General features: G+C 54.8%; 1 protein-coding gene across 1 annotated transcript; it reads left to right on the top strand.

Annotated features, from left to right (window-relative positions):
- The first annotated feature begins 4,694 nt into the window (after positions 1-4,694).
- Positions 4,695-54,814, top strand: SLC6A3 (solute carrier family 6 member 3). The gene is made up of 15 exons (XM_045393510.2): positions 4,695-4,777; positions 6,879-7,209; positions 8,685-8,816; positions 16,993-17,227; positions 25,640-25,778; positions 26,953-27,087; positions 31,119-31,222; positions 32,842-32,966; positions 36,100-36,212; positions 37,660-37,788; positions 38,411-38,510; positions 41,218-41,318; positions 44,406-44,573; positions 46,488-46,559; positions 52,865-54,814. The coding sequence occupies exons 2-15, from the start codon at positions 6,924-6,926 to the stop codon at positions 52,886-52,888; spliced, it is 1,863 nt and encodes a 620-aa protein (XP_045249445.1). The 5' UTR covers positions 4,695-4,777; positions 6,879-6,923; the 3' UTR covers positions 52,889-54,814.
- The last annotated feature ends 6,134 nt before the right edge of the window (positions 54,815-60,948 follow it).

The raw sequence follows: 60,948 nt of genomic DNA, 5'->3' as shown, positions 1-60,948 counted from the left end.
TAGAATTGATTTTTATCAGATCCCACGGCCTTGCTAAATTCATTTATAAATTCTAGTAGTTTTTTTGTAAATTCCTCAAGATTGTCTACAAACATGAAATCTACCAAGAAAATCTTGTCATCAATATTTCAATTTTCTTTGAAGTCCCCTGCTCTGTAGCCAAGCCATTCGCCACCGCCTATGACTACATGTAGGGCCATCCTCCGGCCGTCCTTCCTTGGCTGAATGACGAACCTGGCGCATGGTTTGAATATGTGCCCACCGGGAAGCTTTCTTTCACTGGCCTTTCACAGGAGGCCACGATGACACAACCTTTCACTTTCAGCTGGGGGCAGTATGTTGTGTACAGACCCATGTAATCCAGGCCCCAATGTATGTATTTCCTCTGTTCAATGTCATAAGAAACTCTCATGTAGCTAGAGGTCTGGGTTAAGGAAGGGGTCTCAACGCAGCAAGAGTGGGCGCTTGTTTGTGGAACTTACCGCGCCTTCCAGACCTGTTCAAGTCTTGTGTCGTAAACATTCTGCCTGATGAAGGCAGGATGCTGTCTACACAACCTCTGTGGGTCCGATAACAAATAGCTTCTGTGGGGCCACTCCGCTGCTATGGTGACAGAGCTCCCTGAGTTTCTGCTGTGGCTCAGGGGCACTCTTATTCCAAAGGAGAAGACGTATTTTCAGGAAAGGGTTCAGCTCTTACTCAACTGCCTACAACATCTCCGTCTGCCACGGACCCTCCAAGCCCCACTGGTTCTGCAGATCAGTGTTTCTCAAAGTGTGGTTCCTGGGCCAGCAGCGTCAGTATCGCCTGAGAACTTTTCTAGAAACGCAAGTCCTCAGGTCCCGCCTCAGACCTACTGAACCTGAGACTCTGAGGATGGAGCGAGGTGATCTGTGCCTCCTGTGCATGGAAAGGTTTATGTAGGTGACTCTGATGCCAGCTAAAGTCTGAGAACACCACCAGATTGTGTGGCCTCCCTGTACAGCAGCAGAACCTTTCTTACTCTGGGCCCTACTCGAAACCAAATGCTTTATGAATAACACACAAAACGGGCCAGAGAAGCATCCCTGAGTGTCTTGTACCTCGCCTCGAAAATCCGAAGAGCCTCACCAGGTACGACACTTCTTTCTTAGGGGTAGGCTTGCCAGAGGCAGCATGCTTTCTTTCATTTTAGATATATATTTTGACCAATCAGACCAATGGACCCACAGAAACTTCACCAAGGTGGCAGGCTTTGAAAATGTGCTATTTTTTCTTTCAATTTTTAGCAAGCATGTGTCTTACCAAAGCATCTTGGCATTTTTCATTTTTTTGCTCCCCAGCCTGATGTCATCAGTGTGGCAGACCACTGTGACATACTGTGCAGTAGCAAGACCATCATGATGTCTGTGATTAAAACCAGCAGTGAGCTGGAAAATGATACGGCTCTGAGAGAAGACATTGGAAGTGTACTGCTGTCCCTGCTGTGTGAGAGGACACTGTCTTCCTCCTGAGGTGGCCCCCGGGAGGGCACAGGGGTGCAGCAGTGAGCAGGGCCTCCTGCCTGGGCCAGAGCCTTCCATCATTCTCATAACCTGGACATACAAGGTCTGGGATCTGACCTCCCTCACCCCTGGACAAAAGCCACTCCTGCCTACTGGCCCCTCACCCTTGCCCTCCCCGAGCCCCCCGCCCCCAGGGCCTTCCCAGCACCAGTGAGAGGTCAGGGTCTTTCAAGTCTGAGCTGGGCTCCCTGGAACTTCCTCTGAAAGCACACAGGACACCCTCGATGGAGTAAACACGTGGGCAGGTAAATGACTGTCACCTCACTGCCATTTGTCTGAGAGCACACTGGCCCACTGTCCTTGTCCCCTCTCAGAGCACTCATGGGGGGAGCACCAACGCTGTCTTCCAAATCAGGGGGGACACGGGGCAACGTCCAGCACTGAGGGCCTCCCAGGAGGCAGCACCCAAGAAGGGGGAGACCCGTGGGGCAAGGCTGCTTTGGAGACATCAGTCAGCAGCCGGGGGGCTCCCTGTGGTCTCTGCAGCTGTGGTCTCAGCCAGTGGGGAGAGGCACAGAGCATGGGCAGGAAGTGCAGAGGCAGAGGGGCTCCACCTGCCTGCACCCAACGCCCTGAGCCCACAGCAGCCCACAGCAGCGACCGCAACGATAATAAAGCCGATTTGGCGTTTAGGGCAAAGTTCCAAGCATGCAAAGGTCGGCCGTTTGATCAGGTCTGATCAGCTCATAATCACACTGCTTCCACCAGTGCAGTTCAAAGAGCATTCCCGTTGGGGGAGGATGGAGACCCATGGGTCTGGCAGCTGCGCTTTGTCTGTGTCATCCACGAGCCCAACTCCCACAGTTGGTTTGTTCTTAGAACACCCAAAGCTCCTTTATCCTAATTCATGTGGTTGGAGGTCGGGGTTGAGGCAGGGGTGAAGGAATGCTTTTTGTCTTGACAGAGTGCAGGTTGCATGCGTGTGATCACTCAGTGGTCCCTCCTGAGCGTGGCAGGTGCATTCTCTGTGTGCTACAGGTGAGTAAGGATGTGGCCGCCTGGGTCTGTGTGACCTCTGGTCCCTGCTCCTTCCTGCCCTGTATGCTGTTAGCTTTGGGTCACAATTCTGCACTCCTGCAGTGCTTGCAATCCCTTCCGAAATGTTGTTTCTCTGTGTATTGTTTTGTTTTGAGACAGGGTCTCATCCTGTGGCCCACGGTGCAATCCTGGCTCACTACAACCTCCACCTCCCAGGTTCAAGCGATTCTCCCACCTCTGCCTCCCGAGTAGCTGGGACTACAGGTGTGGGCCACCATGCCTGGCTAATATTTTTTTCAAAGTCAGGGTTTCACCATGTGGCCCAGTCTGGTCTCAAACTCCTGGCCTCAAGAGATCCTCCTTTCTCGGCCTCCCACAGTGCTGGGATTACAGGCATGAGCCCTCATGCCCGGCCTGTGTATTTTTAATATATCTGAACCTCCATTCTCTCTGTGTGTTTTATTTAATGGCCTCCCTTAGTCACCTGCAAAGGCTTTTCCTTGGGAGACTGTTTCCTCAACCCTGCTGCTCCGGGGCCAAGCCCCTGCTCCCTCCTTTTTATTGAAACTTGTGCCATGGAGCTTATAGGGTAGAGAGATTCCTTCTGTGGGGGCCACCGCCACACTACAGCTTCGAGGTGGCACATCCCCCTCTCCTGAAGTCCCCTCACCTCCCTGGTGATGAAGTCCCACCCCTGATGGGGGTGGTGTCAGGAGGCCTTCAGGTGGTCAGGCCAGGAGGGCTCCACCCTGAGGAATGGGGCCAGTGCTCACATAAAACAGACTCCAGAGAGCTCTCCACAGTCCCCACTATGGGGAGATACAGGGAGAGAACTGTCTGCAACCCAGAAGCGGCCCTGTCGGCCAGGACTTGGCCTTGGCCTTGGCCTGGGGACACCAGAACTGTTAGAACTAAAGGCTTCTGTGTGAGCCCCCAGGCTGTGGAGTGTTTGTCACAGCAGCCCCAGGGGATCACCAGGTTCCCACTTGATTCCAACTCAGCATGGAGGCACAACCCTGAGTGCCTTCTGCCTGAGTGCCAGCCCCGGGGTGAGGGGTGCGGGGAGTGCGGGGCACTGCGCTGCCGGCGGGTACTGCGGGGTCAGGCACCAAGGGGCCCTGCCTCCCTCACGGCTGAGCGCGGGCTGCAGGCTGGAATGGCTGGAGAGCCCCAGGGCTCGCCTGGACGCCCAGGGCAGGGTGCTCACGGGAGCACGGAGGGTACACGGGGAGGAACGCCGGGGTTTGGGTGACCCTAGGGGCGACACGCAGAGCTGGATGCGGCCACTCACCTCCGTGCCTTCTAAGGAACTGGACATCCTGGGCCTTGGCGGCCCGGGGGCTTCATTCCTCTGCGAGCTGAATGGAAGAAATCCCGCCCGGACATCTCGGAGGGAAAGCCTCGGAGTCCATTCGGCCCTGGAGCCAGATACCAATCGCCAGTGCTTTCAGGCCAGTCCTGGGAAATGGTTTTCTCATGCGACCGCGAGGCGAGCCCCTCGGTTCCGATGTAGGCGCACTAGATGCCGGCAAGGGGAGGACTAGGCTCGGCCGGTCGCCTCGAGGTCGTGGAGACCCCAAAGCCACGGAAGGACCCGCGTCTCCGCAGCCCGCACGCCGGGAAGCGTGGGGAGTCCTCAGCGGGGTCCCGAGCCCGCTGGTCAGGGCGTGGAGAGGCGGGTTGGGAGGGACGTGGTCCCTGGAGCGCGGGGCCACCGCAGGGGCCCCGGACGGGGAGGGAGGGAAGGGTCGGTCCAACGGGGTCCCAGCAGTTCCCCTCGCGCCGCCGCTCGGCTCCCTCCCCGTCCAGCTAGGAGCCTCCAGCCCTGGGCGTCCGAAGATAGCGGGTGCCCAGGGCAGCCCCGAGGGGTGCGAGCGAGGGCGCAGGGCGGCCCAGACAGTTCTCGCGCGGAAGGCGCCCGTCTAGATCCGCGACGCCTAGGACCCACAGGTCCCCGCATCCCGTGTCCGAGGCTCCGGGACGCGAAGGACAGCGGAGCGGTGGCCGCCGCTTGCTCCAAGCTATCTGCGTCCAGGGGGCGGGGGCGGGGGCGCGGCCCGGGGAGGTGAGGAGGCGGAGCCAGGACGCCCGGGCGACCCCGACGGCGGGAGGGCGGAGCGGGGCGGACCCTGGCGACTGGATAAGAGCCCGAGGCCGAGGCCGAGACCGCCCAGCGCGGCGGAGCAGGAGGGGAGGCTTCGTGAACCGCGCTCGGCACCAGGACTCGCGTGCAAAGCCCAGGCCCGGGCGGCCAGGTGAGGCCAGGGTCGCTCCCGGCATCGGGGCGCGCCGCTCCCTCCACAGACCCCGAAGTGGGGCGCAGGGGCAGGGCACGGGGGCCGGGCACACTCTGGGGCCCCCGCGTCCCGCAGACCGCGCCGTCTCCAAAGTCGCCAACAGTCGCAGGTGCCGAGCGCCCCCTGATAGCGCCGCAAGGGACCCTGAGGCCGTCCGAGGCGCGAGGAGGGTGCAGGGCTGCCCCCTGGCCCGCCCCAGGCTCAGGATCGCGTGGGCACCTGGTACCGTCACCAGCTTAGGGGACGCATGGGTATCTATGGCTGTGACTCGGGGGTCCTGGTTTCTTCTCGTGGAACTTAACCCTACTAGGGGTGCGGCGCACCCCAGATCCTATCGAAGTGGGTTTTCTACACCGCCGCTCCGTCTCGCGGGGGCTTTGATTTGGGGGTAGTGGCGGGCGCCGGCTGCGCGCTGGCTGGTGCTCTGGGCAGGGCGGGGAGGCAGGGCGAGGGCTCACCAGGCAGGGCCGCTTCTTGTTCTGGGCGCGGCGAGGAAGGGCGCTTTCTAATGGGCCACGTTTGGCTGTGTAGACCCAAAACTCGCCTCTGAGGCCCCGCGTTCAGGAGCGGGGTCAGATGGCCCCAGGGCGGCGGCGGCTTCCCGGCGGCGGCTTCCCGGAGACTCTCGAGCTCCGCACCTGGCGCCCTCTCCCAACGCGGCCTCCTGCTCGCGCCGCGGAACCCCTTCGGCGGGCGTTTTACCCATAGGACGGGTCGTGAGGGTTGGGGTTGTCACCGGGAGGTACAGAAGCCGCCCAGCAACGGTGCGTGGCGTAGCTCGTGATAGCTCGTGGGTGAGGTTTTGTGCAAACTTGGATGCAGGGAAAGTTGCCTGTTAGAGCCTCTACCTGTGACCTGCTTCAGTCATTGTGTGTGCGCGCCTGTGTGTGTGTGTGTGTTTGTGAGTCTGTGTGTGTCTGTGTGTCTGTGTGCGCGCGCGCGCGACTGAAACATGCTGCTGTTGGATCCAAATGCCAGAAGTCGCCCTGGTTGGGGAGGTGTAGACGCTCCTGCTCTCCTGCGCTGCGTTGCAGGGGGTTTATGGGGTTTTGGACAGGATTTCCTGGGTTGCCCTGCTGGCCCAGGAGGTGGTTCCCGCGATGAAGCCCTGTCCATCCTCTGCCCAGCTCTCTCAGGTGGGGTGGTGCCACCTGCCCTAGGTGGATGTGGCTTGTACACTCTTTGAGGAAACGATTGTGATGGTTATGTCTAAACTCTCCTTTACAGTGGCTGATTTTGCTTATATAAATTTTGCTCTTTATTACTGAGTATAAACAATACACGGCCAGGCTTGGTGGCTCATGCCTGTCATCTCAGCACTTTGGGAGCCTGAGGCAGGAGGATCGCTTGAGACCAGGAGTTCAAAACCAGCCTTGGCAACAATAGTCAGACCCTGACTCTACAAAAAAAAACAAAAAACAAACAAACAAACAAAAAAAAAAAACACACACACAAATAACTTAGCCAGTGCTGTGGTGCGCACCTGTAGTCCCAGCTACTCAAGAGGCTGGAGTGCAAGGAGCACTTGAACCCAGGAGTTTGAGGTTGCAGTGAGTTGTAAGCACACAACTGTATTCCATCCTGGGCGACAGAGCGAGACCTCATCTTAAAAAAAAAGAAAGAAAAAGAAAAAAGAATACAGATGAACAGGCACAAAGACATTATTGAATGCTCTTTGAAGATTGCAAAATTGCTCTCTGGCAGTGTGGGGGAAGGTGGAGGTAATATCCATGCACTGTTATTAGAAAGCCAAGCTAGAGCTCACATAGCATTCCACATTGATAAGAGTGAGGAGGGGTGCAGGGGAAGGAGGGGCACACCAGAGTGTCTGTCTTGATGCCTCCGTGGGCCAGTGCCCCAGCCCTGTGGTGAGGGCTGGCACTTCCCAGCTCCTGCACCCCAGCTGTGCCATCTCAGGCCCTGGGAATGCACCCATCCCTTCCCAGAGGAATGCCCATGAATGCCTCGGGGCTCTGCCCTCCATACTAGGCGCGTCCCTAGCCCTGGCTGCTGAATTGTTGCATTCCTGTTGTGTGTTTATTTTTCATATTGGCTGAAGACCAAGAGGGAAGAAGCACAGAATTCCTCAATTCCCGGTGTGCCCATGAGTAAGAGCAAATGCTCTGTGGGACTCATGTCTTCCGTGGTGGCCCCGGCTAAGGAACCCAACGCCATGGGCCCAAAGGAGGTGGAGCTCATCCTTGTCAAGGAGCAGAACGGAGTGCAGCTCACCAGCTCCACCCTCACCAACCCACGGCAGAGCCCCGTGGAGGCCCAGGATCGGGAGACCTGGGGCAAGAAGATCGACTTTCTCCTGTCCGTCATTGGCTTTGCTGTGGACCTGGCCAACGTCTGGCGGTTCCCCTACCTGTGCTACAAAAACGGCGGGGGTAAGTCCCATGTCAGCCTTTCTGAGCACAATGGCCAGGCCGGGGTCATGGGGGCAGCTGGGGCTAGGCCTTTTAGGAAAGGCGTGCACCCGAACAAGATAAAGCTGTTCCCATGCATGAGGATGGAGCTCCCTGTGAGAGCTCACGGCCAGTGCAGATCTTCCCAGAGGACGTCACAAAACCACAGAGCAGGGCTCAGAGCTGCCTGGTCCCATGCCTGCATTTCAGAGTTCAGGAAAGGGGGGCCAGCGAAGAAGCTGGGGGGTGGGAGTGGGGGATGGAGCAGCTTGGCTCTGCCTCCTGTTTCCAGAGGCTGTTTTCATTTTGGAAAGAAAGTTCTCAAAGGCCCAAAGAACAGCCTCTGACTGACTTTGGCAGCCTTTGCAAAGCATGTGGAGGTCCTAGAGCCTGGAATGGCAGAGGAGGCCCCTGGAAAGTGCCTGTGTCCCCTGCACCCCCCAGAACCCAGCCACAGAGCCAGAAAACAAAGTTTGAGGCAGAGCCACCAGGGACATCCAAGAACATTGGTGATGCCTTCCCAGGAGCCTCTTTTGGCCTCCCAGCCTCCCTGCCTGGCCTCCCTCATCGGCCTCTATGCTAGTCTGGGAAGGGAGGCCTGGGGAAGAATTTCGGGGGAAGCCTCACAGGATGCCTGTGAGGAGGTTGGCATTTTTATGCCTATCTTGAAGAGGGGAAGACAGAGGCCTCAGCCAGGTACAGGAAGTTGCCCAAAGACAGAGCTGCGGGGCCCCATGCCTCCCCCTCCCCTTCCCCAGGAGAGAGAGTGGCAAAGCTCTCCCTCACTCCAGTCAGACCAGGGGAGCAGAGGGGATTCAGGAGGTTGAGACCAGGGGCCCTGGGCTTTGTGCCAGGGGCGGGGGAGGTGCAGGTTTCAGAGGAACTAGGCCCTACCCTGGAGGGGCTCCCAGCACCTGGGGCAGCAAAGACCCTCAGCTGCTGTCGATAGGGGCAGTCCCCTGAGAGCCCGGAAGCTGGGGGCCACTGTCGATGGGGGCAGTCCCTGAAGCCCGGAAGCTGGGGACAGGACGGCAGGGCCCACTCAGCTCAGGTGCAGAGTTGGAGGGTCACAGATTCACAACTCAAGAGGCAAAGAGGATCAGGGCAAAGTGGGGGGATGCAGGCCAGGGAAGGGCACCCCGAACCACCACAGGGAAGGACAGTACCTAGAGCACCACCGAGCATGGGCAGGGCCTCCCTGTGCTGTTCTTGGGTTTGACTTCACGGCTCAGGGTGTGCAATGACAAGGGGATCCAGGAGGGACGTGTCGGGCACTCACAGCCGTGGAGGGCGGGCTTCGGGACTCATCTACCCCAGCCTGGGACTTCCCGTTGGAGAGTGGGGTGAAGGGGTCAGGCCAAGACATAGGCGGTCGACTGGGGTAGCAGCCCAAGCTCCCATGAGGAGAGATGGGTCCTTCCACGGCCCCAAACTCGAGGTGCTGTTCTGCCCCATAGGTGCCTTCCTGGTCCCCTACCTGCTCTTCATGGTCATTGCTGGGATGCCACTTTTCTACATGGAGCTGGCCCTCGGCCAGTTCAACAGGGAAGGGGCCGCTGGCGTCTGGAAGATCTGCCCTGTACTGAAAGGTAATGTGCGGGCGCCTCCCTTCACCCTGGCGTAGCGCAGACCATGTTGGTGATGCTGGAGCTTTCAAAGCAAGCCAGCTGCATCATGGGCATCCAGACCCGCTTTGCTAAGACACAGGCACGGCACACGCCACTTGAACTTGGGTCCTACCTTAAAGATCTGTGATGACAAGGACTTGATAGTTAATTCCCTTGCTCTAGGTGAGAGTCTTGCAGTTCATTTGTGTTATTACTTTGTCAAGATGTTAAAATGTAGTTAAGATAAAACACATGTCTATCTGTGGATCTGCCATCTATCCATCATCCATTCATCCACCCATCAATCATCTGTTATCTATCTATCCATTATTTATCTATATCTATCTTTATTATTGATCTTTGTATCAATCATTCACCCATCTATCTACCTATCTACCTAATCCATCCATCTATCATCATCTATCTGTATCTATTTCCTGTGGCTGTTGTAACAAATGACACAAACTGGGAGGCTTAAAAGGCACACGTTTATTGTCTCACAGCTCTGGAGGCTGGAAGTCCAAGATCAAGGTGTCAGCAGGGTTGATTTCTTCTGAGGCTGTGAGGAAGCATCTGTTCTAGCCTCTCTCCTTGGCTCAGAGACTGTCTTCTCCCTGTGCCTCTTCATACTGCTTGTTTCTATGCATGTCTCTGTAACCAAATTCCCCCTTTTTATGAGGTCGCAAGTCCTGTTGGATTAAGGACACCCTAATGACCTCACTTTAACTTGATCACCTTTCTAAAGACCTTGTCTCTAAATAAAGTCACATTCTGAGGTTTGGGGGGTTAGAACTTCAACAGATGAACTTGGGGGAGGGACACAACCCACAACTGTGTTTATCTATTATCTATCAATCATCTATTCACCTGTCTATCATCTACCCATCCATCCATCTATTATCTGTTGATCCATCCACTTATCAATCCATTCATCCATCCATCCATCCATTATCTATTGATCCATCCATCTACCTATCGATCCATCTATCCATTCATCCATCCATTCATTCATCCATTCATCTATCTATGGATCCATCCATCCATCCATCTTCTATCTATTGATCTATCCATTCATCCATCTGTTATCCATTGTTCCATCCATCCATCCATCCATTCATCTATGTATGGATCCATCCATCCATCCACCTATAGCCCTATCCACCTATCTATTAGCTATTGATCCATCTAGCTGTCACTGAACCTTTCTGGCTGCTGGTGTCCTGCTCTGGCACCATGAAGTAGACGCACCTCGTGTTGAGTGCAGGTGGTCTGCCCAGCACCAGGGCCTCTCCTGGCATTTCTGACTCCATCCTCATGCGACCCTGGGAGGGGCACACACCATGTCTCTGTGTTGGAGATGCAGATGCTGAGGACCAGAGGGCTGGGGTCATTCCCCCTGGTGTCACCATCAGAGCAGAGTGGGATTTGATCCCAGATGTTTCTGACTCCCCAGTCCATGCACACAGGTCACGCTTGCCCAGTGGGCCAGAGCCACCTCTCAGAAGCTGGTGGTTCAGGGAGGATTCAGGCGTTTACTCAGAGGCACCACTCAGACAATTGTCATTAAGAAAATGACTACTAGAAGGTCAGCCTCTGGATACTCGTAGAAGTTCCGGAAAAGCTGTGTGTTTAGAAGACAACCGAGCCCAGCACAGCCCCAGGACGCTTTACCAGTGGGTCAGGGCTGGGCCTTCGGAGGGGAGCCGCTGACCTCCCTCAGGAGAGGGAGCTGCCGAGGTCAGGCTCCAGGAGGAGAAGTCACTCTCGCAGCCGTGGAAATGCTGGGACTGGACACAGGTGTGATGGTTCTTCCCAGACACGAGACTCTTTCGTTCTTAATGGGCTACTTAGTGAATCTTACGACTTCAGTCATTTCTTCCTAGGCTCCATATTCACTGAACTGCACTGAAATGGAGCTACAAAAAGGGGCCCCCTCCCCACCCCCACCCCACACACATCTTCAGAGTGAGAGACAGATGCCTTGGGCACGCACCGGTGCCAGACGACCCCTTGGCGGGATCTGCAGGTCCAAGTCAAACCGAACAAGGATTGCTCAGAACATGCCTCCGTCCCCATCGTCAGGTCCCCAGTGGAGGAATGCAGCAGCCAAGGGAAGACCCAGGCGTGTCCTTACAGACAGACAGGTGTCAAATCGGGAGGTGCAGTGAACCCAGGCTAACAGTTCAAGACACACACACGTTACCTGCGTCCTTCCCGGCCCTGGCCAGCGGCATGGACATGTTTCGGGGAGGAGATGCTGCCTCTGAGCCTGCAGTTGTAAGCGACGCTGAGCTTGCAGCGTGGTCTGTGTTGGAGAGCATCTGAGTGCTCAGAGCCTTGGGATGCTGAGTCAGAGATGGTGCCGGCCCATTGGGGTGGGGAAACTGAGGAAAGATGACATCGTGCTCTGGCACAGGCTGCAGCGACGTCAAACTGTGCTTTGCTGGATTTTCAAGAGCCATCCTGGAGCCTGTCACAAGTGTCTTACGTGGCACAGCCCCGTGCCCCACTCCCGCCAGTGAGCCTGGTGTTGGAGCAAGTTAAATCACCTCTTCACATGCAGGATTCAGGTGAGGAGGGCAGGACCTGTGGGTCTGCGGATAAGAGCTTATTTCCTTCTGTCTGTCACACGGAAAGGATGTTCACCAACAAAGCTGCTGGTGTGGGTCTTCATGATGCAGTCCATAAAACGCCAAGAAGTGATTTCTGAGAATTTCAGAGCACCAACTTGACTTGGGCTAGTAGAGAACCTCTGACTTCCATCAGCATGAGCAGTGGCACCTCGTTCTGAAGAAATGCAGCCGGCGGATGCGGGCATCTCATTGTGTTCCCCGCAATGCGCAGCCGGGGGAAGCTGGGCAGTCGTCTCCTCCGTGTCACAGCCCCTGTGCCCACAATCCCGCATCCCACGCCGGCTTTGTTCTGAACACTAGTCCCAGAGGTGGGCTGCAAAGCGTGGCCACAGGAAGGAAGGCTCGTGGCCCCGTGGGCAGATCTCGGGAAGAGCTTGTTCACACCCACCTAGTCCTGGTGAGGAAGGAAAATTGCAAATCACAGAAAGTGAAGTGTTCGACCCACAAAGGGATAGACGAATTGGTGCAAGAAAGCTGGACTTCTTTTTAGAGATGAGTTGTTGAATCTCAGTAACGCTGCAGGTCCCAGTGCCAGCGTCCCGTTCGTTCTGCCTGCCCGTCAACTGCAGGATGCCAGTTTAGAGAAGATTGACAGTGCCCATGAAATTAGATGTGCACCATGCTTCCCATGCCCTGATACTGTTCCTTCTCTTTCCTTTGTCCTTTTTAAAAATCTAGTTAATAAAATGCATGCATTTTCATGTCTCATCGAATAGAAGTGCCACATGGTAAATTAAGACACCAGCTAAAGTGCCCAAAACAATCATTATGGAGCTGAAAGGCCATCCAGCCCTGAGCAGGTGGCAATTCCATGGGAAAACGATGCCCAGCTCTCCAGGGAGCCTGGCTGTCCCTGGCGCTTCCCCTCCAGCAGACCTGCGAGCTGCTTCCTGCTCATAACTCGAAAGCCAGAGGGTGGAGTTCATGGTGAGGCCCAGCTGCTCAGAGGCCGTGACTCACCTGCGTTTCCCATAGTCTCGCCAGGGCAGCTCGGGGTGGGCACCACAGCCAGAGGGGCCTCTGGGGCCTTCAGGGCCCACGGTACACCCCAGGGTCCTGAGAGGTGGGTGTTTAAAACTCTCCCTCTCCTCCCTTCCCCTCGCTCTCTCTTTCCCTCTCCCTGTGTCTGTTTCTGTCTCTCTCCCTCCTTTCCTCTCTGTGTCTCTCCTCTTCCGTCTTCTTCTCTCTGTCTCTCTGGTACATGCACACACAACAAGCACATACCAAAGACACCCAGACTGACACAGAGAGGCGTCCTCTCCCGACTTTTTTTTTTTTTTTTTTTTTTTGGTAAGACAGAGTTTTGCTCTGTTGCCAGGCTAGAGTGCAATGGCGTGATCTTGGCTCACTGTAACCTCCGCGTCCCGGGTTCAAGGGATTCTCCCCTCTCAGCCTCCCGAGTAGCTTGGGCTACAGGTGTGTACCACCACGCCCAGCTAATTTTTTCTACTTTTAGTAGAGACAGCGTTTTATCATGTTAGCCAGGATGGTCTCAATCACCTGACTTCGTGATCCGCCTGCCTTGGCCTCCCAAAGTGCTAAGATTACAGGCGTGAGCCACCGCGCCCGGCCCTCTCCCATCTTTCTTCCGAAGACCTGCTGATGCCTCCTGTGAGGTGCGGCGGGGCTGCCCCAGCAGAGGCTTCCTCCAGCGGGATCCATGCATGCGTTGACAACACCCTCTCCTGAAGCCAGCTCTCCTGGGTGCCCTGGGGCGTACTGGTGTTCAGGGATGGTGCAGGGCGGCCGTGCTCTGGTGGGCGAATCACCATTTGCAGGCAGGAGCCTCAGCCGGCTTCTGTTTGTCAGGTTTCAGTTTCATTGCCAAGGGCAACCCCGTTTTACAGACGCCCTGGAAACCCCACCATTCAATTGTATTGAATATAAAATGTTTTATAGTCAATCATATTTTAGTGTGATTTCTCAAACCCAAAACAAACTACACACAAGGTTAATATAAAAAAAAGGTACAAAGCAAAAATAAATTTAAGGAAATAGACCTTAAGAGCTATGCTTGAAATTCACGCTTAGCGCTGAGCTTCCTGGGAGTCAGACAGGAGGGAAGGGAGGCTTCACGTTCCCATGAATGTTTTCCCTGGAAACGCGAGCAGGGACTTTGCCTGCCACCTCCTTGGAGAGACAGCCTCCCGTGTCACTAAATGGTGTTTAAGAAATGTGTCAGGTGAAGCTTCATCTAGAGCCCACAGTGATGTCATGAGCAGAGGCCACTAGAAGGTTCTGTAGCAAACAGGGTAGTGGGTTTCGCGTGTCTGGGCCTTCGGTGAGCTTGAGGAGCTCATGGTGAAGTTGGCTAGTTGGTGAGGGGCTACACGTCAGTGACCCAGGTCAGGGGCTCTGCCTTCCCAAAGGGCAGGGCTTGGAGCAACCAAATGACTGGCCAGTACTGGCACTGGCCACCACCTTTCAAGGGAGCCATTTCCTCACCCAGGTGCCCAGGGAAGCATCCAGGAGGAGTCCTCTTGGTAAGGGGGACTCTGGTGTGGGGGCTGCACTGTCCCATGGATCAGAGCAGACCCATTTGCTCTGGGAGCCGTGTCAGCCAGCGTGGCCAATGGTGATGTCATGCACAGTGGCCATGGTGACGTCATGATCCCATGGCAGCCCTGCCGATCTGTGGTGCAGGGCAGGAAACAACAGCGGTGGCTCTGGAAGGACCCAGGGCACAGTCAGCCCTTCCTTCAGACTCTGGATTGGGATCCACTCTGGTGTTGTTTGATCAAAGACTTCCCAGGGTTTCAAGCTAAGGACTTGGTACAGAAAGTTTTAACCTTGAAAAATTTTCAAATTGGGCACCCGCTGTCAGTCACCACCATGGAAAACCCTCCACAGTGCTCTCTGGAAACAGTGTGGCTTCCCAAAGCGTGGCTCCCAACGTGGCTGCCTGGGTGAGTTCACTGTAGATCACAACCCAGCCTTTCTCTTAAGGGACTCCGTGACAGATGGTAATATAGAATTATTTAATATGGACCGGAGCCATGTGGGAGAAGGCCTTCCAAAGGCAATCCGTGACCGACTGTAATACAGAATTATTTAATGTGGACCAGATCCACGTGGGAGAAGGCCTTCCAACAGCAACAGCTTGACTTTCATCATCACCACCACTGAGCATGCTTTCCAAGAAGGATTACCTGCACTCCTGATCCTGGATCTGTTTAAAACAAAGTTTTGAGCCTTCTCTTTGCTTTCAGGATAGGAAGAGAACTTTACTGAGGTACCCTGAGCATGAGAACAGCTTCTCCTAAGGATTGAGACCATAAAAAGCAACCCAGGCCACTCCCTGCAAAAGTCACCTTGAAGGTATGCTCCTACCCTGGCCATGAGCAGGCAAGACAGGGCATGGTGCCTACTGGGTTTTAACAAAGTAAATCAAAGTTGTACCCAAACTAATCATGCCAGCAAACTGAGAAGAAATGTGGAAATGAGAAAAATTCTTCCTGGAGCTTAGTAAAGTGAACCCCAGTAGCGAGAACGTGATGGTGCCCATCCAGCAGTGAACAAGGAGGAAGCCCATCTGCCCACCAGTCAGGCTGATACTGCTCCAAAGACTGCTGACCACTGAGTTCTGTTCCAGTTTCCCAGGAGCCCCCATAAAGTATGGATCCCAAATTCCAGGTCTGTGATCCTGGAAAGGACACTCTAAAAGACCCTGAATGGCATTAGATGGCTATGGATGGCCCTGACTGGTCCTTGATGGTCTTGCATGGCCCTGGGAGGCCTTGGAAGGTCAAACATGGCTCTGAGTAGTCCTTGATAGTCATGCAAGACTCTGGGTAGCCCAAGAAAGCCCTGGATGATCTTACTTGCCCTGGGTGGTCTTATGTGGCCCTGGGTGTTTCTAGGAAACCCTGGATGGTCATGCATGGGTAGTGTGACCTTGGATGGCTCCACATGGCTGTAAATAAGCCCAGATGACTCTTCTGAGTAGTCTTGTGGGAGAGACATGAGCAGCTATAGATGGCTACCGATGGCCATAGATGGCTATGGATGGCTCTGGATGGCCATGGATGGCTGTGGATGGCCATAGGTGGCCATAGATAGTTGTGGGTAAATGCAGATGGCTGTGGATGTCTATGGATGTCTGTAGATGGCTGTGGATGGTTGTGAATGGCAGTGGATTGTTGTGGATGGCCAGGGGTGGATGTGGGTGGTTTTGGATGGCCATGGATGACTGTGGATGGCTACGAATGGATGTGGATGGTTGTGGTTGGCTGTGGATGGTTGTGGATGGTTGTGGATGGATGGATGGTTGTGGATGGCTGTGGATGGATGTGGATGGCCATGGATGGCCATGAATGGTTGTGGATGGCTATGGATGACTGTGGATAGTTGTGGATATCTGTAGATGGCTGTGGATGGTTGTGAATGGTAGTGGATTGTTGTGGATGGCCAGGGGTGGATGTGGGTGATTTTGGATGGCCATGGATGACTGTGGATGGCTACGAATGGATGTGGATGGTTGTGGTTGACTGTGGATGGTTGTGGATGGTTGTGGATGGATGGATGGTTGTGGATGGCTGTGGATGGATGTGGATGGCCATGGATGGCCATGAATGGTTGTGGATGGCTATGGGTGACTGTGGATAGTTGTGGATATCTGTAGATGGCTGTGGATGGTTGTGAATGGCAGTGGATTATTGTGGATGGCCAGGGGTGGATGTGGGTGGTTGTGGACGGCCATGGATGACTGTGGATGGCTATCGATGGATGGATGGTTGTGGATGGCTGTGGATGGCTGTGGATGGATGTGGATGGTCATGGATGGCCATGAATGGTTGTGGATGGCTATAGATGACTGTGGATAGCTGTGGATGAATGGAGATGGCTGTGGATGGCCATGGATGGCCGTGGATGGCCCTTTGTGACTCAAAGTGACCTTGGATTAGCCTGGCTGATTATGTGTGGTCCTGGGTGCCCTCCATAGTCCTGAATGAGCCTGGTGGCTGTGGGTGGCTGCGGATGTCTGTCAAGGACCCCAGGTGTCCCTTAGTGACTATTGGCAGTCTTGATGGTTCTGGGAGACACTGGGTGTTCCTGGGTAACCCTAGACAATCTTTGATGGCCCTATTTGCATGGGTTCCCTAGGTAGCCCTGGGTGCTTCTGGGTGGTTGTGGATGATTCTGATGGTTTCACATGGACCTGACAGCCCTGGTTAACCATGGGTTGGGTTGCCCTGGATCACCCAGAGTAGCCCCTAGATGGCCTCAATGATCCTGGATGACCCTGATGGATCCTGAGTGGTTGTGGTGGGGATGGATGACCATGTGTGGCTGGGGGTGACCTTGGTGTCCTTGGGGGTCTCTGGGTGCATCAGGGTGGCCCTGGATACTCGCCATAGCTCTGGGTGACCTTGCTGGCCCTGGATGTCCCTCAGAGACACCCTCAAAGTCCTCAGGGTCTGTGTTCAGGGTAATGTCTCCTGTGAGGGGAGGCGGAAGGGACGCGTTGCTGATGGTGGCTATGTGCTCTGCCCACGTGGGCTCCACGGCCACCCCCTTCCCGCTAGGTGTGGGCTTCACGGTCATCCTCATCTCGCTGTATGTCGGCTTCTTCTACAACGTTATCATCGCCTGGGCACTGCACTACCTCTTCTCCTCCTTCACCACGGAGCTCCCCTGGATTCACTGTAACAACTCCTGGAACAGCCCCAACTGCTCGGATGCCCACTCTGGCGACTCCGGTGGCAACGGCCCGGGCCTCAACGACACTTTTGGGACCACACCTGCTGCCGAGTACTTCGAGTAAGTGGGAGTCAGGTCCTCGGGAATGGGAGAGATGGTGCAGCTGGGTCCCCATTGTCGCTCCTTGGTTGGCCACCAGCCCTTGCTGACTCCCAGGGTGCGGGGAGGGGGAATCTGTTCCTGCACTCCATCCCTTTAGTGCTGTGGAGGGGCACATTTCTGAATCATTGTGATGGTCTCCAGGGACTCAGCAAAGCTCCTACAGGGCAAGCCCTCAGCAGGGATGGGGCACTGAGCAGCTCCGCTGGCTGCGATCCTGCCCCCAGCAGCGGCTCGGGGTGGGAGGGGGCTGGTGGGGAACACAGCAGCCCTGTGCGGAAGGTTGGCAAGCTCCGGTCTCTGGGAGCTGCAGCGGCGTCTCTGGAGTGAGTCAGCCCGGTGTCTGGGTTCCCTTCCTCCCTGCCCTTCCTCTGTGCATAGCCTGGGGCCAAACTGCCTCACTTGGGCCCTTGCCCTCTCCAGAAAAGATACCTTTCTTGGCTTCACTGCGCAAGAAGTCTATGACTTCAGTAGGCAGCCCCTGTCTCCAGGGTGCTCCAGCCGTCCACTTTTCGTGAGACTTTGTTTTGTTGTTTATATGCATGGCTTTATTTCTGTCTCTGGGCCTCCTTCCACCTCCCACACTGGTGAGTCCCATGTCCAGCAGCCTCCTGGGTCTCTGCCTCCTTCTCTCTTTGCGCCGGCCAGGCCTGACCTGCACAGTCCTCCCCAGCCAAGCCTGCCCCTCACCGTCCACCCCGGCCAGCCTCAACCCACACAGTCCACCCCATCTAGGCCCATCCCTCACTGTCCACCCCAGCCAGGTCTGCCCCTCACCATCCACCTGCAGCACCTGCTTTCCTGGACCCCGATGTCTGCAATGAAGTCTTTTTGGGCCCCGTGCCAGGTCCTGCTGGCCCTCCCTCATCATCACGTGGCCTGGTCCAGCCTAGAAGGGCTGTGACTGCCCCCCATGGGTCCCCTGTTTCCCCTGGACCCCTCCCGGAATCTGAACCTGGCAGGTGCCATCCACATTCCCCTGCCCCCTCCAGCTGGGCCTGGGGCCTTGTGCTGGGTCACATTCTGACAGGCGGACTCTTAAACTCAGCCGCCATTTCGGAGAGGAGGAGAGGAGGAGAGGAGGAGAGGAGGAGAGGAGGAGAGAACATTTGTGCGATTCTCACTACATCCACTGTTTCCCGTCAGAAGGAGAGAGAGTCCAGGCCGGGGCGCCAGGAAGGCGTTCGTGGGAGGAGGGCTGGTTTCAGAAGTGGGCAGGCGGGAGAGAAGATGCACCCGGGATGAGTCCCGGTTGGTTTGCCTGAAGACACCTGAGCATCGCCATAGGAAGCACAGCCTCAGGCAAGGTCGTGGGAGCGTCTGACAGGACTCTCGTGGTGACAGGCAAGCAGGAAATGATGAAATCGTCCAAATAACGCAGTCACACCATTTGTCCAAGTAGATTTTAACATTCTTGAGGGAGAAAATTCCCATTGCGTGTGGATGGCCTGTTCACACCTACATTTCCCTAATTAAACACCCCACAGACACCCCAAGCCCGGGCTGCATGTGCCCTTGCTGTGTGGCCAGATCTCAGGGTTAGCGTGTGATCAAAGAGAGGGGCCAGCAGGAGAGAGCGGGGGGCACACAGAGCCAGGGGCGGAGGCCGCAGAGGCGCCACCGAGGTGAGAGCCTGAGAGTTCCCAGTACCCAATGCCCTGTTAAAGCTGCCAAGTACCACCACATGGGGACTGCTTTCCTTTTGTTTGGGCAGTGTGGGAAATGTTGACTCACCTAAGTGATGTTTAGGTAAGAAAATCGGAGAGGAAAATTTAGTGTAATGATTAGTCCAGTGATCCGTTGTTAAGAATGCTAGAAGGAAAGAACATGTGTTATTATTTTAAACGATCAGACTAGTGAAGTCTATTTGGAAGTTCTCAGTCTGGAAGGAAGGAAGGAAGGAAACGGAAAGGTGCCCAGTCCTTCACTCAGAAGCCCTGTCCGCACTGGCACGTGGTATACTCTAGCTGGCGGCAGCCCAAGAGCAGACGTGGGGAGTTGGAGAAGGTTTAAGATCAATTCACAAATGATTAATGACCCAGCGCACTGAGGCACTTGGCGCTCCTCCCACGCCTTCCGAAGGTGATTTTCCCAACAGTGGGACTCAGGTTCCCCTGAAACAGGCCCCAGTGACTCTTAGGAAGCAAGGGGGACAGTCGTAACATGCTCAGGTCTGCTGGGGGTTTTCTGGATTTCGAACCCACTTTATAAAGCAGATAACTGGACAAAGGATGTCAGGTTCCTGCTGGCGCATGTAGTCGGGGAGTGGATGTTCCACCATGAAAGGCCACAAAGGCCAGAGTGGTTGTGATGCATGGTGGTGCGGCTCTTTGTCCTAGATAATGGGTATGCCTGACTTTGTCGGTAACCACAAAAGGGACTGAGTTTCCTACACAATGTACCAAACATGCCGTGTCATAAATTTGACAACTAAGATGTTAGCAGGAGTAGATCTGAAAGGGCTTTATCGTGCGTTTTTACTACAGGTCCTCAGGAAGTAACCGTGAGGCCTGGGTGAGATGCTGGCCATGTCTTCTGGGCCCTAAGTCAGAAAAGGCTGCTGAGCTACCCCATTGACAGCACTTCCTCCACATGCCATGAATGCCATGTGCGGTGCTGGCTCCTGCACCCAGTGTTCCTCAGGGTTGGCAAATGAAATGTATCCTTGGGAGTTGCTGGCCCCCTGGCCCCCAGGGGTCCCAGCCAGCCTTCCTGCATTGCCACTTCCTTCTTGGGCAGCAGCCCACCCACCAGAGGGAGGTGGCAGAAATGGTTCCTGCAGAGAAATGAAAGGAACCCTTCCCTGTAGGAACCTGGAGATTACTGATTAGCTGCATCCCACAAATTTGATATGCTATGTTTTCATTTCAAAACCCCAACACAGGACCACATAACTCTGACCAGTTTACAGTTTCCCTACTTCTATAAATACTTATCAACACTGCCTAATATAAATTATAAAGTTATAAATTAAAGCTATTAATTTGTCTCAAAGGGACTGCATTAGCTGCATCCTACAAAGTTTGATATGCTGTGTTTTCATTTCATTCAGTTCAAAGTATTCCCTAATCCTTCTTTTGATTTCTGTTTGACTAATGGGGCATTTTTAGAAGTTTGTTTTTTAATTTGAAATGTATGGAGGTTTGCTAGATATTTTTGTTATTGATTTCTAATTTAATTCTGTTTTGGCAAGATGATGTGCTTATACATCTTTAATATTTTAAAATATATTGAGACTTGTTTATGACCTACCAGATGGTTTACATTGGTGAATGTTCCACGTGCGCCTAGAAGAATATGTATTATGCTGTCTGGTTGGAGAGTTGCATAAATGTCAGAGAGGTCATGTTAGGTCATTGTATTGTTCAGGTTTTCTACATCCTTACTGGTTTTCTGTCTACTTACTCTATCAGTTACTGAGAAAGGGGTACTGAAATCTCAACTATAATTGTAGATTTGTCTATTTTTTTCACTTCTATCAGTATTTGCTTCATTCATGTATTTTGAAACTCTGCTATGAAGTGCATACATGTTTATTATTATTAGTCTTTGAATTGACCACTTTACCATTTGAACTACCCTTGCAGGTTAGATTTCTCATTCTGAAGTCTACTTTGTCTGACAGTAATATGGCCACCCCAACTTTCTTATGATTGCTGTTTGTCTGGTATTATCTTTTCCAGCCTTTTATTTTTAAACTATATGGGCATTATATATAAAATGGATTTATTGTAGACACCATCGAGTTGGTTGTGCTTTTTATCCAATATGGCAATCTCTGTTTTTAAATTAGAATTTCCATTCAATAATTGTCAGCATGGCTGGCTTTAAGTCTTTCATTGTGCTAATTTTTTGCCCCATCTCTTCTTTGTTTCTTGTTCCCTCTGTTTATTCCCTGTTTTGAATTAATTTTTTAGGCTTTCATTTTATCAACATTATTAGCTAATAAACTATAGCTTTCTGTTTTCCTTTTTTCGTGGATTTTATAGGATTTACAACATTGACGTTTAACTTATCACAGTCTGTCTTCAAGTGACGTGATACTGTTTCACAGAACAGAAGGGCCTACAACAGTAGACTTCTGTTTCCTTCACGTCCTTTGTGCAATTGTCGCCATAGATTTTATTTCTACAGTATGTATCAACTCCATGACACCTTGCTGCTACTTCTGCTTTAAGCATTTACATTTTAAACAAATCTGACACAGAAAAGAAGTTTTTTTTTTATATATTTTTATATTTACCTGCATAGTCACAATCTTTAGTGCTGTCCGATCCTGTATGTAGATCAGGGTTTCCATTTAAGACCATCTTCCTTCCATCTAAAGCATTTCCTTTAACATTTCTTGTAGTGTAGACTTGCTGGCCATGATTCAGCTTGGACGTTACACAAAAATATTTTGCCTTCTTGAGGGGTTATTGTGATAAACTATACATAGCATTGCTTACCATCTTAGCCATTTTTAAGTGCACAGTTCAGTGGCATTAGGTACATTCACATGTTGTGCAACCATGACCATCATCCATTGGAACTTTCCCCTTCTCCAAAGCTGAAATTTTGTCCCCATTAAACACTAAGTCCCTATCCTCCCTCACCACAGCCCCTGGCAGCTACCATTCTACTTTCCATCTCTGTGAATTTGTCTACTCTAGGTCCCTCCTCTGAGTAGAATCACTTATTTTTTTGTGACTGGCTTATTTTACTTAGCATATGTCTTCAAGGTTTATTGAAGAATTTCAGAACAAGAATTTCATTCCTTTTTAAGGCCAAATAATATTCCAATTCCATCGTATGGATATATAATGTTTTGTTTATCCATTTATCTTTTTCCTTTTTAGAGACAGGATCTCACTGTGTTGTCCAGGCTGGAGTGTGCAGTGGTATGATCACTGCTCACTGCAGCCTTGACCTTCTGGGCTCAAGCAATCCTCCTGCCTCAGATTCCCATGTAGCTGGGACTACAGGTATGTGACACCACATCCAGCTAATTTTTAAAAATTTTGTATAAAGTGGGGTCTTGCCATGTTGCCCAGGCCTGTCTTAAACTCCTGGGCTCAAGTAATCCTCCCGCCTCAGCCTCCCAGAGCACTGCGATTACAAATGTGAACACCACACCTGGCCAGATCTATTTGTCTCTTGATGGACATTTGGGTTGTTTCCACCTTTTGGCTACTGTGAAAACATGCTGCTGTGAACTTCAGTATTGAGTACCTGCTTTCACTGCTTTTGAGTGGATACCCAGAAGTTGAATTGCTGGAGCCATGTGATGATTCTGTGTTTAATTTTTTGAGGAACCACCACACTGTTTCCCACTGTGGATGCAAATCAGAACAAGGGTTCCAATTTCCCCACATCCTTGACAACACTTAGAACTTCCTGCTTGTTTATTTTGATAATAGCCATCCTAATGGGTGTGAAGTGGCCTCTCACTGTGTTTTTGATTTCTATTTCCATAGTGATTAGAGACTATTGGGCATCTCTTCATGTGTTTATTGGCCATTTGTATACCTTCTTTGGAGCAATATCTATTCAAGTCCTTTGCCTATTTTTGAATTGGGCTGTCAGTTTTTTTTGTTGTTGAGTTTTTGGAGTTCTTTACATATTTTAGACATTATTCTCTTATCAGATTAATAGATGATTTGCAAATACTTTCTCTCATTCTGTAGTTTTCCTTTTCACTCTTTTGATAGCACCCTTCAATGCACAAAAGTTTTAAATTTTGATGAAGTCCAATTCATCTTTTGTGTCATATCTAAGAAACCATTGCCAAGTCCAAGATTATGAAAATTTACCCTATGTTCTCTTCCAAGAGTTTTATGGTTTTAGCCCTTATATTTGGCTCTTTGATCCATTTTGGTTTAATTTTTGTATATCATGTGAAGTGGCTGTTGACTGATTTTCCTCTGGTTGTAGATCACATTTCTTGCTTCTTGTCATGTCTAGTAATTTATTAGATGCTAGACTTGGTGAGTTTTATACTAATGGGTACTTGGTGGTTGTTGTGCTTGTTTAGAGAGTGTTAGATTTGTTCTAATGGGAAGTTAATGTGCTTTGGCACAATTTTATCCTTTGGAAGCTTGTTTCACCCCCTCACTGCCTTGGCTCCCTCTTGGTAAAACGGGGTGAGAGGGCTGCTGTGAGGTCATCACAATGATGCGTGGGAGGCCCGAGCATGCCTGGATCACCACCAGTGGCTCCACTGTCACCCAATTGAAGAATCATGGCCACGAATTCACCAGGAAAAAGAGCCCAGCAGAAATTGGGAGGTGCTGTGCCTTTTCCACTCCCAGTGAACATCCTTGGGCCAACGCTTTTCTGGTCCTCCCAACTATTTATGGCTTATGAAACGCCTGCACGTGAGCCCCATGCCCCTTCCCGGACGTCCTTTGATTGTCTCGCCCACCCTACCCTCAGAAGCATGGACATGCTGGGAGCCACACAGCTTTCCCCGGCTCCTGGCATGGCTGGTTCCCATGCTGTGGTCAGCTGTGGGGACCCCTCTTCTCAGGTTGACAGCACTCAGGAGTGTCCAGTTCTCTAAATTGTCTGTGGGATTTCAAATAACCTCAAAGCACAGTGACTTTCTAATCTCGAGAAGGGGCTCAACCCAGTGTGTTGAGGTGCTGCTTCTGAAGTTGCTTTCATGTTTGATGCTGAGCCAGCTGTGTGTGCTGTGGACGCAACCTTGTGAGAAGGCCCCGAGAGTGGCAGCGCACTTTCCCTGGGCCTCCGCCTCAGGTTCAGGAGGGCCTGTGCCACGTAGGGGCATTGGCTGAGTTTGCCTTTTCTCCAGGCACATGGGAAAGGGGAGAGGGTGTGCTGTTTGGTCTGAGTGTGTAATCCATGCACGTGTGTGTGCGAGGCACCGAGGCTGCCAAGGCATGGGCGGGTGGCATGCTGGGGTCAGTGATACCATGGGCAGTGAGTGAGGAGTGGTCTGGGCTGCATGAAGTTGCTGTGAGGCCTCAGAGGCTGTCCGTGGTAAGGCCTTGCTGGGGGAGCAGAGCGATGGGGACTCGGCCAGCAGGGGCAGAGCCTGGTGTGTGGCCGGAGTGAGAAGAAGGCCCTGGGAGTCTCCACTGCCCCAGGAAGGGCAGGCGTGACCTCCACCGGCTCAGGCGACTTCCCCTGCACAGTGTGGGTGACAGACAGCCTCCTGACTGAGCGACTTGCCCTCGGAGAAGAGCAGAGAATGGTGGTGACGGTTTCAGTGGTGCAGCCATCTGTCTACCCGGCCAACCTGGGGCCTGTTCCTGGGCGCCCTCCAGGATAGGATGGAAGCACTGTCCATCCCTTTCAGGGCTCATGGGGCCTTTCCTGTTGGCAGCAGCCAGGGTGTCTGGTATGATTCTGGAGTTTGAAGAGCCGAATTCCTGGGACATGGCCCTGGAATGCCTCACAGCTGGTGGAAAGCTCCGGAGGCTGCAGTCGGCCGGGCTCCCTCATGGGTGTCCGGTGTTATCTCCCGGGGACCTCAGTGGACCCACAACAGAAGCAAACCTGGGCAGTGGGAGCTCCTCTCATAACGCGGCTCCTGGGTGTCGCGGCTCCTGGGTGTCGCGGCTCCTGACTCGACGGTGGCAGCGGCACGGCTGTTACAGTCGCCTTGGCCTCAAGCCACCGTCTGCAATGGTGACGCAGCCCGCTGCATGTAGCCTGGTGCATGTTCTCCCGCAGAGTGTCACCGGGATGGAATGAGTTCCCACAGAAAGGGGGCCCAGGGTCTGTGCCTGGAGCAAGGAGCACGGCCGATGGTCAGCTCCATCCCTCACCCTCTGCTCTGCCCTTTGTGAGGGATCCTGCAAAAAAACAGTGGAACTGCGAGTGATTCCTGCTGGAGCAGAGTCATCCACTAAACCTGTTCCTCATGGAATCCTCATAGCAGCAAGGGCTGTGAGCAGGTGTCGTGAGCCGTCCCCTCAGAAAACAGTGCTGGCTGGAGCCTGTGTGCCTGGTATTACTGCTAGAGTTTGCCCAGCCTCATCCCTGGAGAGGGACCCTGGGGCCATCCTGTGGGCAGCAGTGGGTACCCAGCATTGCTCAGCAACTTTCTTTTGGTTTCTGTGGCTCCTTTTCTTCAAAGACCCAAGGTGCCCTTTCTCTCCCCAGCTCCAATGAGCAGAGGTGCCAAGGGCAGAGGGTGAGGTGGGGCTTCCTGGGCCTCCCATGTGCTCCGCGGGTTTCAAGGGCAGCCCTGACACCTCTGCCAGGGCCTGTGGGCCAGACCTCCCTGGAGGGCATCTCTTGTCCATCAGACTGGATGCTTTCTGCCCTGCTGAGATGGGGAGGGCCGGTCCCTGGGCAAGCTCAGCCGTCCAGTGCCAGGGGGGTTAACAGCCACCCACAGAGGCCCCCGCTGACTCCCCTCTGCAGGCGTGGCGTGCTGCACCTCCACCAGAGCCATGGCATCGACGACCTGGGGCCTCCACGGTGGCAGCTCACAGCCTGCCTGGTGCTGGTCATCGTGCTGCTCTACTTCAGCCTCTGGAAGGGTGTGAAGACCTCGGGGAAGGTGAGGCTCAGGGTCACCAACTGGGCCTGTAGACATGGGGCCACCAAGTGGACATGTGGCCGTGGCTGGGCAGGAGGTGCACATGTGGCCTCAGTTGGGTTTTGTGCTACAAATGTGGCCATGGCCAGGTTGGGGTGGACACATGGCCATGGTTGAGTTTGGGGGACACATATGGCCATGATCAGCTTGGGAGTGTACACGTGGCCATGGTTGGGGGTACACCTGTGGCTGTGCTGGGTTGGCTTGGGTAGACACATGGCCGTGGCTGGGTGGGGGGAAGGTGGACACGTGGCCGTGGCTGGGCTGGGTGGACACAGGGCACCGTCGGGTTTTGGGTCCATATGTGGCCGTGTTTGGGGAAGGGCCTCAGGAGAGAAGCACCCACGGCAGTGTTTCTGGCAGGAAGGCACACACAACGTGGTTTTTTTTGTTGATAAAAATACTTTGGGAGGCTGAGGCAGGCAGATCACCTGAGGTCAGGAGTTCAAGACCAGCCTGGCCAACATGATGAAACCCTGTCTCTACTAAAAGTACAAAATTAGCCGGGCGTGGTAGCATATGCCTGTAATCCCAGCTACATGGGAAGCTGAGGCAGGAGAATTGCTTGAACCCAGGAGGCGGAGGTTGCAGTGAGCTGAGATCATGCCATTGCACTCCAGCGTGGGCAAAAAGAGCGAAACTCCATCTCAAAAAAATAAATAAATAAAATAAATACTTTTTTTAAAACCAGTTTTGACCAAGGTATGCCCCTCCCTTGGAACAGTGTGTGTAGTGTGGCACCAGCCTCCTGCAGGGAGCCTCCTGCAGGGACACAGCCCAGAGCTACCTTTCATCGTCCCACAGTGCCATTCACCAGTGTCAATCCACTCATCCCACGCATCAGAAAACCCCCATCAGCCACTCCCAGCTACTCTGGCGGACCGAATGCAGAAAAGTGCTTTCCCTGCCAAGCTGTTCTTCCCATTCCATCCCTGGGGAGGGTGTGCGGGACGGAAAGCGTTTGACCTTCTCACTCCAATGAGCATTTGCTGAGCTGGCGTCCCGGGAGATGTTTGGGAACTGGGCCTCCCAGTCAGAGGACAAGCTGTCAGGGCAACCTAGTGCCCATGTGCCGGTGTCTGCTCCCACCGAGGGCCCTACCTGTGCAGCCTGGTGACACTGCCCTCTCCTGCAGGTGGTGTGGATCACAGCCACCATGCCATACGTGGTCCTTACTGCCCTGCTCCTGCGTGGGGTCACCCTCCCTGGGGCTATAGACGGCATCAGAGCGTACCTGAGCGTCGACTTCTACCGGCTCTGCGAGGCGTCTGTGAGTACAACCCGCTCACTGCTTCACAGTCCACAGGGGCTCTGACGTTCCCGGGTTTCCATACTCATTGCCTGCCAGGGCTGAGATGTATCAGAGTTGCGGAAACCAGGGTTCTTTCCTCAGGAAGCCAAATCTTAAATACCCATGATACAGTATGAGTCATCTAAATCAGATTACATCGAAAACTCCATCTAGAGTCAGGCTGCAGATTTGGTCAGCAAAAGAAGAAATAATTCAGGGTTAAAATGTTTGGAGAAGGCCTCCTGGAGAGAGACTTGGCTGGGCCATGGGGGATGGGCCCCTTGTCAAGAAAGGGAAGAGAAGGGGCTGCACCATTTCTTACAAACAGGCCCAGAAACAGAAGCAGCCGTTGGAGGAAGGCTGGCATGACAAAAATGGCAGCTCACTTGGGGCATTGTTGGAAATCAGGTGGACTAGGTGGAGGAGGTGGCAGGCCCCAAAGCCACCCAGGGGCGTCCATGTTGCTGTGAGAGGACGATGCAGCAAGAGGTGTGGGGCCATCTCAGCTGGAGTGTGAGGCAGGAGGCCGTTGAGAGGTGCTGCCCTATGTGGGTGGGCCAGTGGTGCCAGGTCTGGGGTCATGAGGCAAGTGTAAACCCAAGGCAGAAGTGGGAAGGAAGGGAGACAGGATAGGCAGGCATGGCTGCAAGCCTCCCAGGAAGCCCCAGGGAGGTAGCAGCTGACAGGTGCAGTGGGAGAAGGCACCTGGACATGGCACCTATGAGCCTGCAAAGCAGCTGGGTGGGGGTGGGGGTGGAAGTGTGTCTGCAGCACTGAAGGGGAAGCCCCTGTGGAGACAGGAGCCATGGGTGCAGCAGGCATGTGGTCCACGGGAGCCACAGAAGAGAGAGGAGCACAACCAGGGCAGCAAAATCAGTCGTGGCCAGGGACCCACAAGTGCAGAGCTGGAGCCGGACAAACCGTGAAGCCAGCAGTGTGTCAGGACCCCAGAAAGGCCAAAGTGAAGTCAAGGGGTGCATTTGCAGGAGCAGGACGTGTTATAGAATCAAACAAAAATGTCACAAATACAATGCTCCAGCCAGGAAAAATAAGCAGCCCCATGAGAAGGCAAAACAAACACCAGTGCATGTGAAAAGATGTCCATTGGAGAACAAATTACACAGATGAGATGTCAAAAATTAGGTGGAGAGAGTGAATAGATTGGATGGATGGATGGGTGGATGGAAGGCTGGCTGGCTGGCTGGCTGGCTGGCTGGATGATAGGCAGGTAGGTGGACAGAGTGGATGGATGCATGGATGGACGGGTGGATGGACAGATGGACAGATGGATGGATGGATGGATGGATGGATGGATGGATGGATGGATGGATGGATGGATGAGTAGGTAGGTAGGTGGATAGGATGGATGTATGGATGACAGTTAAGTAGGTGGATAAAATGGATAGATAGGATGGATGAATGGATGACTGATAGGTAAGTAGGTGGATAGAATGGATGGATGGATGGATGATGAATGGATGATGGATGGGTGAATAAGTGGATGAATGGTAGGTAGGTAGCTGGATAGGATGGACGGATGGATAATGGATGGATGATGGATGGGTGGATGAATGGATGGATGGATGATGGGTGGATTGGTGGATGATGGATGGATGGGTGTATGGATGAATGATAGGTGGGTAGCTGGATAGGATGGATGGATGGATGATGGATGGGTGGATGGATGATGGATGGGTGGATGGATGATGGGTGGATTGCTGGATGATGGATGGATGGGTGGATGGATGAATGATAGGTAGGTAGCTGGACAGCATGGATGGATGATGGATGGGTGGATGGATGGATGATGGATGAGTGGATGGATGGATGATAGGTAGGTAGCTAGATAGGATGGATGGATGGATAATGGATGGATGATGGATGGGTGGATGGATGATGGATGGATTGCTGGATGATGGATGGATGGGTGGATGGATGAATGATAGGTAGGTAGCTGGACAGCATGGATGGATGATGGATGGGTGGATGGATGGATGATGGATGGGTGGATGGATGGATGATAGGTAGGTAGGTAGATAGGATGGATATACAACAGGATGGATGGCGATAGATATGTACACACACATGTACTTCATATATTCATAGATGATATATGGTTGATAGATTATAGAGATGACAGATAGATGATAGACTGGTGATGGATTGATAGATGACAGTGATAGATGACAGATAGATGGATGAGTGATTGATAGATACTAGATGATGGACTGATGTATAGTGAAGAGAAATCAGGAAAGAAATGGAAGGAAAAGACAATTCCAGGTCCTGGAGTGTAAGTGCATGAGGTGAGGCCCAGGGAGGCAGCCGTGGGCACTGGCTCTGGGGTGGCACTGGGCAGAGGCCTGAGCTGCACACACAGCTCAGGGTGAGGAGGAGGCAGGTGCTCCCCTGTGACACCTGATCCAGCCTGCAGTCACTTGGCCAGGCAGGTGAGTGATGACTAGCATGGGAGCCACATTAGGGTATGAACCTCTCCACCCACTGCCCACCCAGCCACTCTTGGCTTGGCTCCTCCCCTCATGCTGAGACACTGGCCATCTGCACAGCCCTGACTGCAGGGCCTGGCCATCTGCCCCCAAACCCACTGTTCCAGGACCTGGGGTGGCCTTGAGGCTATGACATGCTGCCCGATGGACAGAGGGCCCCGCCCCCTCTGCAGCACCCAGTTCCCCCGTTCAGTCAAGCTCAGGCAAGCTTGACCTGGGACCTGGGATGCCCTGAGACCCACCTGACCCCCCCAGCAGGAGCATCTGGTGCCTCTGTCTCAGCATCCTGGCCCACAGGCCTGTACCATGGGCTTCATGGACTTGCAGGAACAGCCCTGGCTGACTAGTCCCTCAAATGCCTCCAAGGGGGTTTGGCTGCTCCTTCTCCCCCATCCGAGGCCCAGGCAGGGGCAAGGTGGGCATGTGAGTCACTGAATGGTCTCCACAGTGCCCTCACCTTAGCAGGTTGTGGCTGACTTTTTAAAATACACAATGGTCCAAACATGGACCCACCCACCTTTCCTTTCACATCCAGAGTCGTGGGTGCCATCCACCAAGTTGGGCAGGCACAGCACCAGCGTCTAAGCTGCAGGTGGGCTCCTGGCCATGCCCGGGTGCTACTGTGCACCTATACTGCTCATGTTTCGGGAAAAATACAAAGCAGGTATTGCTGGTGTGCGTCCAATCAGGACACCATCATCATGTAGCGTGGATATGGATGTGGAAGAGTCCATGCCTTTCTGAGGGTTGTCAGGAAGCCGCCATCATGCAGCGTGTGGATGAGTTTATGCTGTTCTGGGGGTTTCGGAGCACTGCCATCGTGCAGCAGGGCACACATGGGACAGGGGGACACACTCAGGGGGTTGTGAAGCCCGACCCTGATCAAGGGAGGATGGAGACCCCGCTAGGGCTGGTGTGAGTGTGGATGAGTCCATGCTGTTCTGAGGGCTATCAGGACGCCGTCAGCATGTCGTGTGTGGATAAGTTCATGACTTTCCGAGAGCTATCAGGGTGCCGCCATTATGCAGCATGTGGATGGGTCCGTGCTGGTCTGAGGGATACCATGGCTCCACAATCATGTCCTGTGTGGATGGGTCCGTGCTGTTCTGAGGGTTTTTAGGACACTGCGGTTGTCCTGTGTGGATGGGTCTGTGCTGTTCTGAGGGTTTTAGGACGCTGCGGTTGTCCTGTGTGGATGGGTCCATGCTGTTCTGAGGGCTATGGAGCAGGGCATCTCTGGTTCTGTGGAATCGCTGCCCTGATACTCCATGGGGAATCCCAGACCAGTGAACACGGACAGCGCCCTGCTTCTCAGGCTCTTCCAGGCTGCTGACCCGGGAGGGTTCACTTCCTGAGGCTATGTTTTCCACCAGTCGCGCTGCTGCCATTTGCCTCTTAAGGATGGTGTTGAGTTTAGAGGCCTTAGCGTGGGGCTGGGATGGGGAGGGTGCTCGGGTCCTGCGTTCTCCTGGGACAGCCTCTCACTGCCCTCTGGCTCTGCAGGTTTGGATCGACGCGGCCACCCAGGTGTGCTTCTCCCTGGGCGTGGGGTTTGGGGTCCTGATCGCCTTCTCCAGCTACAACAAGTTCACCAACAACTGCTACAGGTGAGCCCCTAGCAGGGCCAGGCAGGGGCCTCGTCGATACTGGGGAGGGGTTGCTGACCTCCAGAAATAGCGCATTCCTGGGTGAGGACAGGGCGGATCAACGGAACCCGCAAGCGTGGGAGGTGCGTGGCCTTTCAGACAGAAGCGACAGCGAGGGAGCCCCCAACACGATTTTGATTTCAGCTTTAAAGAAGGCACTGGGCCGGGCGCGGTGGCTCAAGCCTGTAATCCCAGCACTTTGGGAGGCCGAGACGGGCGGATCACGAGGTCAGGAGATCGAGACCATCCTGGCTAATATGGTGAAACCCCGTCTCTACTAAAAATACAAAAAACTAGCCGGGCGAGGTGGTGGGCGCCTGTAGTCCCAGCTACTCGGGAGGCTGAGGCAGGAGAATGGCGTGAACCCGGGAGGCGGAGCTTGCAGTGAGCTGAGATCCGGCCACTGCACTCCAGCCCGGGCGACAAAGCGAGACTCCGTCTCAAAAAAAAAAAAAAAAAAAAAAAGAAGGCACTGAAGCACGTGGGTGTGTCGCCTCCTGGGAGGGACCTGCCAAGGTTTGACCTGCGGCCAGATTCCCCACTGAGGACCCCTCCCAGCAAGGCCAGCCCCTCCCGGCACAAGGACACACCCTCCTCCCTCGCACCAGCCCCAGCGGGGTCTCTGTCCTCCCTCGCTCAGGGTCCAGCGTCACAACCCCCTGAGTGTGTCCCCCCATCCCATGTGCACCCTGAGTGTGTCCCCCCATCCCATGTGCACCCTGTGTTACCAGCAGGCACCTGAAGCCCTGTGCTGGACCCCAAATCCTCCTAAAAACAGAAACAGAATTTTATCTGGGACCTGCTTTCTTTGACCTTTATGGACTTGTGCTTACTTTCTTCCACATCATGAGGATAGAAACGCAGTAAAAATACAAGGACAGTGTGTGCAGCAGAATGGTCAGAGAGACCACAGACGGGCTCCACCGAGAGTGGGCGCTGGAGGGCAGGTCCCGAGGCAGCCCCTGCCTGCAGCCCACCTGCGTCCACCTGGGTCCAGGTGCTCTGCAGATGAAGTGTGTGGGGCCCTTCCACCCCGGCGACAGGCCACACAGGAACCCAGGAGGAGGATGCTGGTGCTCTGTCCGACCCCAGGACCCTCCCTCTTCCTCCCTTGCTTGCCTCCAGCCCTCTGGTTTCTCAGCCCTCAGAGTGGGGCCCCCAGGCCCGCAGCACCAGCACCCTTGGGAGTTTACGGGAAACGCAGGCCCTGAGACCCCATGAGACCCCCCCAGTCAGGATCTGCATCTTAGCAAGGTCCCCGGGAGGTGTGTGCTCCTGGAGGTTCTGGAAGCTCTGCCCTGGGTGAGGCGCCCACAGCAGGACTCGCGGGGCACAGAGGCAGTCGTCTGTTCTGCCCACCCTGAGCCTTGATGGCTGAGCCTTGAGCAGCTCAGCCGGGGGGCCAAGGTGGTCCAAGGACAGCTCTGCCAGGCTGCTAAGGCCGTACTCACTGGGAAAAGCGGCCCCTCCAAAGACCTCCCGCCCCCTTCCCCAGACACAGTAAATTAAGAATAATGACTGGAAAATTGCAGCTGCTGCAGCTCAGCTGGTTCCTGAGACGGCTTGTCTTGTTCTTCCAGGGACGCGATAGTCACCACCTCCATCAACTCCCTGACGAGCTTCTCCTCCGGCTTCGTCGTCTTCTCCTTCCTGGGGTACATGGCGCAGAAGCACAGCGTGCCCATCGGGGACGTGGCCAAGGACGGTGAGCCCCTCCTGCCATGCCTGGGCCTGCTCCACGTAGCCCCCGGTGCTGAGCTCTGAGCAAAGCCTTTTTCCTTGTGAAAGAGGAAGGAGACGCACGGGCCCTGAGCGACGTCAGTGACAGTTGCTGCCTCACTCTTGAAGGAGGCACAACCCAGTACGGACCTGCCCCCAACCCAGCACCTTCCCTGCCCTGCCCCTCGTGGGCCCTCCACCCTGGGCTGCGGAGCCTCAAGCCCAAATGCAACTGAGCAGCACGGTTGGTGCCTTGGTCCCTCGGCTGCTCCCTGCGGATGCCACATGGGGCTGAGCCACCAGGGTCTGGCGTGGATGTTGTCACTGAGGCCCTCTAGACGTTTGCTTGCCACGTGGTGTGGGAACGTGCAGCTCAGGGAAGGGGAGAAATGAGCCGCTCCAGCAACACCTGGAGGCAGGCTGGGGTGGCGCGAACGTCAGCTTGGCCACAGAGCAGCCGGGAGATCCCTGAGGCCTCCAGCACAGGGTGGCCCTGCCTGCTGCCCAGGCCGACGCATGACGCTGAGTGTCCCTGCACGCCTGGAGTTGTCTCCGAGAGGGTGGGGAGGGGTCCAGGTCTTGGGCAGGCGCAGGTGAGTTGCAGGGAGGCCTCAGCCGCAGCAAGAAGTGAGCCAGGCAGGATGAAGCCGGCAGGACGGGCACAGGTGCAGGGGCTGAGGGCGAGGGGGCTGAGGGCGGGGAGGCCTCAGCCGCAGCACAAAGTGAGCCAGGCAGGATGAAGCCGGCAGGACGGGCACAGGTGCAAGGGCTGAGGGCGGGTCCAGGCACTCGGGGCCACTTGCCTGGCTCTGGTGCTTGCAGTGGAAAGCTGTGGCGTTGGCAGCCCTAACTTGGGGCAACCGAGGGCTCCAGGGAGTCCCGAGGCTTCTCAGTCTCTGTCAGCCAGCAGAACCCCCGCCTGCCTCCAGGCCTGCCCTGCCACACGGATGTGGAGGAGGCCCTTTCCCTCCAGACACGGGCCCCTGGGTTGGGTGGGCTCCCATCCTGCGTCCCCATCCTTGCTTCCTCTGGACTGTCTTCTCTGGCGGTGGGGGTGGGGGGTAGTGGGGAGGCTACATTTGCGAGGAATGATTGTGCTCAGAAAAGCCCATCTGCTGTGGGTGTTGTCGCTGACTGAGCTCTGCCTGGGTGTTGGGGCTCAGTGAGGGCAGGGAGCGACAAGCACCAAGCGGGGGCAGCCTTGACCCCATCTGAGTCTCACAGAGGGGGGCACTAGGACCCTCGCACCGCAGGTAGGAACAGGCTCAGAGACCTGAAAGCGCCTCCGTGCTTGCAACAGGAAGCCTGGGTCGGGGCTGGAGCCGCAGCTCAGAGGCGGGCCTCCAAAGCCCGTGTTCTTTCCTTTAGGAAAAAAAAATTCAGTCAAAGCGAGAGGAAGGGAACATCATGCATATAAATGCAGGGCAGTGAAATTTACTCGGTGCCGCATTTATGCATTTTCTCCATTCTTTTTGCCCTTTATTATGATAAATTAGCATAGTTTGCAGAAACCTCTATTAACCCCTGAAAATAAAGTTGAATGTTCTGTGCATTGCATAACAAGCAAAGTAAATGTCATTTACAGGCGTAATTCTCAAGAAAACAGGGTGAAATGTTAACTCAGGTACAGAAACTCAGGCAAGGGTGTTGACATTACGTTCCCCGAGCTGATGAATATCTTCCCAGGCTCCTGGCTGGTACCATCCAAGCCCCGGAACGTCTCAGGCAAGCCTGCCTCCCCACCCCACGTGGACACTGTCCCCGTCCACCAGGGTATCCGGGAGCTGTGAGAGCCCAGGTCTGACCCCGCTGCTTGGCTGACAGTAAGGCCCCTGGCTCTGGCCTTTGATTATTTAAAAGGCCAGGCCCAGGCCTATTCCCGCAGGCTAGGGCCAGACACGTGCCTGCTGAGGACAGGGACTCTGTTGCAGGCAGATTGGGCTCTGGAGACAGTGCCAGCCAGTGGAGGACGCAAGGCTTCTGAAATGGTCAATGGTCAATTGCCTATGGGACTGGTTTTTACTTTGGGGTCGTCGGAGACCAAATTGCGTTGACTTTGGTCGCGTGCCTGCCACGCTCTTATCCCCTCCACCTCCATCCAGGTCTGCCTGCTCGTAGCAGGAAGCACGCGTCAGCTCCCCAGAGAGCTGTGCGGGGACACCTTCTCTACCTTGGCCATGCCACCCCTCACCCTGGCGTGCCCCTAGCTTGCAGGGATAGCAAGGTTGCAGGTTTATCTCTTATCTTCGAAGCCACCATCTGGGCCCCTGTATCCGTCAGGATGTGCTGCTCCTCTGAGCCCTCAGGGCCCCAGCTGATAGGAGCCCGTCTCGATGTGGCCTCCGGGATGCCGTGGCAGGGGCAGTGGTAAAGGAACCACACACTCCTCTACCAAGCTTCACTCACAGGGACCCACTCATCGTGGGTTCACAGCGCATTGGCCAAGTGCAGCCATGTCTAACCTCATGGGAGGGTGGGAGGACCTCAGCTTCCTCGTGTGCCTGGAAGGCAGAGGTCAGGAACGTATCCCTAATGTTTTGCTAAATTTAGAAATTAGGCTACTGAATAGTGTGGTTGTGTGTGATGTGTGTGTTCTTGTGTGTGTGTGTGTGCATGCCCATGCGTGCATCTATTTGTGTGTGTACACGTGGATGTGTTTTTGCATGGATGAGTTTGAATGCACAAATATGTGCGTGCACGTGCCTGCATGTGTATCACATAATATGTGCAGGAAAAACTAACTAGAAGGACGTTAGCAGGTGTCCCTGGGATGAAGGGCAGGACCAGCCTGGAAATCCCTCCTGCCCTCCCCTTGTTTCTGCCCCTCCTTCTCCCCGCGCCCCCATAACCCGCGAGGACACAGGTAATTTGCAGGAGCTCCATTGCTGGGTGGCGGGCATGAACCAAAGCCCTCCCATCGGTTCTGGGTTTCCGTTTTCCTGAGTCCCAGACCAGGGTCTGCTGGATGCACGGGAGGGAGGCTGTTCAGCAGGGCTGCACCAGCCCTAGTCTCTACAGGCCTGTGACAGGCCGTGTTGGCCTCTCGGGGCGGGGTGGGGCAGGATGGGTGGGAGAGCACAGCCTGGGCTCTGTGGCAAGCAGGGCGGGTTCTGTTTCAGGGCCGGGGCTGATTTTCATCATCTACCCGGAGGCCATCGCCACGCTCCCGCTGTCCTCGGCCTGGGCCGTGGTCTTCTTCATCATGCTGCTCACCCTGGGTATCGACAGCGCTGTGAGTAACCCGCCCTGTGCTCGGCACTTGGGTTCCTTCCACCCAAGGGGGCCCCGCCCTCCCAGGGCCAGGCAAGATCCCTGGGCTCACGGACGGCCCCCAGACCTGTGCACTTGGGCGAGCCCTGCGATTATTTGGGAGACCTTTCTTGGGGCTGGGGTGAGTGGTGACTGGAGTTTAACTTTTCCTTTATCCCTCTACTCTGGGGTACCCGTGTGCCCTGCCCTGAGCCACCTACAGATCCTGGACATGTGCACATACATGTACACACACATACACGAATGCATGCACACACACATACACGAACGCATGCACACACACATACACAAATGCACGCACACACATACATGAACACACACACACGAACACACACACGCGCACACACATGCACACACGCACATGCATGCATGCACTCACGCATGCACACACACATGCGCACGTGCAAGCACACACACACATGAGCGCACACACATGCACACACACATGCGCACACACATGCATGCACGTGCAGCAGGGCCCCAGCCACCAAAGACTTGGCTCAGGACACCAGAGTGGTGGGGCCTTGGAGGGCACACAGCAGGTCCTTCATATCTCATGGCTTTCCCTGGAACCCTCGGCGACCCCACGAGGAATGAGGAGGGCAACAGCAGTTCCTGGCACCCACCAACCCCAGGCCTGGCCCTGAATGCTTTGTGTGTGGCCCCTGCACCTCCAGCTGCTGGGGGTGGCAGGTGGAGCCCTCGATCAGCCCTGGGCCTGCTAGACTTTCTCAGGCTCCTTCTTCCCTGTCAGCTGCAGGGGACCTAAGTACCCAGAATCCCTTTCCTTATAAACACGGGTCATGCACCTGACCCCCACTCATATCCTATCCAGCTCGGCCACAGCTCTTGGGTTGACCACAGGCCTCGTGTTCCTGACATGGGAGCATGAAGGGGGGGCCTGGACCGAGACCGAGCAAGATGAAGAAGGTCACTACGTAGGAGTCAGGTGCCTGGATGGCATCTCACAGGAGGATGCCTGGAGTTGGGAGGCTCCATCGAGAAGGTGTAGCCAATGGCCGGGCCAGGTGCACCCAAAAGCTTTGCGTGGGGGGCGCGTCTTGCTCAGGAAAATCTGGCTGAGCCGAGCCTGTGCAGCAGCAGTGGACGGGGTGGTGGTGTTTTAGCCATACCACATCTTACCCACCCAGAGACATCGAAGACACTGCAAACCCCCTACCGTGGATAGAGTGGTCCCTCTGGGTCCTCTCTCCTGTGGTCGTGCCGCCATAGAAGCCCGCACCAATAGCTGTCCTCACTACCAGGCGTCCTGCACCCTGGACAGCCGCATGGCCCCTGTTCCATGTCCTTCTCTGGGTGTGCGTCCCCTGGGTGACAAGTGGATCTTGGCCCAGGCTGCGGACAGGAGCACTGCCAGCCTGCAGCCCGACCCTGTGCTCTGTGTGCAGATGGGCGGTATGGAGTCGGTGATCACCGGGCTCATCGACGAGTTCCAGCTGCTGCACAGACACCGTGAGCTCTTCACGCTCTTCATCGTCCTGGCGACCTTCCTTCTCTCCCTGTTCTGTGTCACCAATGTACGTACCATTTGCCGGCTTCGCCTTCTCCTGGTCATGTCTCCTTAGCATGTGGCATGGGGTGCCCTGGCTGGGACTGTCAGGCCAGACAGAACCACAGCACTTTCAGGAAGCTGCGTCCCCACCCACCCCAGAGAATGACTCACAGCAGTGCACAGGGTAACTGCATATGGGAGCTTAGTCCCAGAGTCACTTCAGCACCGGGACAGCTCCCCCAGAAGCGCCCGAGGCTGAAGCTGCCTCCCTCTAGGGTTTGGGGACTGGGGGACACTGGGGGTGTGGTGACAGAGCCCATCTACGTGGGAGGGGGTGGCAGAGCCTATCTACATGGGAGGGGGAGCCCAGGCCACGTGCTCTCCAAGGGAGGCACTGCCAAGTTCCACGTTTGGTTGCTTCTATTTCTAATTGCACACAGAGCCCTGGGAAGGGAAAGGAGAGGTCATTTTTATTTTTATTTTTTTGTGATAGACGTGGCCCTAAGTAGCTGCATGTGGATAGAATTTTAGGGACTCAAAGCAGAGTTTGCACTGAGTGAAACCATTTGTGTGCACAGTGAGTCCCGGGCCAGGTTGACCTTTGGGGAAAGCCCTTCTGCAGCTCCACAGGCTCCCCTCTCTTCCAGGGTGGCATCTACGTCTTCACGCTCCTGGACCATTTTGCAGCCGGCACGTCCATCCTCTTTGGAGTGCTCATCGAAGCCATCGGAGTGGCCTGGTTCTACGGTGAGTCTGGGGAGAGGGAGCCAGGCCCACGCCCTCTTGTTTGGTGGCTGTGCCGCTCCCCTTCTGACAAAGCCGCTGTGAGGACACACCTTTCAGCTGCCGGAAGCCTGGGTTGTGATCATCACAGCTCCGCACAGGGGAGAGGCTTGGCCCTGGTCCTTTCAATGGGATCAGTGAGGTGCTTAGCTTGGATGGTGGCCGGAAGACGCACACTGTGGTCAGAGGTGTTCACAGTGGCCGGGCGTCTTCCACCTCCTCCACGCTGGAGGCACTGGCGAGCCCATCCCACACAATCAGATCCATGCTGGGGGTTTCAGCAGGGATGTGACATGCTGCATTTCAAAGGTGCCGTCATGGCCTTGCCTGCTGACCAGAGCCCCAGAGCAGTCGGGGCGTGATGGCCAGCGGGCGGCTCTCCAACGGATGCCCCAACGGGTGCAGCTCCTGGCCCATTGGTCTGCCCCAGCTGGGTCCTGGGATGTCCACCAGGGGTTTAAACAGCAACAGAAAACCCAGCCTGGAGCCAGGGCTGCCCCTTCCCTGTGTGCTGACCTGGACAAGTCACCTCGACTCCCCTCAGTTCTCTCTTCTGTAAGACGGGCTGGAGTGCCAGCTCCACTCACCTGGCCAGGTCGCTTCCGGGGAGGTGGCAAGGCTGAACCCGGGCATCTCACCATGAACGTGCAGGCTGGGCGCGGTGACCTGTGACCCAGCACTTTGGGAGGCCGAGGTGGGCAGATCACGAGGTCAAGAGATCGAGACCATCCTGACCATCATGGTGAAACCCCATCTCTACTAAAAGAAAAAAAATATCTGGGCGTGGTGGCGCACGGCTATAATCCCAGCCACTCGGGAGGCTGCAGCTTTTCTGAAGACACAGCGATGTCTTCAGTATGATTCAGCTTGAACCCGGAAGGCGGAGGTTACAGTGACCCGAGACTGTGCCACTGCACTCCAGCCTGGGCGACAGAGTGAGGCTCCATTTCAAAAAATAAAAAAAAAAATGTGGGGATCTGGCTGAACGTCTGTGGTGCTGCGTGAGCCCTGGTTTTGGAGGACGCCCAGCTCACCTGCAAACAAGGGGGTCATGCCTCAGAGCCATGGAATTTATAGCCAGATAAATGCCCTGGCTTTCAGACAAATCAGAGAAATAGCTCCTATTCTGAGAACGTTGTTTTCAGTGTTGGTTTTCAGTGTTGCTCTACAGAAAAGGGAAATATCAACGTCGTTGTACTTTCACGGGTGCCTGGAATCAATACTTTGTCTATCGCTTTCATTGTCATGTTCCCTGAACAAAACATAGACCTTCACAGAGGAAGGGAGAAAGTGCCTCGAATTCACCAGCGCCATGGCCTCTGGAACCACGGGAGTCGGGGAGAAGCTGGCCCTGGTGAACTGAGCCTCCGAAGACTGAGATCTGTGTTATTTTTCCAAAGAGAAATCCACGCCCCTCTCATCTAAATGAAACAAAATCTGTGCTCTAATAAGCTGCGGAATACGCCGGGCTTCCAGTGCGCCGCGGTCCTGTAGGTCTTGGAGCTGATGACTCCTGCTCTGGCAGGGGCCCGCGAGGAAGGGTCTGGGGGCTGAGGGGCCTTGGAGACGCCCCCCTTGGCTTCTTCTGGCCTCACCTCTCTGCATCCCCGCTGCCTCCCACGTCCATCTCTCATGTCCAGGGCTCGGATGCCGGGGTGGGGTGTGCAGAGGGGATTCCGTGTGGAGGCTTCTTTCTGAGGGGACACGGGACGACTGCCAGACTTGCCCCAGATCTCAGCAGATCAGCCGTGGGCACACGAGTCACAGACCAGGCCAGATGTGGGGGGAGAGCTCACTCTTAAGGTCTTATGGTCAGTTCCTAGAAGTTAGATGATACCAGCGAAAGAAAAATAGGCCTTTCTAAAGCAGACTGCTGGTACTTGCTTTTGGGGAGAAAAAAATGTTTATTATGTTTCTCGAAATAGCTTTTCTGAAGACACAGTAACAGTATACTTACACAACGGAATATGGTTCAGCCCTAAAACGAAAGGGAATGCTGAGGTGGCTGCAGCTTGGGTGGCCTCAGGGACACTCTCCAGGGAGTAAGCCAGTCGCAGAGGCCCCGTGCCGCGTGACTCCACTGACGGGAGGTGCCCACAGGAGTCACATTCATTCAGACAAAAAGCAGATGGTGCCGGGGCCTGGCGGGGGTTGGGGGTCGGGAGGAGTTGGCGTTTCATGGGGGCAGAATTTCGTTTTGGAAGATGGAGTTCTGAAGATGGTGGTGGTGATGGTTACACAGTACGTGAATGTATTAATACATTATGAACTCTACACATAAAAATGGCTAAAATGGGAAGTTTTATGTTGTATGTCTTTTACCACAATCTTTTTAAGTGAACGAGGAGTACCGGTGGCAGAGGGAGGCAGGGAGAGCCGTGGGATGAGGAGGAGGAGCTGAGGGGCTGTTGCTGGGGTGCGGGTAGCTCCTGCCGGGGTGCGGCTCTTCCTGGTGGGTCTCCAGGGTGGAGCGGACATGTGGGCTCCCACCCGTCAGCGAGGCACCCAGTGGGCTGGGGTGTGGCCCGGCCCCCTCCACAGGAGGCTGGGTGCAGCCGGAGCCTGGGGCTGGTAGGTGGGACCCTTGGGGGTCAGCGAGGACCCCACGTGTGTCTAGCATCGGGGAATGCACTGCCCTGATGGGCGCTGACGCTGCCTCATCTCCCCTCAGGCGTCGGGCAGTTCAGCGATGACATCCAGCAGATGACCGGGCAGCGGCCCAGCCTGTACTGGAGGCTGTGCTGGAAGCTGGTCAGCCCCTGCTTCCTCCTGGTAAGGGACCTCCGGTTGCCTGCCCCTCCCCCTGCCCACTGCCCCCACTCTGGCACCTGCCCCGAGGTCCAGCGCCCGCATGTGGGTTGTTGCTTGAGCAAACTGTGTGCACAGGAGGCTGCGGGCAGGACCCGGGGTGGGCCCCTAAAGGCTGCTTTGAGACTGAGCTCACCATGGCTGGAGTCAGGGGCCTCAGGACTCGGCCCGAAAGGGCAGGCTGGTCCCCGAACTCATCTCTAGTCTCCTGAAGGTGCCTTCCGCCCTCCCCTCTAGACCCACCAAGAAAACCTCAGGTGTGGCCCCAGGTGGTCTCGGACCCCTGCCACAGCCCGTGTGAGGCCTGCACTTGGGCTGTCCCGCTGTGTTGGGAGGGGAAGCTGGAAGTGAGTCTGGCCATCCACTCACCTCTACCCGTGAGGATCAAGGTTGAAGTTAGAGCTTCCGGGCTGGCGGGGACAGAGGATGCCGAGTGCTGGAGACCCTGAGAGTAAAAGGGACCTTGGCCCTGTCCCGTTGCTCACGCAGGCCTCCCTCTGGCTCAGCAGGGGCCTCGGCCCTGTCCCGTTGCCTCCCTCTGACTCAGCAGCATCACTGCGTCCAGTAGGCACTTCTATCATCTGGGCTGGGCCGCTGAGTCAGGGCCCACCGGGCAAGGCCATGGGAGTTTGTAAATAGAGTTTTGTTGGCACGTGGCCACGCCCACCCGTTAGGGATTGCCTGCAGTGCTTCCCCGGCTGAACCACAGAGGCCCAGAGGCTCACAAAGCAAAGCTGTGCCGCCTGGTCTGGGCAGGAGACCTAAGAACGGCCCAGGTCTAAGCAGAGCGTCCGTGAGCTGTTCACAGAGAGAAGCACCTCCCGAGTCCAGCAGGCACGAGGTGGGGCCTGGAACAGGGCGGGGGACTCAGGCCGCACCCGCTCACGGACCAAGGCTGGTCCCGGGGTCAGCAGGGCCTGCGTGCGTGGAGATCCCCGTCACCAGCACACAGCAGGTGGGACAGCCCCGTAGTTGCAAGCAGAGAGGTTCCAGGGTACAGGAAAGAGAGGAGAGACAGGCCCTACCCCGGAAAAGCTCGACATAGTGTGACAGAAGCCGCCCGGCATCTTGTAGAAATTCCACCATATCTGAGCTCCAGGCCGCGTGGCATGACTGCACGTAAGTGTTCCAAGCCCAGTTAACTGTGCTTGTGAGGCTCCCATTGAAGGCTCCTGGATGCACGGGGCAGCCTTTTAACAGGACACAGACTACACGGCTGTTCAGAGGGGAAAGTGAGGAAGCCCTCCCGGAGAGTCAGCCTCCTGCCCACCTCCCGCTCTCCCCCGCCTTTAGTTGAAACAGCCTTTTTGCATGAGGACGTCGGCTCCCCTTGAGGGGGTGTCTCCTCTTAACACCCAGAGGGCTGACCTCGATCTTAGGAGATAAAATGTTCTACTGATCTTAGACTAAATGTTCGAACTTCATACAGAAACACATGTCGTACACTTTTAGATAAACCTACAAACTACACGAAACAGGACTTCATTTTGCCAACTTGAGAGAAACATGACCATTTCATTGCTCTATGTCATTTTATATTTAGTATTACAGTGCAATTCCTATGAAGTTTTGATTTTAGCAGAAACACAACGTCTGTATTATCATCTATTTCTTCAGGCTGTGGCGTCGTCCCCTGCCCTCTGGCGTGTGCTGGCCTGTGGTTGTAAGGGGTGTACACGCTCCAGACTTGTTCAGATGACTCTGTGGCAGATGACGCCACAGCACTGCTAAATGGAAATTATGCCGGAGCAAAGGCAACTCACATGGGCAGACTGTGGCCTGCGGAGGCATAGTTCTTTCTAAGAAAAGCAGTATCTAGCAAGAAGTTGAACAGTACAAGAAAGCACGTTACAGCCATACCTACATGTCAGATATGCAAGACCGACATGTCCAGGGATGCACGCATGGCTCTTTAAAGCATGCTCAGGGCTCTCTGTGCAGCGGAGGCCGGCCCCCAATCCCAGATGCCCCAGGACCCTGGCTTTGCTCGCCAAATTGCTGCCCACCCTGGCCTTGGTCACGTGACAGACACAACCCTAACCCCCATCCCAGTCCTTCGCTACCCAGCTCCAAACCTGCAGGTGGCTCGAAGCAGCGTGTGAAGAAGATGCTGAGACTGGCATGAGACATGCATCCAACATGCTTTTCGGGTGCAAGGCTTGGATGTTTTAACTTTTCTGAAATTGAGGAAAAATGGACAATTTGGAAAAAAAATGCATTTTGAGCTACATCATAAACCGTATCTATCAGAACTTCCCTTGTCTCCTTGGGAAGGACTCAGGTACACAGAACACACATGTAGGCACGCAGTACACACGTGGGTGCACAGAACACATTCAGGTGTGAGGTGCATGTGGAGGCACGTGGAGGATCTTTTTAGATGGTGGTGCATGTTTGTGGAGTGGAGGAACAAATGCACGAGCTGCCTCAGGAGAAGCCTCCGGAGAGGGGGAAGCTGCCCCTCCAAGTGGCATCCATCCCACCCTCTGTGTTACCTTTGTGGTGGTGGTTCTGAGACAGGTCTGTGACTTCATCAGATTTGCTTCTAGAAAGAGTAGAGATACGGAGCCCGGATGGCCCTAGGGTGGTCCTGCATGGGTCACAGTTGTGTCTTCAGGCCATGGATCATAGATTCAGTGGACGGGCTGGTGGCCAGTTTTGTGTTTGTTGTGATTTCAAGCAAGGAATAGAACAAGGTGGGATAGAGCAGGAAGGAATGGGATGGGATGGGACGGGGTAGGACAGGATCTGGTGTCATAGAACAGGATGGGATGGGATAGAACACGATAGGATGGGAGGGGAGGAGAGGGGACAAAACAGGAGGGGAGGGGAGGGGAGGGAACAGGATAGGACAGGACAGGCGAGATCATGCCTCAGGAGGACATGGATTGCCTGGGATGCCCTGCTGCCATGTCTGCAGGCCTGGCCGGGTTCTGCATGTGCACAGCTGTAGGGGCTGAGAGACCCTCTGCCATGAAGTACCTGCCCCATCCCTGCTTTGTCCTGGCACCGCCGGCTGAGAGCTGCCTGACCTGTGTCTGCTGGTTTCAGTTCGTGGTCGTGGTCAGCATCGTGACCTTCAGGCCCCCCCACTACGGAGCCTACATCTTCCCCGACTGGGCCAACGCGCTGGGCTGGGTCATCGCCACGTCCTCCATGGCCATGGTGCCCATCTATGCGGCCTACAAGTTCTGCAGCCTGCCTGGGTCCTTTCGAGAGGTGGGTATTTGGACGCGGCGCCTTCACCTGAGTGCGAGGCCACCAGAAAGGCTCCGTGGCTGTCCGTGGCCCCAGTCCTCACCTGCCTGGGTCATCTGTGACCAAGAGGAGGAGACTGGAGATGGCCACCACAACAGTGTGTGTGTGTGTGTCCACCTGCACGCCTGTGTCCATGGGTGTGTATATGTATGTGTATTCATGTGTGTGTCTTTATGTGTGTCCACATGTGTGTGTCTATGTGTGTATGGGTCTGTGTGTGCATGTACCTATATGTATGTCCACTGTATCTCCGTGTCTGTATGTGCTGTCTCCATGTGCACGTGTGTGTGTGCCTGGGTCTGTGCTCACATGCGTATCTGAGTGTTTGTGTGTACTGAGTGCATGCATGCCTACACACTATGGTGTGTGGTGGGGCGGACACAGCAGCCATCTGAGGGCGGTAGAATCAGGGGCGACCTAGTTCCCCCCAGGGCCGAGCCCCACTTTGGCTGAACAGGGGCAGCTGGAGCCCCAGGCAGTGGAGGAAGCTCTGTGGAGTCCCTGATGCGCACCTCCTTTCCTCGCTTGGTTTTGCCACCTTTGTGTGGAGGAAAGGCAGGTGGACCAGTCACGCGGTCCTCCTTTAACACCCTGCTCTGTGGTTCCCGGAAGATACAAAGACACGCCTTGCTTGGAAGAGGGTTGCCCTCACCTGAGAGCCCACCACTGGGAGCTCCCGGAAGCTGCTTCCTTAAATCCTAGCCTTTTTCAGAAAGAACTGGCTTGGCCCTGGGCAGCAAAACCCTGGAGTGGCACCTGCTGTGTTCAAGGATCCACCTTAGGGCCACACGGTGTCCCCTGGGCTCAGACATGTGCAGGTGCTCCCAGGCTGGCACCGAGCCTGACTCTTCAGCAGCCCGGCCAGGCCAGGGCCCAGTGCAGGCAAAGCACAGTGTGTGGCTGGGGCCTTCTGTGGAGTGGGAGGGGCTCTGGGGCTGCCATGGCCCTAGGAAAGCTGATGACACCCTGCTGTGGACAGTCCTTCTCAGACCCCCACGCGCTGACCTGCCAGGACCCAGCGCAGGGGAAGAGCAGGCAGCCAGGCAGTCCCTGCAGGGAGGAGCTCCTCTGGGAGGCTGGATGGACTCGGGAGGCGGGGCCCAGGTCAGCACAGAGCTGGAGGACGCCTGCAGCCCGGTGGGCCTGAATAGCCAGTGCCCTTACCCCTCGCACAGCCAAACTCTGAACATAAGCCAAGTAAAACCTCAGCAGTTGAGCCAGGTGCAAGTGGAATTGTGGTGATGACGTGGGGTGGAGCCACACACAGGGGTCCCTGGGAGAGGTCACCTGGCCTCAGAGATCCAGACACAGGCATCCAGGTCTCTGAGTGTGAGCTCCTGAAGATGCCGCCTGCTCCGGGAGGACTTGGTGCCATCCAGGCCCAGGAGCTGCTGCAGCAGGCAGTGAAAGAAAGGCAGGTTCCGCATTCACTCCCCAGGAGCTGCAGGTGACAAAAGGCAAGTGCTCCTGGAACATGTCAGCTGCAGGTGGCCCCGAGGCAGCCCACCTGGGTGTGAGCACTTTCTTACTCAGAGCCCAGCACATGTGATGACTTAGAGACAAGGGCCATCTCCAGGATCATGTTTTATTTCAAGCGAGGGCTCAAATGCTGATGTCCTGCTCTGCACTAGACTTTAAGGGGACTGTCAGAATGTCGGCTTCGGGCCTGACCGCTGTCCGGTCGGTGTGGGCACTGGCAGTGTTAAGTCAGTGGTGGGCGCTGGTGGTGTGGACGCCGGCAGGTGGGCGTTGGCAGGTGAGGAGCGCTGGTGGTGAGGGTGCTGGCAGGTGAGGGTCCTGGCAGTGTGAGTCAGTGATGGGTGCTGGCGGTGGGTGCTGGTCTGCACTGGCCCCCACACTCTCCTTCTCTTTCAGAAACTGGCCTACGCCATCGCGCCCGAGAAGGACCGCGAGCTGGTGGACAGAGGGGAGGTGCGCCAGTTCACGGTGAGGTCGCGGTCCCCGCTGGGCCTCTCTCAGGGGAATTCAGAATGATCCCAAGCTCGGTGTACTTAGCCCCCAGAGGGCTCTGAGGCTGGTGTAGACGAGGCTGGTGTAGATGGTATTCATTTACTCAGCCAGCATGCACTCTATGAGGACAGGCCGCCAGCGGTGGCAGGTGACAATGGAGACGTGCACCTGGGACGGGGGGTGCATGACGCGGGGGCCCTGGGAGGTGCGTCTGCACGCACACCTGAGGAAAGCGTGGTTCTTGCAAAGACCTGGGCATGTCCCAGACCATGGGAGCAGCGCCCTGTGGGGCTGGCTGAGCCAGCTGAAGGACCAGCAAGGGACCCGCCCGCCTCATGGGGGCACGAGGGACAGTGGAGGGGAGGCTTGGGCCTGACCATGGGGAGCCACAGGGAGCCCTGAAGGGGCTGGGAGAGGTCTGGGAGCCTGGGGTGGGCTTCACGTGAGAGGATGGTCACGCCAGGTGTTTCCTGCACCCTGGGAGCCATCCAGGTGTGTGCGCACACGTTCATGGCATGCCGTGGAGCAGGTGCATTCCCGGGGCACAGAGTAAACACTTGATGTGTTTTTACTCCCACAACCCTAAGAGGCAGCCCACCACTCTCTCTACACAAGGGTCCCTGAGACCCAGAGAGGCCCCGGAATGTGCCCGAGATCACAGAGCTGGCCAGCAGGAGAGGAGCCTGGGCTGTGCCCTGGGCCTGTGGCAGTGTCTTCCTCCCCAGAGCGGCCTCAGCTCCGACCTGATTCCAGACACTAAAGTCAGCCTGATGCTGACAGCAGAGTCCAATGCACAGCAAAGGGGAGGAAGGTCGTAGTGTGGAGGGCACCGCGGCCCCACCTCGGACCTGCCTCTTCCCTCTGGCCACCTCTCTGCACCTCATCCTCGTAAACAGTTCTCCCAGCAGGGGTCTCATGAGCTCACGCCTGAGGAGCCCAGCATGGACCTGCCTGAGGAGCCCAGCATGGGGCAAGAGCAAGGATGCAGGCAGAGGGAGGGGGCACCGTGTGCCTGGGAGGTGGGGGGTGATGTCAGGCAGAACAAGACGCTGAGCAGGGAACAGGCCAGGAGGCAGTGGGGAGAAGCCGCCTCTAGGCACACATCTGCCCAGCTTGTTCCTCCTCCCAGCAAGTCAGGTTCTGGTGTGGGCTCTGCCTCCCTCTCTTGGCACCCTTTCCTCTGTCCTCTCAGTGACTTGCCTGCTCCAAACACAGGAGGAGTGTCCAGGCATCCCACGCCATCCGTCCAGGGGATGCCAGCCCCTCTCCACTGGCCTCCAGTCCAGCTCCACCAGAGCCTCTCTCTGCTGAGAGTCCTACATCTCGGGGTCTTACACTTTGTATAGGATCTTGCTAGTCTTCTCAGATATCCAAATTTGACTTCATGTGGGATTCTTGCTGTGCGTCCTGTCGCATTAATCTCAGCTACTGTTTTTGTCATTTCTTCCTCTGCTTTTCTTGGATCTACTCTGTTGTAGTTTTGCTAACTTTTTAATTTGGACTTTAGATTATTAATTTTCATCCTTTGTTCTTTTCTAATGTAAGCACTCAAGGCTATGAATTTCCCTCAAAATACTCCATGTGCTGCATTCCACATTTTTTTTACATAGCATTTTTCTTTATATTTTAGTTCTAAATATATTTTAATTTCCATCGTGACTTTGTCAACTCATAACTTGCTTAAAAGTCTGTTTTTAAATTGCCAAATATATGGGGATGTTTTACTCATCTTTTTGTTTTTAATTTCCAAATTAATTTCATTGTTCTCAAACACATATGATACCTATTATTTAAGATGTATTGGTCGGGCATGGTGGTTTACACCTGTAATTCCAGCACTTTGGGAGGCCTAGGCGAGCGGATCACGAGGTCAGGAAATCGAGACCATCCTGGCTGACACCCTGAAACCCCGTCTCTACTAAAAATACAAAAAAAAAAAAAAAAAAACTAGCCGCGAGGTGGCGAGCACCTGTAGTCCCAGCTACTTGGGAGGCTGAGGCAGGAGAATGGCGGGAACCCGGGAGGTGGAGCTTGCAGTGAGCTGAGATCACGCCACTGCACTCCAGCCTGGGCGACAGAGCAAGACTCCGTCTCAAAAAAAATAAACAAACAAACAAATAAATAAATAAAATGTATTGAGACTTCTTTAGGGCCTTGCACCTAATCAACTTTGATAAACGTTGCACATCTTTTAGACTAATGTGCTATTCTCTAATTGTCAATACACAGTTCTGCTTCTGTCCATTTGAGTAGGCTTGTATATCGTGTTACCCACGTTGTCTACACTTTCTCAATTTTAGGGGTGCTTGACCGTGAGTAATTGAGAGATGCCTGTGGTATATTCTTCCTCGATAGTATATTTGTCTGCTGTTCCCCTCAGTTCTATCCAGTTTTGCTCTCTGTAGTCTGAGGCTGTTTTCTGAGGTTGATCCGTGTCTGGAATGACCATCTCTTCCTGCTGACATGAAGGCATCTTCACCCCCTAATGATGCTTTTGGTCTTAAAGTCTGATTGTCTGGGATGAATACAGTTGCACCAGGTGTCTTTTGAGTTTGTCTGAGATATCTTTTGCAATCTGTTAACTTTCACCTTTGCAGTGATCTTAAGATTTAAGTGTCTTTTGCAAACCCAGCATACACCTAGAATCTTCTACTCTCACAATTGGGCAGGTTAATCCATTTACATTTGTTGTGATTATTGATATATTTGAACTTGATTCTACTATCTTTCTAGTCTATTTGTCCCATTTTTAGTGTTTATTTTTCTCCCTTATTGCCTTTTTATAGATTGATTTTTCTTTCTTGGTTCACTCATTTTTATTATTCCATTTATTTCTCTCTACTTGCTTAGAACTTATATACTTTATCCTTTTTTTTTTTTTTTTTTGAGATGGAGTCACCCAGGCTGGAGTGCAGTGGTATGATCTCTGCTCACTGCAACCTCCACCTCCCGGGTTCAAGTGATTTTCCTGCCTCGGCCTCTCAATGGCTGGGATTACAGGCGCCCACCACCACACCTGGATAATTTTTGTGTTTTTAGTAGAGACAGGGTTTGACCATGTTGGCCAGACTGGTCTCGAACTCCTGACCTCAAGTGATCTGCCCACCTCTGCCTCCCAGAATGCTGGGTTTATAGCCGTGAGCCACTGTGCCTGGCCTTATTCTATTCTTTTAATAGCTACTCTTGAGGTTGTACCATACATATTTCACTTAAACTCTACAGTTAAACCGTATTTTAACCCCATCCCATTACGAGGACTTAAATCTTCCTCCTACTGATGAATATGCCATGATTGCTGAGATCTATTTCTGTCTTTTTAACCCACTGTTATTGGACACCGTTACTGTTCTCGTTGCTGTTATTATTTTGTATGGACTCATCCTGTTCCTTGGACTAATGTGCATGCTTGGTGTTTATTGGTTTCCATACTTTTGTTATAGACTTCTTTTCTTCTAGGACCATTTTCTTGCTTTTCAAAAAGCATCCTTCGGACATTCCTTTGAGGAGGTCTCTTGCTAACCTCCCTCGCTATTGGTGTCTGGGAACATCTTTATGCTGCTCTCATTCACGAAAGCACTGTCGTGGGCTCAGGGGTCCAGGCTGACGGTGACTCTCTCTGCGTTTTGGCGGCAGCAGTGTTCCATGGCTGTGCTGAGATGTGTGGACCTGTGAGCCTGCCCTGTGGTGGGCTCTGTCCTCACCCCTGCACACGGCCAAGTTTCCTGTAATTTCCGTGTTGTGGGTTCACTGTGGAGTGTTGGGACCTGGGTTTCTTTTTATTTATCCTCTCTGGATATGTTGTGTAGCCAGATCTGCAGATTCACAAATCTTGTCATTCTGTTAATTTTGCAGCCACACGTTGAAAGATTGCCTTCTGCCTTTCTGTGTTTTCCGTTATGAGGCTCTGGTGTATCCACTTTGCCCTGGGTCCTCCAGGTCTCTTACCTCACTTAGATTTTGTTTTCATTCGAATCTTAGGTGCACAGTTGAGTAGCACACTCTTATCATTAATCCACGCGTGGCCATTTTTAAATTATCAATTTGTCTACATAACAAACAGACACTTGTGAGCCCACAGCAGGAAAAGTAGACACTGTGGAAACGGCCTGCCCTGCACCCATCTTTCTCTGAGTCTAGCTTGATCTTTCCCTTGCCATTCTTACAATTTCATTTGTTACATCTCTAGATATTCCTAGGTTCCTAAAAAGTGTATTATTTGGCTTCAGCATTTGGTGTAGCCCTAACCAAGCCCTACTGAAGCAAGACCCTGTGTACACGCCATGCAAATCCCCGAGAATCGTGATTGTTCCTGGCTGGGGGAGCAGGCACTGTGCCCAGCCCTGTGTGGGCATCAGAGGTGGTTCCCTCTGGTCCTGTCCGCAGTTCTCTCCCCAGCCTCCTCATACACAGCGGGTGTGCTCAACTGAACCCTCAGCGAGGGTCCTGGGCCATCGTCCTGGCTCTTCTCTCTGTGTGGCCACCTCCTCTCTGGTGCTGTGGCCTGCAAACTGCAGCCACCTCCATTTCCCTCGCTCTCCTTTCCAGCCTCTCAACCCAGGGAGTGCACCATGCTGCACCCTCGCTGTGCTGCAATCTGGAAACTCCCTCGAGGCAGCAAGCAGGCTGGCAGTGGGGGCTCCTTGTTGATGTCCCTCAGGGACCACTGACCCTTATGGTCTGGTGTCCACAGTCTGGAAGGCCATTGGTGTATGTGTTTTGTTTATTTGGGGGTTGTTCGGTCCCTGTTATTCTGTCTAGGTCAGAAATGTCTGTGTCCATAGCTACGCTTCGCCTGCTGTGACTGGTCTCTGACCGTCCGTCACGTAAACAAACCGTAGCTCAGCTATGGATGCTCCGCTTCCCACTGCCCTGCCCGGTTCAGCATCCCGGCCATTCTCTTTCCTACTTCATCTCTGGAAGCTGCGTGTGCTCTGCTGTTTCTTGTGAAATTCTCATCACTGTGATGTGCGTGTGTCACTTTTTCGAGGGTCCCCTGTGTGGCCGTCCTGTAATCTGTTGCAACAGCTCCGGTCCTTTGGGATCAAACTGAGGTCTGGTTTCTGGGGACTCACGTAGAGTGGGCTGCTGTCTTCTGTTTCTAGTCTTTATTTTACATTTATGGCTTGATCTTAATCTGTGGGAATCTGGGAGCCCCCAAGCACACCTCCCTCCAGAGGGGGACCTTCTGCTTCTGTCAGAGGGCAGGACAGAGAACTGCTTCACCCCAGGGCTACGGGGCTCACAGCCGGAGTCCCAAGCATGGCTCCTTCATCGCTGGCCTGAAGTGGGGCTGCCACCCAGAACCTCTGCTCTAGGGCTCCGGCCGCTGGGCCACCCCTGGCTGTGGGTCCCGGCCGGGCTCCCTGCCCCAGGTTTCTTCACTGAGCCCCGAGCTGCACCTGGATGCTGCCTGTGCTGGCGTCAACTGTGGCTGCTCCAGTCCCCCGGTAGACCCCTGGCCTGCAGTGTGATCCCACCCAGGCTGAGGAGGTCCCTGCAGGCTTTCGGTGGAGGGGCCGGAGGAATCTGTGATGTGGCCAGTGGTAGCTTCAGTGGCTTTCCATGGCTGGCAAAGTTTTGTCAGAAGCAGCCCTGCGTGCCCCTGTTTGGAAATGTTTATGAAGCACACTTCTTGCCATTGAGTGCTATCGAGGGGCTTGTGCTCACAAACAGGCTGAACTAACGGCTGCATAATAGCAGGCAGTGACATTTGCTGGCGGTCTAAATAACTGCTCTTGTCTATGTCATCAGTCCCTCAGCAGTCAGGACACCCTGCTCCTGCGCCCGCCTGGGTCGCAGAGAGCAAGACGGAGCTGCAGAGGTAGCGTGTCACTTGGACGGAGCATCTGAGGCCCCCAGGAAGGTGGGGCGACCTGGGGGAGAGGTGACATCACCACGTCACACCCAAGTCACTGGGGTACAATCTGGAACTAGCCTCGGATTGAGGGTGCCCGGCATCTCTCAGGCTCAGCAGCTGATCAATATGCCCCAGAGGCCACCATGGCCACCACGGCAACCACATCCTCACAGCTTTTTAAAAAATCGAGTAATAATTGATTTATAGAAGTTTGAGTGAGGCATCGGGTCCCTGGCACCCGTCAGGGGCGTGTTGGTCCAGGCCCCCGATGAGCCTCCCCGTCTCCCAGGGCACGTGGCCGGGAGGCTGCAGGCTGCTCACTGCCTTCAGCTGCTCTTAGCCACAAGACGGGGCATCGCCCCAGGGCTGCCCTTCTCCCAGCAGCCACACTCTCCATTTCGGAATAAACCTGTTTTCTTTCCAGCTCCGCCACTGGCTCAAGGTGTAGAGGGAGCAGAGACAAAGACCCGGGAAGTCATCCCGCAGTGGGAGAGACACGAACAAACCAAGGAAATCTGAGTTTCAAGAGAAAGGAGGGCAACTTCTACTCTTCAACCTCTACTGAAAACACACAACCAAGCAGAAGACGCTTCTGACTGTTTACACCTTTCCGCGCCGGGAGCACCTCGCCGTGTCTTGTGTTGCTGTAATAAAGACGTAGATCCGTGCAGTGAGGTCCACCCCATTCCTGTCCCTGCAGGGCAGAAAAATGTCTAACTTCATGCCGTCTGTGTGAGGCTGGCTCCCTCCCTCCCTCTCTGCTCCCGGCTCCCGGCTCCGAGGCTGCCCCAGGGGCACTGTGTTCTCAGGCGGGGATCATGATCCTTGTAGACGCACCTGTGCTGAGAATCCGAGAATCCCTGTGCTCACAGTAGCTTCCTAGACCATTTACTTTGCCCACATTAAAAAGCCAAGTGTTCCGCTTGGTTTAGCTGTGCAGAAGGTGAAATGGAGGAAACCGCGGATTCACACCAAGTCCTTTCCTGACGCGTGGCTCCCAGCAGAGGCTGGAAACTGAGCGTTCAGTTGATACGTCGCAGTCTGTTCAGAGGCATTGGAGGACAGGGGTCCTGGTACGTCTCACCAGGAAATTCTGTTTATGTTCTTGTAGCAGAGAGAAATAAAACTCCTTGAAACCAGCTCAGGCTACTGCCACTCGGGCAGCCTGTGGGTCCTTTCGGTGTAGGGAAAGCCCTGGCAGGAGCATGTCCTATTCCCGGACGCATGCAGGACCCCACAGGAGTGTGTCCTATTCCCAGATGCATGCAGGGCCCCCGCAGGAGCGTGTACTACCCCCGGATGCATGCAGGGCCCCACAGCTGTGTGTCCTATTCCCGGATGCATGCAGGGCCCCACAGGAGCGTGTCCTATTCCCGGACACATGCAGGACCCCACAGGAGCATGTCCTACCCCCAGATGCATGCAGGGCCCCACAGCTGTGTGTCCTATCCCCAGATGCATGCAGGGCCCCACAGGAGTGTGTCCTATTCCCAGACGCATGCAGGACCCCACAGGAGAGTGTCCTATCCCCGGATGCATGCAGGGCCCCACAGGAGCGTGTACTACCCCAGGACGCATGCAGGACCCCACAGAAGAGTGTCCTATCCCCGGACGCATGCAGGGCCCCACAGGAGCGTATACTACCCCAGGATGCATGCAGAGCCCCCATGCAGGCAGCCTGCAGACCACACTCTGCCTGGCCTTGAGCCATGACCTCCAGGAAGAGACCCCACTGGAATTTTATTTCTCTCAGGTGCATGTCACATCAGTAACAACAGTTTCTATGTTTGGGAATGGCTTTTTAAAATCATATTTACCTGTGAATCAAAACAAATTCAAGAATGCAGTATCTGCAAACCTGCCTGCTGATACTGCAGTTTTTGTTTACAAGAATAATTAGCAATACTGAGTGAAGGATGTTGGCCAAAAGCTGCTTTCCACGGCACGCTGCCCTCTGCCACTGACAGGAAGGTGGATGCCATAGTTTGAATTCGTGCCTCGAGTCGGTGGGCCTGCCTGCGTGTTGCCCAAGGGCAGGGTCCGTGCAGGGCCAGTCATGGCTGTTCTCTGCAAGTGGACGTGGGCTCCAGGGGCTGGAGTGTGATGCTCAGTGGGAGCCGTCAGCCTGTGAAGTGCCAGGCGGCTGCATTTAGCACAGAGGATGGCTTCCCCATCGCCTTCTGGGGAGGGACACAGACGGCGGCTTCCCCATCGCCTTCTGGCCGCTGCAGTCAGCACAGAGAGCGGCTTCCCCATCGCCTCCTGGGGAGGGGCTCCGTGTAGCGACCCAGGTGTTGTCCGTGTCTGTCGACCTCTCTCTAGTCAGCATCGTGTGGGTCCCTAAGCACAATAAAAGACGTCCACAATGGAAAAACTGCCTCAGCCTCCTTGCCTCGTTTCCTCTGGGCGCCATCCATTTACACGGGCCGAGCTCACCTGCTCACACCCTGAGGTCAGCTTCCGCCCCACCCCAGCCCACCCAAGCAAGCCCTTCCTCACCTGATGCCTCTTGCCCATCTCTCCTTCTGGCCTCCCCTAAAGCCTAGATGTTAGAGGTAACACGTCCACTACGCTCCCACGCAGGTGTGCTGGCTGTGACCTGCCCCCCGCCCCAGGCTCCCACACAGGTGTGCTGGGTGTGATCTGCCCCCCTCCCCGGGCTCCCATGCAGGTGTGCTGGGTATGACCTGTTTCCCCTTCCCTGGGCTCCCATACAGTGTTGGGTGCAGTGGTGAACCTCACCCAGGTCCGCATTCCTGCAGGGTCCCCTGTGGCAGGTCACGGCACCTGCTTTATGTTGTGCCCACTTGCTCAGGCTGGACCTCCGTGCCATCCTGCACCACTCTCCCCCAGCCCCTCACCTGCCTGTCAACATTCTTGTGGGCTCCCCACGTGTCCAGACTCCAACCATACTGCCTGGGCACTGCCGCTGCCCACCCCAAGAGCCCCTTCCAAGCCCCGTCCAAGATCTTAGTGGCTCCTGGCCCTCAGTCCAAGTGTCTTTCCTTGCTCTGTGGCCTAAAGGATTCTTCTAGATACCAACAGATCAGGCCACATCCCAAGGAAACCCCAGAGTTATCCTGGTGCTTGGAGTAAATGCCAGTGCCCTCAGCATGACCTGTGATAGGATGGCAGCCACCCCCTCCAGGCAGTGACCTGTGATAAGACGTGCCACTCCTGCCAGCCCCACCTGCAGCCCTGCCCCGAGCTGCCTGAGGGCACACCCCACACTGAGGGCTCTGTGCCCGGCAGCACGTGGGGCACTGCTACTGCTGCATTGTAGCAGGTGCCACACGCACGTGGCTGCATGTGGACAGGAAGGACGCTCGCGCCTTTCAGGTGGGTGTGTGAACTCTGTGGCAGGACAAGTGCTGTGCTGCCTACGAGGGCTGAACCTGCCTGCAGCCTTACTGGTGCTCCCCACCCTCCCCGTTGTCACATATGATGCCCCTTACCCTCGGGGCGGCTACACCCCCCTGCTGCAGGTGCCGCCTTAACAGCTCACACCTGGAGCCCCCAGGTGTGATCCCTGCTGACCACTCAGGTCTGGGGTCCAGGTAGATACTATGTGGGTGGCCATAAGTCACTACGTGGGCTGAGACTTGAAGGACTCTGACAGCATCATGGGCAACTGTATTAAGCCCCAGCAATTGGAGAGGTGGGCTCCGGGGCTGGGTGGGTCTCCTCTGCCTGTGGTCCCAGCAGCTCAGCAGCAGGGGCCAGCCCAGATGGCCATTGGTCACAGAGACAGCTGGGCTTTGCTGAGTGGGTCATGGTCCAGCCTAGGCCCATGCCACTGAAGCCTTTCTCAGAGGTGTGGGGTCTGCAGGGACTGGTCACAGGTGGACCCAGGATCAGGGCACCAGGGGAAGAACCAGCTGAGGACCTCCCCCAGTCCCAAAACAAAGGCACAGCAGTCCCCGAGCAGGGAGGAGTGAGGACCCGCATGTGGGATCCTGCCTCTCTGGCGTGTGAGCTGTGGATGGCATCCGGTGCCAGCCCCATGCCCGCTGGCTGCTGGCAAGCTTGCAGGCTCTGCAGGCAACCAGAATGACATACTGCAGGTGCACACGGGGTCCTCGCGCTGAGTGATTTACTCAGGGAGTGGCTGAGGGAGCAGGTGAGGGAGGGGCACTTACACCCTGAATGTAGAAAGAACTCCACAAGTCCATAAGGAAGAGGCAGACACTCCATCAGAAAAGTGGACAGAAACCTTGAATGACTGCCAGCAAGGGAAAATGCCCACATGGCCAACAAACCTATGAAAAGAGGCCCAACCTCACTGGTTGTCCTGGAAATGCAGTCAGCCGCCACATGACGCGGCAGCACAATCACAGCAGCCAGGCTTTGGGAAGTCTGAGCCCCCGTGTGGCTGCGTGTGGACAGGAAGGACACTCGCACCTTTCAGATGGGTGAGTGAACTCCGTGGCAGGAGAACCACGAGGGCTGAACCTGCCTGCAGTCTTACTGCTGCTCCCCACCCTCCCTGTTGTCACATAGGGTGCCCCTTACCCTCGGGGGGGCCACGCCCCCCTGCTGCAGGTGCCATGCCAACAGCTCACACCTGGAGCCCCCAGGGCCTGCCTTGGGCAGCTGGGCCCTCGTTCAGGGGCTCCTGGAATTGAAGCCTGTGCCAGGGTGGCCCAGGGCCAGACCCTGACCACCTTGAGGTCAAAGCCCCATCCAGACCTGCAGTCTGATGTATGTCCAGAGTCCCCGTCAGGACCACTGGACCCCAACTGAAACCACGTCTGCTCCGGCCTCTCCCTTCCCTTGGCCTGTTTCCCGCTCTCTCCTTCTGGTTTTCTCCTGCGAGTCCCAGTGAGTCAGGAGTACAACAATCTCCACTCAAGAGTCTGCAGGATTCCAACCTAAGGGAGACAATCACAAGCCCCACAGTTCTCTCTGCATGCCTGACAGAGACACATGGAGAGGCATGTGCAGTGGCCATAAAAGCCGAGACTAGGAACAGCAGGAAGGGCCAGCACTGAGTGGGCGCTCATGGCAGGAAGGGTCCGTGAGCTGCAGCACTGGCTAGTGGGGTGGTGGGAAAAGCTGAATTGTATCCCCTGAGAAGGCTGAAGTCCTGACTTCTTATGTGAAAATAAGGTCGTTGCAGATGCAATTAGACAAGACGAGGTCATATCTGAGTAGGGTGGGCCCTAAATCCAATATGACAGGGACCCTATAAGAGGAGAGGAGAGACACTGAGACCCTAAATCCAACACAACTGGTATCCTTGGAAGGGGAGGACAGACAGTGAAACAGAGACCAGGACAGGACCGCCGTGTGACAACGGAGGCAGACATCAAGAGATGCGCCTGCAAACCAAGGCTCACTGAGGGCTGCCAGCCGTCACCAGGGGCTGAAGACACACACACAGAACAGATGCTGCCCCAGAGCCTCAACAGGAACCAACACTGCCAACACCGTGATTTCAAACTTCTGGCCTCCAGAGCTGTGAGATGACAAACTTCTGCTGTTTCAAGCACCCAGTTTGTGGTGGACGTTCCCAGGGCACTAGAGAAAGCACGTCCATCCTGCCTGGGCGTTTGGGTATCTGAGACACTACCAGCCCTTAGGACGCCTTCCCAGGCTTCACTCTCCTTCCTATCCTGTACTTCCTCTTGTTCCCTCATCTGGAACTACCTTCTTTTTGTTCTCACCATGAACTTTCCAACCTTAACCCACTAGCTCCTATGCCATGTCAGCTTCCCCTAGACATCACCACTGGAAGTCTGCTCCCACTCCAGCTTCCGGGTTCTGGCCCTTGGCCAGTGTTCCTTGAAACCCCCATTCTCCCCAGGTCTTCTCCAGCAGGTGTCATATTGAAGGCAGATGACTCATTGTCTCTTTTCCCAGCAGGAACTGTGTTAGTCTCTCTCACTTCAGCCAGTGTTTTGAACAGGCCCGGTACATGGAAGACAGTGGCATTTAATATATGTTTACAGATGGATGAATGAATGGGTGGGTGAAGGGGCAGGTGGGTGGATAGACGGGTGGATAGATAAGAGATGAATGGCTAGATGGAAGGCTGGATGGATGAAAGGAGAGAGAGAAAAGGGTGGGAGAGAGAAAGGGATAAGCAGATTGATGAATGCACAGGTGGGTTAATGGATGAGTGGTGGATGGTTGGATGAATAAATGGATGAGTCGACAGTTGGATGGATGGATGGGTAAATTAATGGATGTATGGATGCTGAGGGAGCAGGTGAGGGAGGGGCACTTGGATGTATGGATGGACAAAAGAAAGAAGAAAGGGAGAAAGGGAGGGAGTAGATGGCTGGGTGGATGGATGGTTGATTACAGTTGGGTGGATGGATAAATGGATAGTTGGATGGATGGGCAGGCAGATGATGGCTAGATGAATAGATGGATGGATGGGTGGACAGATGAATGGGTAGGTGAATGGATGGATGAGCGGATGGGTTGATGATGGATGGATGGATAGACAGATGGGTGGGTGGGTATGTGATGGATGGATGAATGAATAGGTGGTGTGTGGGTGGATGGGTTGATGTGGGGGGTGAGTAGGTTATGGATGGATGGATAGATGGATGAATGGATGGATGGACCAGTGGATTTGTGGATGGATGGATGGATGGATGGATGGATGGATGGATGGATGGATGGTTGGATGGATGGATGGGTAGATGGGTGAATGGATGTGTGGGCAGGTTATGGATGGAGGGATGGATGGATAGATGGAGGTGTGGATGGATGGATGCATGGATGCATGGGTGGATGGATAGATGGATGCATGGATGGATGGATGGATGGATGGATGGATGGATGGATGGATAGATGGATGGGTAGATGGGTGAATGGATGTGTGGGTAGGTTATGGATGGATGGATGGATGGATGGATAGATAGATGAATGGATGAGCGGATGGATAGATGGATGCTTGGGTGGATGGATAGATGGAGGTGTGGATGGATGGACGGATGGATGGATGGATAGATGGATGCTTGGGTGGATGGATAGATGGAGGTGTGGATGGATGGATGGATGCATGCATGGATGGACAGACGGATGGATGATGGATGGAGGAATGGATGAGTGGATGGGTGGGTGGAGGGATAGATAGATTTGCAGATGGATGGGTGGAAGGTCCTGGATGACATGTACAAATCTACCATTCTGGTCCAATCTCAAATTCCCCTACAGGGCTGGCTGTGTGGATGCTGCATTTAGCACTTGTTCTCCAAGGAGGGTTGAGCTCTTTAGTACAAATGAAATATGTTAACTTCAAAATGTCTGAAGAAGTCTTTTCTTCTCACACTAAGTCCGTGCAGAACCCAAGTTCCCCGGGAGGGATGAGCCCGCCAGAGCCCGCTTTGGTGCTGGACGGGAGGCCCACCCTCCACACCCTGCACTTTACCATCGGATTTGTGCTCTTCGTCAAGTGACCTTTAGACACACGGCCTGGGTTTTTAAAGCCGGAAAAAACTATACAATGTTTCCTTTGAGAGAAGCATTTTAATAAAGGTTCGGCAACAGTGAAATAGGCGGCTGAAAGGGTAAACGGATTCCTCTATGTTTGGCTTGTTTTGGTTTTCACTCCACAATCCTCCTTTAATCTCTGTAGATTCATTTGACTGGCTCAAAGGTCACAGCCTCTACCTGTTTCCTGATGTCTGACAACAGAAAAAAAACCACCTTTTTTGAAACACAATTCATTAGCAAATCCTACGTTCCCTGGTGCCTCGCCTGCTCTCCTTCTCCTGAGGATGCACCAGGTCACAAACAGCCGGCCCTGGTGCCACGGCCAGGACCCATGATTCCCAGCAGGACAGAGCCGAGGATACTCATGCCCTACCGACAGATGGGTGTCCTACAAACCAGCTGCCACTCTGCCAGTGCCTGACTCAGGGAGCTGGGGGAAAGCAGAAATGAAACCGATGGTCACACCCTGGCCTTCTCCTCCCCTCACCCCAGCCTGTCACTTAAGTGAACCAGGGCCATGCGGAGCTAGGCAGGGCCTGACCTGCAGCCCCTAGCTGCTCTGTGCAGCCAAGAGTGAGAACCGTGGCACCAGCCATGACCCACAGTTGTCAGCATCCCCACAGAGGACAGGAACCTCCGAGAACCACCCTCCTGGCAGAGAGGGCCAAGGGCTGTTCTGTGAGACCTGTGTCTCAGGTGTGTGTGGGAGAGGCAGGCAGATATTCAGACAGAGAGAGGGGGAGAGACAGAAAGAGACTCAGAGAAGCAGAGAGCTTAGCTCAGGGTCAAAGACTTTGGAGGGCCCTCCCCTAGGCAGGGTGGTCGGCCATTCCAGTCTGCCCGGACTGAGGGGTTTCCTGGATTCAGGATTTCTGGGACCTGTGGTCGCCCCTGTCCTTACTCCTGGCCAGCCTTGCTCTGCTGAGTTCGGGAGAGCAGCCCCGGGCAGGGAGGACTGAGGAAGGGGCATGGAGCCCGAGATGGGGGTGGCAGAGGGAGATCACAGGGGAGCAGGTGCGGCAGGCTCAGACCAGCTCCCCACGTGTCGGGGTGCAGCAG

Source organism: Macaca fascicularis, chromosome 6 (genome assembly GCF_037993035.2).
Source record: "Macaca fascicularis isolate 582-1 chromosome 6, T2T-MFA8v1.1".
Taxonomy (NCBI): Eukaryota; Metazoa; Chordata; class Mammalia; order Primates; family Cercopithecidae; genus Macaca; species Macaca fascicularis.
The sequence above is the reverse complement of the archived record's forward strand: the minus strand, read 5'-3'. Positions and strand labels throughout refer to the sequence as shown.

What these genes read in the sequence shown, in the direction of transcription:
- SLC6A3 (XM_045393510.2), top strand. Translation starts at nt 6,924, where the DNA reads ATGAGTAAGAGCAAATGCTCTGTGGGACTCATGTCTTCCGTGGTGGCC. An exon ending in GTGCTACAAAAACGGCGGGG is followed by an intron (nt 7,210 to 8,684) that starts GTAAGTCCCATG and finishes TCTGCCCCATAG; the next exon opens with GTGCCTTCCTGGTCCCCTAC. An exon ending in GGGAGGTGCGCCAGTTCACG is followed by an intron (nt 46,560 to 52,864) that starts GTGAGGTCGCGG and finishes TTTTCTTTCCAG; the next exon opens with CTCCGCCACTGGCTCAAGGT.